General features: G+C 33.4%; 4 protein-coding genes across 7 annotated transcripts; 1 reads left to right on the top strand and 3 right to left on the bottom strand.

Annotated features, from left to right (window-relative positions):
• Positions 1-4,260: 4,260 nt before the first annotated feature.
• LOC133695751 (protein HOTHEAD-like) lies at positions 4,261-8,906 on the bottom strand. The gene is made up of 6 exons (XM_062118057.1): positions 8,767-8,906; positions 7,672-8,053; positions 5,980-6,290; positions 5,503-5,888; positions 4,654-5,222; positions 4,261-4,525 (listed from the first exon to the last, which is right to left on the bottom strand). Exons 1-6 carry the CDS (start codon positions 8,837-8,839, stop codon positions 4,471-4,473), a joined length of 1,776 nt encoding a protein of 591 aa, XP_061974041.1. The 5' UTR covers positions 8,840-8,906; the 3' UTR covers positions 4,261-4,470.
• Positions 8,907-38,568: 29,662 nt separating this feature from the next.
• On the bottom strand, positions 38,569-65,640 carry LOC133670005 (protein ROOT HAIR DEFECTIVE 3-like). Of its 4 annotated transcripts, none has more exons than XM_062090389.1 (23): positions 65,500-65,640; positions 64,401-64,550; positions 63,904-63,970; positions 63,695-63,797; positions 62,814-62,884; positions 62,640-62,703; positions 62,485-62,550; positions 62,347-62,394; positions 62,208-62,270; positions 62,041-62,097; positions 56,637-56,795; positions 56,386-56,454; positions 56,166-56,257; positions 55,377-55,455; positions 54,209-54,374; positions 53,806-53,930; positions 53,178-53,440; positions 41,172-41,268; positions 40,914-41,078; positions 40,203-40,307; positions 39,575-39,669; positions 39,388-39,484; positions 38,569-39,198 (listed from the first exon to the last, which is right to left on the bottom strand). In XM_062090389.1, exons 1-23 carry the CDS (start codon positions 65,501-65,503, stop codon positions 38,962-38,964), a joined length of 2,442 nt encoding a protein of 813 aa, XP_061946373.1. In that variant the 5' UTR covers positions 65,504-65,640; the 3' UTR covers positions 38,569-38,961. The 4 variants fall into 4 exon arrangements, with proteins under 4 accessions (XP_061946373.1, XP_061946382.1, XP_061946392.1 ...); XM_062090398.1 differs by having other exon boundaries at positions 65,537-65,622; XM_062090408.1 differs by lacking the exon at positions 65,500-65,640 and adding an exon at positions 64,643-64,796.
• Positions 59,360-61,559, bottom strand: LOC133670028 (uncharacterized). The gene is made up of 2 exons (XM_062090428.1): positions 60,285-61,559; positions 59,360-60,001 (listed from the first exon to the last, which is right to left on the bottom strand). The coding sequence occupies exons 1-2, from the start codon at positions 61,045-61,047 to the stop codon at positions 59,964-59,966; spliced, it is 801 nt and encodes a 266-aa protein (XP_061946412.1). The 5' UTR covers positions 61,048-61,559; the 3' UTR covers positions 59,360-59,963.
• Positions 65,641-68,983: 3,343 nt separating the features above from the next.
• LOC133696462 (arogenate dehydrogenase 2, chloroplastic) lies at positions 68,984-70,397 on the top strand. Its single transcript, XM_062118656.1, has one exon. It carries the CDS (start codon positions 69,094-69,096, stop codon positions 70,183-70,185), a length of 1,092 nt encoding a protein of 363 aa, XP_061974640.1. The 5' UTR covers positions 68,984-69,093; the 3' UTR covers positions 70,186-70,397.
• Positions 70,398-72,089: the final 1,692 nt, after the last annotated feature.

The following is a 72,089-nucleotide window of genomic DNA, read 5'->3' as shown; positions in this document are numbered from 1 at the left end:
ACTATTCGAAGGGTAAAAAGGTTATGTTTGTCGTAATTGAGCTTATGGATTATATGCCATTTTATCGTGGAATTAACTTGAGTAACAAAATCATGAGAGGCATGTTGAGACTTTGGATGAGATAAAGGCTATTATGAGGAGATGATTTATCCATAATCATTATTATAAGGAATTATACCAAAAGTTGCAGTGTTTGAGCCAAGGTAGAAAGAGTATTGATGAGTACCACAAGAAGATGGAGATTGCGATGGTTTTGGTTAATTTAGTGGAGGATAGGGAGACCATTATGACTAGGTACTTGAATGAGATAAATCGTGAGATTGTGAATATTATAGAGTTGTAACATTATATGGAGTTAGAGGATATGATGTATATGAAAAAAAATAGAGAGACAACTCAAGCGTAAGGGTAGTTCACAACCAAACCAACTGTTAGGTTCTTCATCACTTTAGAAAACTAATTAGAAGGCTAATCTCCACTGAATGTGAGAGAGATAATTGAGAATTCAAAAGAGAAGAAAGGCATCTCTATTGATATTAAAGGTAAAGTTGAAACTCCTACATCTCGTAATCGTGACATAAAATGTTTTTTGTTTTTTGAGAGTTGGTTATGTTGGTCTCTAATGTTCAAAAGTGAGCTATGGTTATGAAGGCTCATGGTGAGGTTGTGACCGATGGTAAGGTTAGTGATGAGGAGGAGATACCCCTATTTTAGGATGTTAATGATAATTATGTTGAGTATTCCGTTAAGGGGGTGTTTTTGGTAAAATGAGCACTGGATTTACAAGTTAAGGTGAGAGATTTGGAGGAGCGATGAGAGAACTTCTTTCATATGAGGTGCCATGTTTAGAATAAGGTATGTGATTGACAGTGGAAGTTACAATAATATGACTACTACTGATTGGTGGATAACTTGAACTTGCATAGTACAAAACACCCTATTTCATATAAATTGCAATGATTGTGGAGAGGTGAAAGTGCTTAAATAGGTTTTAGTTGTATTTTCTATTGGAAAGTATTGTGATGACGTGTTATGTGATATTTTACCTATGCATTGTAGTTATTTGTTCTTAGGTAGGCCTTGATAATATGATTAGAAAGCTATATACATCGGGTTCAAGAATAGATTTTCTTTTATGAAAGATAAGAAGTCTGTAGTTCTTGTTTCCTTAACACCTAAGCAGGTTTACGAGGACCAATTAAAACTTAAAAAAGAGAATATGGCTAAAAATGAGAGTTTGTATGTTAAGGATTCAAAATATTTTCTTTATTAACAAGACTATGTAGGGTTTTGATGGCAATTCTTCATTTCGGGTTGATGGTGATTTGTTGCCTTTAGAGGGTGTTCTTTATGTTATATATTCAAGGACTTATTATTTTTAAAGAGAGGGAATTATACAATCCAAGAAAATATTGAACAAGAAAATTCAGATTTTAGCGTAATTGTGTTTACTGTCTAGTTTTATGCTATCAAACATAACTTTTAATTTGATTGTTGGATTAGACTGAAAGTTTACTAGGAGATTCAACTCCTAAAACCAACCTCCTACTCCCTTTTATAATTTAACAATTGTAAGTACTATCAAATAAGTTCAATAGTTTTACTGGTGAGTGAGAACTAAAGATTGATGTTGTTGACAAGTTGCTAACAAATATGCAACAAGATATTGTGCAGGTTAATGATAGACTTGATGCCCTTTGAACTTGATGCATGTAGTTGCATAACAATATCTAATGCGTGATAGTTTTTGAACATATTATGAACTGTTAGGATGTAACATGTTGTATGAAGTATTCTTTGAATATGTTATGAATTGTTTGCATGAAACATGTTAATAACTGTTAGGATGTTGTTACATAAATATTATTAAATATTCTCATGCTATATAACATTGTTTCAATTGTGCTAGCAAATATACTTTAATGAAGTATCTTTTTATGATTGAACCATCTGAACTTTTTGCATGCTAATTCATTCTTATTATGTTTTGTCACAAATCAACTAAATAGAGGGACTATAAATGTTAAAATGATTGGCTATGATTGATGAATGATTACTTGTATTGATGAATTTGTTTAGATAGTTAGTTTATCCAAATTAGATGAAGAATTAATCAAGTTTATCTTATAGGATATAACATGATTATTTTTGTAATTACTTAGTTTGTTTGGATAAATTATATAGAAAATTCAAATAAATTATAAATACAACTTATTCGAAAATAACAATCAGAGAAGTGTTTTTGTAAAACATGTTAGTAATCTGTTAAGAACTTAACAGACTACAAAGCTTGAAAATAATGTTTACTAAAGGTTTTTATCCTTATCATATGGATTTGTATATAAGGAAGGACAATTATAAGTATTTTGTAGAGCAGCTGTTGCAGCGGAGCAAGAGTGCCCAACTAACTAAGGAGTTATACAAAGTTTTGCAACATATACTTTTGATACATGAGTGAAGTGTGTAGAAAATTATCAAGAAGAATTGTTCGTTGAAGAGTTAGAAAACCTGTAGATTCCTAGGGAGAATTTCTGTGTTAATTGTTAGCAACTGAATGTTCTAGTTAAGATGATAATAATTTAAAGATTGTTAAGCATTGAAAATTGTTTATACTGGATTTGGTTGTCTAGAAGATTTTTTAATCTTTTAAAAAGTTATTTAAAAGTTTTTTCTTTTATAATTAAATAACTTGCACATTTATTTAGTTACTTATTAGAGTTTGCAAATGTTAACAAATTGCTTTTTAATATTAAAAAAAAAACAGAAACAGACTGTCAGATGCCTTCTTGAGCATCTAGTGAAGAGCTGGGGGGGTCTTTACATAGATTTTTCTATATTAAATGTCATTGTAGCTTAGAAACTGTAAATGAAGTGTAACCTTGTGATTTCCAGATTCAGTTATGCAGCCATTAGCACATGGGATGGATTTCATGACCTTATTGTAAATACTCTTTTTTTTTTTTTTTTCTCTTTCTAGTTCTCGAGCAATGCATTCCCAGCTTTTCCGGGTTCAATTCTTGCTGCATTAGTTACATTTTTGTTTTAGATTGTGGAATCCTTATGCAAAATATGCTCGGAGGAAAAGGGTTAACAGTGCTCCTTTGGAAAGGTGTCAGACAATTCACAGTTCACATATTGAATCCCATTTCTACCTTCACTTCCATGTATGGAATTTACTTAATTTTAGAGAAACATATGAATGGCCGAACCTCATGAAACTGATGTATCCTTTCAAAGTGTTTTAAATAATCATGAAAAATGACCTGGCTTCTTGGAAGAGTTTCAACTGCCGATGAGGGATACATTAGCGGAGGAACTAGCATCAATGTCACTGGCTTTAATGGATCTGAGAAGGTTCACCAGAAGGTGTCAATCAGTCACCAAAGCTAGCAGAAAGTAGGAGGAAGTTGAAAAGAAATAAATTCTTGCCTCGGATCAGTTCATTTACCATCATTTGCAGCAGAAAGAAGTAGCTCCAACTGTCTTGGATAGAGGGCCATGTTCAAAATACATTCTTCACAGTAATGTAAAACTGCATTTTTCGGTGGGGTTAATAACTTCTTTCAACCTAACTCTTCATCAATCTTTATCCACTTCCATGGTCTAATTACACAATAAACAACCAATGCCAGCTAGCAGATACAATTTCGTCATCAGTCATAACATATGCACACACCTACCTGTGTTACTACTTGGAAGGCTCTATCAATTATTTGCAACTGATTCCAACTACATGGAGGCAGCGAAAAGCATTGACAGCAATATCTTAAAGCTGCAGACATTGTGAGGTTTTGGTTTCCCAATTCACACGGAACTAATTTATTGTGTAGAAATCTTTGCTATCCTGGGAGCCTGTACCTGTAGCTATGTTAATTGTTTTTATGTTGGCATTTTACTGGATTATGTGATAGTCTGAAGCCCATGGATGCTCGCCTCTCATTGTACAGAAGATTAAGAGTTTCTTTGAAGTGTTTCAACTGCATTAAGGAGGCATCAATCATTTAATTGATCCAAAGGAGCTAGTGATAATGTGGCCTTCTTGATGTTTTTGAGATGGCCGAGCAGAACTTTCTTCGCCATATTCATAATTTCTTTCCGCCTAACTCCCCATAAATCCACACAATGGTCACCGAACCTTAAATATAGTGTTCAAAGAAACATCTACCAAACTGTACTGAGTGTCTTCTGGTCCAAATTTTAGTATTTGGAAAGAGAGATGGGATTATGAGAAAGAGACTAGACAAGAGAAACAGCCTCAACTCAACAGAACCTAACGATTAATTTGATAAGCTGAAGCAGGGTTTTGATTAACAACATATTAAGGACACAAATATAATGGAAATATATAGTTGGAAGCAATTCTACGGGCAACAAATTGCTTGCTTTCTAAGAATAAATATATAGAGCTACATTACATTTTGCACTATTCTTACTAATATCGCTCCTCTCATGCTCCTGGTTGATCAGCCCTTAAACACCAGCTCCTTTTCGTAATCTGTCTCTCAAAATTTTCAGTCCCATGTACCTGCATTCACAAGCAACCATTCATTTTTTTTTTTTGTAAAAATTAACAGCCTTGTAACCTTGTGTTCTTGAGAAGGAAAGAGCACTACTTAGAACCACTTTCTCAATTCAAGGTTTTTAATATCTTACCTGCCCATCATCATGACTGTGGCTTGAGGATTAGTCCCAGGAGATTCATCAAATACCGAGCCATCCACAATGCGAAGCCTGTTCACACCAAGAACTTTGTAATCACGGTTCACCACCTTGCCAACATGACACCCACCATGATAATGCCAAATTGTGATTACGGTGTCTTTGCAGAACTGCTCTAGGGACTTGGTGTCATTGGTATGCTTAGGTACTAGGTTAACATTAGCACTGACACTCATGTTAAGAATCTTGTCTGTGGTCTGCTTGTCACATTGAGTGAAATTTCTGAAGTGTTCTGATTGCACCATCTTTGTAGCCATGCGAATACCATCAACACAGCGCTGTAGATCACGTGGATGTTTAAAATAGTTGAAGGTAACAGAAGGGTTGTCTTCAACATTTGTGCTGATCAATCTGAGCTGGCCGGTGGAAATGGGGTTGGCTATCTTTTCAAGAATGAAGCCTCCTTTGAATGCCTCATGTGGTATGTCCTTCTTTCTTTTAATGTAAGCTTGGATGGCCTCTGGTGTTCTTTGCTTTGGAGGTAAGGTTGATAACTGCCCTATCTGGTTATAGAAAAAAATGAGTTTTATGTTTTAAATCCGCTGTTACTTAAACAAAATAATTGCTTAAAGGAGTTACATCACAAACATATATATATATATATATATATATATATATATATATATATATATATATATTTTGGTGACTAATGGTGCTCTCCTCTGCATGGCAGGAGGAAGAACGGAAGGAAGGAAGGACTCAGGTTCTAGTCATGTGCCCTATCTGTCTTGAGTACCATAAAGGATATGTTAATGGTGCAATGTTAGTTGAAATGTTTCTTACCTCTGCAGACATTATTCCATGGTGACACTGAATGCTATCCTTGGATTGCCCAAATCCACTGCTAGCTTCAATGTACACGCCCATCTTGGTAATCCCTACAGTTTGTATCAGGGACTGCTGTACTGGTCTTTTAAAGGGAACAAAAATTGTGTTCATGGGATTATCAGCCATGCCTTTCCCGACAAACTTGTTGTGGAGTACTACTGAAATTTTCTTCTCCTCGAGTTCATCTTTTGGCCCAATACCACTGAGTAATAGCATCTGAGGGGTGCCAATGGCTCCACATGACAATATTATTTCACTCCTCTGGCTGTTTGATAGAAATGCTTGATGCTGGTTTCCATTTTCATCTTTGAACAGGACTCCTACTGCTTTTGGTCGCTTTCCTGTGTTAAACATTTTGAGCTCGCAAGTCATAAGGATCAGTAGTTGAGATATTTACACAACATTGCAACCAATTAAGCTTGTTATACATACCTGAAATATCAAATAGAACCTTTTGGACGGTGGCATGCACCAACACAGTAAGCTTCCGAGGGTCTGCAGAAGCAAGTAGTTCAGCAGCCGTTTGCCGGCGGCCGAATTGGTCAAAAATGGTACCACCAAACTTGGTTCCATAAATGTGATCATATGTGAATCCATTGAAAGGCGCCACTCCAAGATCCAAAAGACTGTCCCTTACAACAACCTGCCATGGTGCAACTTTAGGCCTGTGAACGATTTGCTTCTCAACCCATGGGTATGACTTATTCACCAACTTTGCATCCCAGCCTACTTTGTGTATAAACCTGCAAAAAAACAATTTCTTCAACTTTTCCAAAGGTTTCATTACAAATTTAGAACGCATAACTTCAGCAGTTTCCACTCTCAATATAACAAGGCGTACGTGGATTTCAAGTTACGTGATTACAAATGATTCATATTACAATTTCTCAAAACCAAAAGGAAATGTTGGGTGTCGCCACATTTCTCTATGCTTTATGCAATGATGGATTAATTTATAAGCTCGATACAACAATTTCTTTATGCAATGTCTGCATGCCAAAAACAATGATGAATGCTTAATTATATAAGCTCCACTTTCATTAACCTCTTTCATTTGAAGTAATAAGTGAGATTAGTTAAAAGTTAACAACATTAACACATAAGAAAAGTCGAAAATATATTAAAATAACATTTTTTATACTTATAATTCTTTATAAAATCATTTTAAAAAAAAAAGCGAAACAAAAGCGATCTGTGCCTAAATTGGTAGCATAACGAGAGGCAGAAAGAGTTGTGGTGGACTAATTTTATTAAAAATGAGCTGTAACAGTCTTGTCTTGGTCTGTACATTAAAAGTGGGCCATTTGTCGTAATGGGTCAAAATAAATGTAACGTTCGATTCCATGAAACTCTCTCACCTGATCAACCAGTCCCCTTGAGAATGACCGCGCGCAGCGAAGATTGAAATAAGACCACACACAGCATTTAATTAAAGAAACCAATTCCATTATGGCTGGGTAAGGAACCATAAATGCTCTGTATAATTTACGTACAATGTCATGAATATTACTACTTCTTCTCTAAACCCTTGTGACTTTCTTGAATATATGACCCCATAGCAAGTCCTCCCGTTGGATCTAAGTAATGACAATCGTACGGAGCACTTGTTCTGTCATGTTATGACTCATACCATGCTTCACTTAGGCGGCATCAACATCTAATCCAGGCAGAAAAACATCTTCACATCACCCTTAGCATAGTGTTTCTCGTTACAGAATTAGTAGAGACCGTGAAAATTCTAGAAGGATATTTAAAATATTTAGTGTGATATTAAAAAATTGAAAGTAAATTTAAAAGTAACATTATTTTTAAATAAAAACAGCTTTTTGCAAGTTAATGTTACTAAAAATGACCACCCACATTGATGCTTCCTCGAGATTTGACAACTTTTTCTCCAGATTCTTTTTTGTTTTACTATATGTTATTCCAACTCATCTCTCCCTGCCTCAAAACCACAGCTAAATAACTTTCATGTGGCATAAACAACTTCATGTGGGATCTAGGGAAGTTCACTGAGTGAATGGATATTAAATTAAAAAGAAAATGTTAAAAAACAGTGACGATGTGGTAGTTGACTAGATAGTTGTTATCTCATGTGAGGGAAAAAAGAGAGATTAACCATACCTTGTGCTCGCCCTGGTGTAGAACCCAGCATTTATGCAAGTACCACCACCCAAAACTCTAGCCCTAGCATTGAGGACTCCATCAGTAGAAATAAAGTATTGGGAAGCAGAAGTTGATGAAGTATCAGCGAGGGTTATGTGGAAGTTCTTTGAGAAGGAGACATTTGCATTGGCAAAAGGCACTCCACCTCTTTCAAGTAATAAGACAGTAAACCTCTGAGAGAGTGTGGCAGCTAAAGGACACCCAGCTGTGCCACCTCCAACAACTATATAGTCATATGCATGGTCTCCCCCGCCACTTGATGAGAAGGATGATGATGATGATGGGAATGAGCTTGCTTTCCTGATGAACGGATACCTAAATTCAGAGTAATGGTGCCCAGCTGCATTGCAACAAAATTTTGATGTCAATCAAAGAAATCCCCCACCCAATTTTCTAGTAGTTATTACCTTTAAACATCAAATAATTAACACATTGGAAATGATCATATGATATATACGACACTTCCCACAGACATTAGATAGTTACATTTATGACAAAATAAATGCACTCACTAATCACAAACAACTACCCTCGTCAGGCCGTCTAAGCTGTAAAAAATAGAAAAATATTTCAGCCACCATTCTCGAGGCTACTTCCCTTAATTTCTGCTCTTGAAGAAGAAAAAGAGGTGGTAGAAGATGATGAAATTTATGGAATGAATCACAATCGTTTCTCACGTTCTTTGAAACAAAGATACAAAACTACATAAGAATCATATGATCCTTATATTGACATTACATTATACTAAATCTTTATTCCGACTACTTGTGAATGAAAAATACAATAGTGGATGAATCAAACATCGATCCATGCCAATGTACGCTAAGTTTAAAGAAAATAAACACTGAAACCTTCCTCTAAGCTGTCAAGATGGGGTAGAAACCCTGAAATGGTGCTCATTTTCATATGTATATTAAATATAGAAGATTTCTTGACCAAATTAAAGAATGAAAGTAGAAACAGAAAGAAATAAAAGAGGTAGAGAGACAGTAAACTAAAGATGCATGTAGTGATCAGGGAGGTAGGTATTATAAGCTATAAGCTAGGACGAACCTTGAGATGAAGAGAGAGTATAAAGCCATAGAAAGAAGAAGAGAAAGAGCTGGTTGGCAACAGAAGAAGCCATTGAAGGCAGACAAAAGCCACAGAATTAAACTCAGCAGCAGAACAAGAAGATCTTGTTTCAAACTCTATGTGGCTGCCTCTGGTTGGCCTTGTTTTGTGTGATCACACCCTTTATATATACTTTAGATTATAGACATGGAAAATACATCACGCCTCATTTAATAAAAAATCTAAAAAATAAATAAGATATACATGTTAATTATATTTTATAAAATAAAAATTCTTTTTATTTAATAAAAAGCTTCAAATACAAAATTAAGATTACTCAAGACCCATTTTTCATAAATACATAAATAATAATAATAAAATATTTCTTAAATATTTTAAAAATTTTTATTTATAATTTTATTGAAGGCCTTTATTTATCTTAATCGCTCTCTCTTTTATATATATATATATATATAATATTACTTAATTCATTGTTAATTAATTAATTAATTAAAAGAAAACATGTAGCATGTGGAAAAAATATTATAGTATCAAACAGAGATTATTGTGAATTATAATATATAGTAAATTAATAATTTTATTCTTCATCAAATCAGCTAAGAAAACTAAATTTAAAGGTAAAATAATATTTTGCACATAATACATTTATCATTTTTATTTTGATTAGAAGTTCAATGATATTTTTCCTCTTGTCTAGAACAGTGAAATACCTTCACTACCTATAAAAGCAAAAATTTGTTTTACTAAAATACTCTCCAAGATTTTTTTTTTAGATTTCACATTTTTAGCACAATGATTTTACTAGAATAACTTTAGTTTTAAAATTTAATTAAGCTTTATTTGGGGGCATTTTTATTTTTTATTTTTTTTGTTATAATAAAGTTGTTTAAGGGGTAAATTAATCTTTCATAATAATTAAAAAATATTTATAAAAAACCAATTAAGCATATAGGAGAAGTCGCGTCGCTTCGATGATGCGTGTGTGTCATCACACAAAGGTTAAACTTTTGCTTTCATCGTGTCATTCAATTCCTCATGGTGTTCTTTTTCTCAATAAGTGGAGCATGTTTGGTTTTGGTAGATAATCATCCATGTTGTTTTTTTTTTTTTATCTCCTCCTTTAAGATTCATGCCTGACATTTAAAATTTCAAAACAATCCTCTTGGCTGGGTGTATTTAAGTATCAATCCTTAGTTTTTTAATTGTTTAATTTTTGTTTTTAACCATTTTGCAAGTTTTTTTTTTTCAATTGTATTCTTCAATCTAGGCTTTTCCTTTTTAGGTTTTTCATATTTCATCTAGATTTGTTTTTCATTTGTTCCTTATCTCTTTTGTAAATTTTCAATTATTTTCAATTTCATCATTTAATCAAAATTTTTTTTAATTTATTTTGGATTTGGTCATCATCCTCTTTGGTAGTTTCTTCTTTAATTCTTTTATGAAATCAATTTTTCTTTTCAATTTATCCCTTCAATCTAAAATTATCAATCATTTAATTTGGTCTTTATTCTTTTAGTTGCTATTTTTTCTTTCGATTTTTTTTTTGTGATTGTTTTTCTATTTTTAATTTCTTTCTTTCACATTTGATTTATTGAAATTTGAGTTTTGTGGTTTCTTCAGGTTTGATTTTTCCATTCAAATAGGTCGAGTCACAAGTTCACATCATTTTTTTTACTTATTTTCTTTTTCAATCTCATTACTTGACGTTGATTTTTTTTTAAATATAGAATAGGCTTCATGGTTTTTTTCGTATTTATTTTTATAGGGTTATCCTGAATTAATAGCCTGACTTATGGGTTTGATAAGCCAAGCGGGCTGACATCTTTTTTTAGCTTTTAATTATTGTTTTTTTCTTTTGGATCCTTTTGTGTGTGAGGTTAATCTTTTTTATTTTATCCTTTAATATTTGATTTGTTAGGAATTAAGTTTCATGATTTTTTCATATTTGGTGTTTCTGATCAAATGGTTCGAGGCACAAGTTTTATGAATTAATATGAGTTTGTGTGTGTGTATTCTTAATTTTTTTTTATTTTCATCATTCAGCATTGGTTTTTCTCATTTAATATATATGTTTTTCATTTCTTTAAAACTTGCTTATGTTAGTTGAACATTATTTTTTTCTCAAAATTTTCTTTTATGATAGGGAGCAAGTCATATAGCTAATATTCTAAAACCATTTTCGTCATGTAGCATTAACATTAAAACTAACCTTATTTCTCCATATATTTTGCATAATGTAGTAATAAACTCTTTTATAAATATAAATAGAACCTACCACAGAAAAAAAAACCATACAAAAATCTTTTTTTTTTCCTGGATAAAACTAAAAGTCACTTACCCAGTATTCTAAAACCATTTTTTTTTTTCTGTTTAGATTAATTTTGTTTCCTTCTAGCACTTGTAAAAGCTACCACAAATTGCAAGCCGCTGCAGGGAGTGCTCTCTCTCTCTCTCTCTCTCTCTCTCTCTCTCACAACACAAGTCGCCACCGTAAGTAATAATGCATGGTAGAAACTACAACTGTAACTTCATTAATGGCGACATGAATGCTGCGGTTGGAGTAGGAAATAATAGCCCTTCGATTCAGTATTCTGAAACCAGCTCACCATGTCCGTTCAATTAGTTTGCGGCCAGTTCATCCATGACACCACCTTTTTTCCAATATGGAGAATTTTGTTTCCTTCTCTTCCCAGACGGTTTTTATCTTTTATCATATAACTTTTTGATCGTCAAGAATGCTTGCTCCCATCTTTAATTTTGTAGGTTTAAATTTTGAATTAGCATCCAATAAAATTTATTAATTTTTTTTAGGTGCACCATATCAATGTAAAATATGTACTTTTAAAATCGTTTAAATCTATAATATCCTAAACAAAGAAGAAAAAACTATATAGTATATTCGCTACTTTAGTTTATATTAAAGTTTAATTCCAAGACCATAATACAGTTTCATGAATCAGTATTGATAGTGATGATAAAAAGAAAAAAGAAAAAAAGAAGTACACTCCTTTAAACCTCCTTTTCTCTCTCTTTTCCCTCTCTCTTCTCTTTCTCTCATGTTATTTATTACAAGCTATAATTCTACTAAAACTCTACATGGAAAAATATCAACAAAACAGATCTCCATCTTTAGCAGTTAGAAATTTTTTTTTATTTGAATCTCGTAATCATGTAATCCATAATCAAGATTAAAATATAATCTTGAAAAGCTAAAAGAGATATAATAAAAGTGTTTCACAATGAAAATATATCCCAAGACATCAGCACTATTGAAATTAAATTGAATAACACTGCGAAATCAGTTAATCTTTGATAAGTTGATTTAGTTCTTTCAAGAATCAAAGAATGTAAGAATCACTCTCATGCAAAAGTTGAAAATTCAGAATGATATTATTCAATGACTGTAAAATTTTAGGTTTACAAAGAGTTAAGTACTATTAGAAAATAACCCTAATGGATTTATATTTGTGGATTAAATTGATCCACTTATAAAATTGACCCAAAATATATACTAATAAGCTTAAAACATTGATCCAAACAAGCATTGGATCTTAGTTGAAAACCAAGTATTTATTAAGCCCAAATAAACCTTGAGCTATTCCTGAAATAATAAAAATAAAACTCATAAGGTAATTCTCTATGTTGTCATGAGAAGAGAAGAAGACAAGAAAACATTACATGTATGATATAAGGCTTATTTATAGCATATCATTACCGCTCAATGATCCTAGAAACCAAGGGAGAAGTTGTTGCCCCTATAGTTTTCAAGATAGAAAATGATTTTAATTGTAACCTTGTATTTATCCTTATTTTGGAAGAAAAAGCTTTACCTTTATTATTCCATTTTGTCACCAATTAATTGTCCTTCCATCACTAGAAAAAACAATTAAAGTTGATGAAATATTCTCTTTGCAAAAATAGAAAACTTTGCCGCCATCTTGTTTCTCTCTTTAGTTTGGATTCTTTGTTTCTCTCTTTAGTTTGGATTCTTTGTTTTCTCTTATTGTGTCTTCTTCACAATTGATATAGAAAAAAATTAAATAAATATCCTAATACATAAAGGAAATAATTAATATTCTTATACACAATATAAAATCCATAATTCGTATGAAATCCACAAAGCACAAGGAAACAACACAAAAATTGGCAGCATTGGTGCCAAAAGTTCATGACCCAAATAAGGTTGGATTATACCCCTTTTACACATGAATTAAATGCACTAAGGCCTCCTCTTGATGCTCAAAGGGATCTTTAATCTATGCCTTAGCTGAAACTTGCAAGACTAGTCCATTTAATGCTTATTTCAATGCTTCTGTTTTACACCTTATAATTGGCCCATTTAGAACATTAATGGATCCTTGTTAATGTTCATGGGCTGATCCACATAATTTTTTCTAGATATTTTCTAGATTTATTCATGTTTTTCTAGTTATATATTCCATGTTTTTTAAAGAGATAAGGAAGATTTTCTAATATCAAAACAGGAGAAAAATACTTAACTCTTTCTCTACTCACTGTCTTTACATAATATCTATTTAAATAGCCTAAACTAACTTTAGCATCGGAGAGTTTTTTACAGATATCATCCGAGAAGAAAGCTCAAATACAATGGAGTTCTTTTAGCTTCAACAATGACATCGTTTATGGGGACTTGAATAAAAGCCTTGTTTGTTTTCTTTTCATTGCTTTTTTACATCCTTAACATAAAGCTTCTATGATTGATAACACTAAAACACCAAGAGGATGATTTGCTGATCTCCCACCATTATCTTAAACTCTAGTAGATCTCCAATAGCTAGCCCAGCAAAGGAGAGCTCTAATTGAAGTTATTTGATCTACATAACAACAACTCATTAGTCTTTCTACTTATCCTTAGATTATGTAAGCCATTATATAACCACTTGCACCTCCTTTATCTCTACTATATGTACCTTCTGTGCAATAAAAACTTTGGTTCCTTGAAAAGAATGTCTAGAACGAGGTGGAAGACAATAGACGCCATATTGTTACTCCTACAAGGAATAGGTCATGATATCACGAGAAGCCTTCAAATATAAGATCCTCAGGATATGATCTCCCTAGATCAAAAGGCAAGACCCAGGGCCATAACCTTTACCATCGACTTTGATCTCCTACTGAGTCTCATTCAAGCATTCCACAACCTAAAAGGTTATGTACTAAAGACATAGGAAATGACTCAAGCTAGATAAGTGATTCTCTACTATGTGATATCATGTTGAACGCTTGTCTCTCTAAAGAATTTGTTGTTTCCAAGTAAAATTGGATCACTATGATGACTTATATATCTGACCCTAAGGAACATGTCTTGAATGTAAGGAACAACCTGTAATTGGTGATTTAGGATACCAATGTCATATGCAAAATACTTCCTACCACTTTTCATAGATCTACACAAGTCTGGTATCATATTTTGAAACTTGGATCCATATCTAGTTTTTCAAATTTATATATAAAATTGATTACTTATTTTAGCACGAGTAATCCTACTAAAAAGAGTTCATTCAAACTCTTCTTCATCACTTAGCTTGAAGGAGAGAGTGCAAGGGCTCATTTTAAGAGATTCATTGAAGAGATGTTAAAAGTGGAAAATCTACTGAAACTAGTGGCTACAAAAGCCATGATTAGTGGCATGCATAATTATTCCTTATGGGAAAGCCTTTATGCATAACTTGATATGATCCTTTTTAACATGAAACAAGTTATGAAAAATCATATTCGCGTGGAAGAAGCAATTATATCATGGCAGGAACATCCTTACTTTCATAAATGAAAAGAAATCTCTATAAAATATGATAATAGGGGTCTCTCTCGAGATACCCTAACATTTAAAGGTAATCCCTAAGTATTTGCACAAAACAAACTAGTATACCTCGAGTTGATGATGATTCCACTGAATACCACCAGAGTTGAAGTATTGACTACAATAAAGAGAAAAAGTTTATGTCTAATATCCATCACCAATAAAAGGATATGTGGGAAAATAAAATCAAATAAAGCAATGTTCATTCCGCAAGGACAAGGTTCATGAAACTAAAGAGAGCTTTTCTCTTAAAAAATATATAGAAAGGCTCATAACTAGAGTTTATCTTCAGTAGTTTAAGAAGAAACAACCAAAAAAATAAAATGGAGATTTTGAGGCTTCCAATAGGATTTTTTTTTAAAATCAATATGATTTTAAAAGGAAACTTAGCTAGTGGAGATTCTAGTGAAAGTAGGAAAGCTTATGGAAAATAAGTGTTATTATTAAAAGTTCAAAACCAGTGGCACTAGCCTATTATTTTCACTCATGAGGATAAAGGTGTGACATTTCCTTACGAAGATGTACACAAACTATTGGTTGATGATGGAAGCATCATGAACATCCTCTCTGAAGATACAATGACACATTTATAAGTGTGGACATAACCATGTTGACCTAGTGAGGACCCTTCTTATAGGAATTGTAGGGAAAAAGTGATAGTGGAGGGTCTTTTAGACCTCTCAGTGACCATTGGGACCTATTCAAGATGTTGCATGTTGCAACAGATTTTCATGGTTAAGATGAATCTCTCTTATAATTCCATCATTGGTAGGCCTCTCTTTCATAAGATTAATATAGTGATTAACAACAGGTACTTAAATTTAAAATCCCTAATAAACAAAAGAGTGACTACTATGAGGAGAAGACAATTGATCTCTAGAAGGTGCAATTCATCATTTCTAAATGAGAAGAATACTTTAATATTGGGCCATAAAACACCCATAAAAGAGAAACTTGAGATAAGAATAGAAATAGTAAAAGAATTGAAAGAGGTTAGCCTCTTTTCAAAAGAAAATGCCTTCACTAAGATTGGTTCTACCTTGGATCCAAAGTAAGAGAAAGCTTTGGTAAAGCTTTTCAATATCCAAATTTTTTTCCTTTAAGCCATCAAACATGCCTAACATTATCCTAGAGGTAGTTTTTTATTGGTTGAATAATATGCCCTCTTTCTCTCTTATTCAATAAAAGAAAAGAAATTTTAGAGGAAAAAAACAAAAAGCCATCTTAGAGGAGACAAATAAACTAATAAAGACTGGATTCATCCATGAGATAATGTATCTAAAATGGTTCACCAATATGGTTATGGTGAAAAAGCCAAATAGAAATAGAAGAATTTGTGTTGATTTCACTAACCTTAACAAGGTGTGTCCTAAAGATAACTTTCCATTTCTAAAGATAGACTAGTTGGTAGACTTTACGATTAGCTTTGACTATATAAGTTCTTTGCATGCTAATTTAGGATATCATTAGATTTCTATGCATCCTAATAATGAAGAGATTATTGGTTTTATCACTGATCAAGGAATATTTTGCTATCAAGCCATGCCTTTTGATTTGAAAAATACAGGTGTGACCTCCCAACGAATAATGAATAAAGTTTTTAATAATCAAATAGGTCAAAATATGGAAGCTTACATTGATAACATGAATTTTAAGAAATATCTCCAAGACTTGAAAGAGGTCTTCTCTCTTTTACACCAATATCAAATAAATTTAAATCCTACTAAATATGCCTTTGTTATAAAGAGGGGAAAGTTTCTGAGTTTCTTGGTTAGCACCAAAGAGATTGAACCCAATCCTAAGAAGATACAAGTTATCATGAATATGACTAATTTTTAGTCCATGAAAGTTGTCCAAAGGCTAACAGGAAAGATTACAGCCCTCAACATGTTTATTTCTTACTTAGAGGTACGTTGTTTGCCATTCTTCAAAATTCTGAAGAATATCTCCAAAACTTTGAAGAATATCTCCAATTTTAAATGGACTCTAGAGTACCAGCTAGCATTCAAAGATCTCAAGCTCCATATATCCTGCTAAAAATCCTTTATCAACCTAGAGAAGGAGATATGTTTTTTTCTTTATGCAGGTGTTGCAGAAATGGATGTTAGTGCAATACTAGTTTTAGATGAATGAAGAGTCTATATATTATATATTTATACCTTAAATTTCTTTGTGAGTTAGTTAGTTAGTTATAGTTTTCTACTCTCTCTCTACTTTCATTACCTCGTGTTTATACAATGACAGTGAGCGATGGTTGCTTACCACGTGACATTGGTTGAATGACATGGACAACCAACTTAATGGACTGCAGAGGGTTGTCCTAATAGGCTCTTTATATTCAATAAAGCCTGCTACATGTGTTAGATTTGGTCTTGTTTGCTGGTCTCAACCCAATATTCCTCTACTTCCCAAAATAATAATTAATTAATATTTGCTTGGATGCAAGCTTTTGCCTAACAACTTAATTTGTTGATTAGGGTGATGAAGAATCTTAAAGATGAGATGAATTTGATGAGACAACAACATAGTGGGATAGATGAATTTAGAATGGTGGCTAGTTCGAGAGGAAACACTATCTGAAGGGCCATACAGAATGTTAAAATTGATTTTGTGGATGAAAATGCAAATGTAAATAATGATGACTATAACTTTGCATCCATAGGTAATACAGATCGATTTGAGTAGAATCAAAACTGAAAGAATGTTATTTTTAGCCAAGGTGGAACTATCAACCAAAGGGAGAATTCTTGCAATTTTAGGCCTTATGAAGATTCAGAAGGAGAATTAGGGTTAATTAAGATGAAAAATATTGATTTCCATAGAAAGAATGATCTAGAGGCATATCTAGAATGAGAAAAGAAGGTTGAATGGATCTTTAATTGTCATCACCACACAAAACAAAAAAAGTACAACTCATTATCATTGAGTTTACATATTATGCAGTAATATGGTGGGATCAACTTGTTTTGAGGATGAAAAGGAATGGTGAAAGGCATATTGATTTATGGGATGACATGAAAGCCATAATGAGAAAACAATTTGTTTCTAATTTTTATTATAGGGAGCTATTTCATAAATTACAGACTTTACATTAAGGGTCAAAAGGTGTGGAAGATTACAATGAAAAGATCGAAATTGCAATGATCAGGGCTATTATGGTTGAAGATAGGGAAACTACTACGGTTAGGTTTTAACGGGATGAATAGAAAGATAGCTAATGTTGTTGAGCTACAATACTATATGGAGGTAGAGGGCATGGTTCATATGGCTACAAAAGTGGAGAGACAACTTTAAAGGAAAAGGGAATATACGGTCAACTTACAATTTGGGTTCTTCATCATCATAGAAGCTAAATTTCAAGAGAGAGGGTTGCCCAACCAAAACCTTTTAGTAACACCAAAGTTGAACCACCCAAAACTAAGGTTGATGTCTTTATAAGTTCCAAAGGTAAATCTAATACTCAACCTAAACATACATGCGATTTTAAATGTTTCAGGTGTCAAAAGCTTGGGCACTATGCTTCGTAGTATCAAAATAAAAAAATAGTGGTTATTAGAGACTATAAAGACATTGAGTCTGAAAGTGATAGATTTGATTGTGAAGACATGTCACCATTTGAGGATTGTACTAATAAAGAGGTTGCATACCCGGTTGAGGGTGAGGACATGGTTATAAGACATACACTTTAGGTTCAAGTTAAGAAAGATGATATTGATTAGCAAAGGGATAAGACATACATTTTAGGTTCAAGTTAAGAAAGATGATATTGATTAGCAAAGGGAGAACATCTTCTATACACGTTGTCATGTATAAAACAAGGTGTGGAGTTTGATTATAAATAGTGGAAGTTGTGCTAATTTAGCTAGTACTACCCTTGTTAGCAAACTAAACTTATGTACTATTAAGCATTATAGACTTTATAGATTACAATGGTTAAATGATTATGGTGAGGTGAAAGTGACTATGCAGGTCTTGGTTCTGTTTTTGAATAGAAAATATGTTGATGAGGTTCTGTGTGATGTGGTTCTAATGCATTCAAGTCATATCTTGTTGAGGAGACCTTGGTAATTTGATAGAAAACCAGACATGATGGATTTAAAAATACTTATTCTTTTAAGAATGATGGAAAGACATACACACTTGTATCATTGTCACCTAGACAGGTTTATTTAGATCAATTAAAATTGAAAAAGATAAGCGAAGGTTAAATATTAATAAAACAATGTGAAGTCGTGGTTACCATGTAAAAATATATACGAAAATGGTTAGTAAGGCTTGCATATATGAAATTATTATCAGCTACTATTTTCATACATTGTTGTTGGAGGCAAAAGTTGACAAGAAAAGAGCTTTGAATGCTTAAACAAGACCAATTAAAACTGAAAAGAGAAAGGAAAACCAAAGAGATAAATAAACCATCCGTAGTAATGAGTTTAAAGAGTGAAAATAAAGTGAACCTTAAGGAAAGAATAAAAGAGAAGATAAAAGACTCAGATTCAGCTACATGAGAAATAAAAGTCAATTGAAATAAAGAGTGAATAGAAGAAAATAAGGATGAGAAAAGAAGAGAGTGTACAAAATATAGATAAACACTTGAGTTTCAATACAAAAAAGAACGAGATTAAGAATGTATAATTTTCAGACATGCCTATAATTTTAGGAGGCATATTTTTTATCACTAACATTCTTGATTATTTTATTTCTAGTATTGCTATATCTTTGTTATAGGGTTTTAAGAATGATATAGGACAATCAAATTTGAATTTGAGTTTAATTTGTCCTATTATACAACTTTAGACAAATAAGCATAAATTTTTATTCAATCAACAATAGTATGGTAAAGTATAGACATCTTATCCCTAAACTTGATGATATTATTAATGAGTTGCATGAGAGTATGTTTAGTAAGATTGATTTGAAATTGGTTATCATAAAATTAAGATGAAAATAAAGGTTGAAGGGAAAAATAACTTACTAAACATATTTTATGGTTTAACTCTACAAGATTTGATTTCTTTACTTGTTAATAAAAGAGTTAGACTTTATGGCAATAGAAAAGCACAGGTGATGAAAGCATTGTTTAAGAAGATACGACAACATGTTGAGAAAAAGAATGAGAAGTGTGCATTCCAAACAAGCAAAATATGAAAAAGGTTTGTCTTCGAACCCGAAGATTGGGTTTGGGTTCAAATGGGCTAAGAGAGTTTTCTTTGATATGGGAAATCAAAGTTGAAGTTTAGAGGTTCATTCAAATTCCTTGAAAGAGTAAATTCCTTCAAATTAAATCTACAAAGTGTGTATAATGTTAGTGTTATATTTAAAGTTTCTGATCTTCTTTATTTCATGTAAGTGATGATTCGAGGTTGAATCTTTTTTAGGACAGAGGGGGTGATGCGATCCTGACTACGACATCAAAGGATTCATTAAGAGTGTTTACTAGGTCTATTTTCAAGCCTAAAAACACAGTGAATTTAAGAGGATTTTAATGCGTTAAGTCAAGAGACTTGAATTAAAAATGTTCAAATGTTCAAATCTGGACCTTTGTCTATTTTTTGGGTGATATTTGAAGTTACACGAGTATTTTGATGCTATTCCAATTGGGTTGGAAACAAAAAATATGTACCTTCACAATGATATATGGTAGGCTTATTAATTCATCCGGACGAGAAAGAACAATGCGTTTAAATTTGGGTTTAGAATTTGCCAGCAAAGTGCAAAAACAAATGAGACATTGTTTCTTTAAAACTTATGAATTTGATTCACTATAAAGAGTCCTTAATGCTATTGAAAACTTATGTAGTAGCCTTTGGCTTACTTATTTTATAAGGATTTCATATCAAACAAGAAGAATTAATTGGTCATGAATTAATTCTTATTTTACAAGGCATCATGCTTTCATTCAGTAAGGATTCTTCAACAATTATTTTTCTTGTGTATTTTCTACAATCATATGTGGCAAAGGGTGAAAAGTAATTTTTGACTATTATTTTATTTATTTTTATTTTTAAACCTAAATTGACTTATCGAAGATTAACTGACTTCATAATGTCTTCCTTATACTTCTTGTTCACAAATTGGTATTCGTAGGGTGGAGTTATTATTCTAATAATGTTGGTTCCTTGGGATAGATTTCATTGTGTCACACTCTTATTAGACTTGTTTCAGCTTTTTAAAATTTATTATCAATCTTGTTTGTGAATTGCGTGACCACGTGATCACGAGGTTCGCATCACCAATCCTATTTTTTATTTTATTTTCTTAATGTGTATTATAATTTCAAATATTTTTTGAATTTAAAACAAAATTTCAATTTCAATATAAAAAAAAAACAACTCATGGACAACCATAATAACAACTAAATAATTAAAAATAAAACTCAATTATTTTATAACTAATCTTGTATCTCTTAAGTTCAATTTCCTTTATAAAGGTGAAAAAGATTACTTTTTTAAGACTCTCACACTATTAAGGAGACTTGTTTGTATTTAATTAACTTCTCAATTTCATGTGATAATTAAGTCTACAAGCTACCTAAGATCATGAGCACTTTGCCTAGTATAGATAAACTATAAAATAAGAAAGATATTGAAAAGGATAACTAATAGGACTAAATGTTTCATTGTGCTTTATAAGAGATTTCACTTTGGATTAGCATAATGAAACCCTTTTTTTCCTCTTTTTTGTGGTCCTTAAGACTTTACGGTGTCAAAGAAGTATTTTATCACTTGGTTAATGCTCAATTTGAAAAAATATAATTTATTTTCATTGATTTAAAAGAGCTAGAGCTTCAGGGATCAAATTTCAAGCTTAAACAAATGTTCTATCCTTTTTTTTTTTGGTGTGCTAACATTAGGGACAAATTTGCACAATCAAGAGAAGTGTTTTTTTGGTCACTCAACTTTTCTTTTCTAATTTGATCCTTTCATATTGGCTTTACTGGGGTTTGACTTGATAGTTAGTTTTAGTTGCCTAAATATGGGGTCCTCACAATGTTGAGGGAAAATCTCAACATTCGATTGATGCTCGATTTGGAAAAATAAATTTAACTTATGTTGATGTAAAAAAATTAAGTGTTAAGAGAACAAAATTAAAACCGAAACAAATATGGTGGGCTAGGGTAAAAGAGCAGGACAACTAGGCTGACACATGTATTAAACATGCTAGCATGTGGAGGAAAGCCACAACGTTTATTATTTTGTTGGTAGTGGTGTGACGAGCTCTTGCCAGCATGTGTCATAGTTGGAGGTGCGTGGTAGCCTATTTTTCCTCCTCTCTTTCCTCTCCCATCTCCTTGGTATTCATGTTGATCCACCAAAAAGCATTGCCTACCATTTTATTTTTATTTCAAATTTATCCTTTGATATTGGATTTGTCAGGAATTGGGCTTCATGATTTGTTTTGATAGGTTGATCCTGGTCTCATGATCCAAGTCAAGGGTTTGAGATGTTAACGTGGGTTGATATCAGTCTTTTTTTATATCCTTTTTACACTGATTTTGTTTTTCAATTCCATCTTTTGTCATTGTTTTTGTTAGAAATTAAGGTTCATGGTTTCCTTTATAAGAGGTTATCGCACTAAAATGATCAAGGCCACGAGTTTAGTGGGTTAGCTTGAATTAACTCAAGTTTTTTTTTTTTGGGTTGTGATTTTTAAGATTGAATATTATTTTTTATTTTATATTTCTATATTGGGTTACTTTGAGAATTGAGTTTTATAATTTTTCTTATTTTTTCTTCTAGTACGTTATCTTATTTGCATAATCTAGCTTACAAGGTTTGGTGGATGTCCAGGGGTTTTCTGGTGTTTTTTTTGTCCTTTTTGTTAATTGATTTTTTATTTATTTCATCATTCTAAATTTGAATTATTGGAAACTAAGTGTTGTAATATTTCTTATTTGCTTTCTATGGAGTTATTTCAACCTCACAACCTAGTTCACAAGTTTGTCATGCTAACTTGGGTTTACTCGAATTGTTTTTTTGTTTTTTTTTTTTAATTTTTCCATTTAATGTTGGGTTGTTTAGGAATTGAGCTTCATATTTTTTTGAAAAACATTCTTTTTGTACAGATCATCGCCATTACTATTTTTAAAAATTTTGGTACATTTATTGTCATTGCTTTTTTAATAATATAATTAAATGAAACCAGCTTATTGAACCTAGTTAGGTCTATGACCCAAGTTGTATATTTTCTTACTTTGTTATAACACACTAACAGTGGTTGAACATCCTTTTTTCATGTTAGAAAAAAAATTGATCTAACCTGTGATTTAGTGCAAGCTATCTATCTAATATGTGCACGGAATACAATCAGTTACGGAATAATAGTAGATGGGTCTTCTCCATATGATCCTCAAGTAACTAGAGTCTTGAACACAAAGTGAGGAAATATTTCGGCATTTACATTAAAAATAATAAATAAATAGATAAATAAATAAAAGATTTTAAATGAAAGAATCGATTGAGAAATACAATATAACCTTAATAAATTAATTATCTTTATTAAATATTTTTTTAACTGGTCCTGACTTGGAACTAATGTGGTAAATTAGTAATTCGTTAAATTTATAATATATTATATGTAAACCCCCAATTAATTTTTTTTTGAAATATAAAAATTTTAACTTGAAAATAGAATGAGTTAAATTAAATTAAGGATATAGAATTAAATAACAAAATGTGAAATTAAAATAAATAAAATAAAGTATAACACTCATTGTTAGAATAGAGAAAAGATGGGGAAAAATGTAATAATTAAGCAAAATGGGGGTCAATAAGTAAATATTAAAAGATTTGACTATAAATACTTCATGTCTTCGTCTTTAAGCCGACAACAATAATGAAAAAGAGGGGGGTATTTTCAAGCCTATTTACAAAAAGTTGAGAGGAAATTGAAGGGGCAATAAATTGAAGGGGGTTTCGGTAAGATTTAGGCTAAGTGGTGAGTGAAACAACATCAAAGCAAGAATCAAAGGGAATACATGAAAGAACTTAGGGATATGAAGAAGGTAGGAAGTCGGCCAAGAGGGGGGGAAAGAGTGTTGAAAATTTTTGATTGGTTAAGGATCGAAGCTCACTTTATTACCAGGTAAAGGGTTTTAGACTTGATTATATAAATTAAATTGAATACAATTAAGAATTGATGCTTAAATTGAAAATTCTATGGTGGAGTTCATGAGAAAAATTAAGGGAAATGATAAATTTGTCTTGCTTGATGTAATTAGGATGAAAATAGATGAAAATAACTTAGAATAATGAATAATTAAAGAAAACAAATCCATGAATGTTGTTTGGTTGTGATTATTATAGCATGTGTCAAAATGTGAAGAACGAGTTGAAAAAAAATAGAAAACTTGTGTTTAATTGTAATGGAAAGATTTGGTTAAACTTTGAATTATGAACATTTTAAGTTATATGGAATTTTGTGTAATGTTGAAGTATTATTGATGGAAGAGTGTTATGAGTTATGTCTAAGAAATAACTGTTTTGAATGGTGAGAAAACGAATGAAAACACTTCGTTGTAGGTCGAAAAATAAAATAAAATTGGACAACTTCATCATCCAACTTCTAGCTGGGTTCAGGGCTTGAAAATGATAAACAATGGAATAAGTTTCTTCCTAAAAGTTGAAATTAGGGAGTTTAGCTTTCCAACGAGACTGACTTTGCTTAAATTGGAGTTCTAAAACTCCAAATACTAGTTAAAAACTAAGGGAGGGTTGGATGAAATCTTGCTAGACAATTTTTAGATGTTAAAATAACGAGTAGCATAAAAGGTGTAAATGGAAGTAATGAGTTTTCTTTCCTTTAATAAAGTTATAGCCATGTATCTTATCTTTTGAAAGAAACAAACTATACATAAAACCTAATTTTATAACTTTAGATATAGTTAAAATATTAATCAACATGTTTAAGCGATTAAGCTAAGTTAAGTTGGTTAGAAATAGCTAACTTTAAAATTTTATTTAAAAATGCTCTTAATGTAAGATTTAAATGATGAAAATTGTAAAAATAAAATTGTTAATATGGGTTAAATGGCTAATGATGATTAGCTTAAGTAATATGAAATCGTATTAAGTCATTTTAAGTCAAGAATAAAATGATTGTTTATGAAGTTAAATTTTAAAGTAAATGGAGGATTTAATAGTAAATGACATTGTCCCTGTTGGTATAGGAGAGGTCACATGACCTACTCAGTAGTAGGGGATGATTTCACATGTCTAGATGTCAGGTAGATGCTCGGCACCTTAAACCTAATATATTAATTAACTATGATTGTAATTTTTCCTTAATTTTATTGTAATATATTTGATAAATATTAATTGTTGAAGAAAGAAGTTAACCTGGTAATGAGAATACTCTCTGATTAATTGACAGTTGTAGAAATTAGTTACCCCGATTAATGAAATTAGTGTCCTGGTTAAAGGGCTGATGGAGATAATGGTTCATTGGTTAATGAGATAATGTCTTGGTTAATGGACAATTGGAGAAATCTATTAATGTAATAATAAAACGAATTCCTGGTTTAGGCTAGAGAAGACATTTTATGTCCTTAAACTATGCAACTGTATTATTTGGATACACACACAGACACACACACACTAAACGAACCAAGTCATGTCAAAATTTGACCTTAAAATGTATGCTGATTAGTTTTGTGAAATTAGATATATCTCACAAACCGTACTCAAATTGCACTGAACATTTACAAAGAGATACTAGACACATGAAAATATATTATGGTGAATAGTCAAGTAAAATAGAGTTTAAAAACATATTATTTCAAAGAGTCAAAGTTACTAGATGAATCTTGTTAAATTTGTCACACTAGACTTTCATGTATTCTTTGGGACATATCTAGACATACAAGTGGAAATCTTCTGTGATTTAAGTTTGATTAAAAACTAGACATCTCAAGCTTTCATATTATAAATGGTAGGCCCAGTAATTCATCCAGAAAAGAGAGAACGACATGTTTGAAGTCATTACTGAAATTTACCAAGAATATGCGAAAATTGAAGATTCAGGCTACATAAAGGAATTTTAGCATGGAGATTTTGTTTTTATTATCCTATTTTATTTATTTATTTATTTTTAAATAATTATTTTTAACTTGAGTTTATTTTGACCCATTAGATATTGTTTTGGGGTTTATTTCATTTTTAGACTTATGTTAGTTGATTAAAAGTTTAGGGTCATTAGCTTGCAACCCAAAAAGGATCCATTAGAGTTAGTTAGAGAAGACTATATTTTGTTTTGTAATAGAATTTTGGCAACAAGTTGAATAAACATAAGTTTTTTTTTGTTTGTTTATGGCAAAACAATCTTATTTGTAGAGAAAAAGATTGTAGACTAACTTATCGAATATTAATTAGCTTCGTGATGTCATTTGTATACTTAGGGTAAGGTTATTTCTGGGTCCAAATTATTTTTCAATACCTTTGGTTTCTTAGATACAACGTTACCTCAGGGTCAGTGTCATATCAAATCTGATTTTCAGCTTTTCAGGTTGTTATCTACTTCGTTAGGGGTTATTTGACCACATGATTAAGATGCCACATCACATTGTGTATAAGCTGATTATATTGGATATTATATAAATTTTATATACCTTATAGTGTCGTGTCGAGTAATAGATCTTGTATTTATGATTTTTTATAATCAAATGCATATTTTGTTATGTAATATAATATTGTATTAAAAAAGCGTATGAATTTAAATTAAGTATGAATAATGTTTTTAAACTAGTTTCTTTTGACAAACACATGACTGTAATTATGTGGACTTAATTTCATGTTTATTTTGCTTTAAAATGATTGTGTGTCTTAAATTATGTTATAATTAAATTAATTATCACATTATTCATAATGTTTTTTTTGAATAATATAACAATTGATTCATTTGATTAAATTTTGAAGAAAAGAAGAAGTTTGTTCTTATGTTGGTTATAATATATAACTTGGTATTGAAAAAAATAAAAGAAACTATGTTGAATTTTTGGTGTGTATATATATATATATATCATGTATTTTCTATGATAATACATGTAAATGGAATATCGTGGAAATAAATTGAGGTTATTATATTACATTTTAAAAAACATACATCCTACTTTATATATAAATTAATAATTTCTTTTACATCAATTATTTAGCGTCTTCATCATTTGATTGTTAATTCAAATTCTCTAAAGTTACATTATTTATATCACAATTTTATGAGGTCAAAAATAATTTTTAATTGTCGAAAGATTTATTACGTCCAAAACATTTGTCTTATTTGAATTTGGGATTACAATTTTATAACAACAACAATAATATTTGTGATTTGTTAATTAAATACACTAATATTGATATATTAAATGATTTAAAAATGTAAAAAAAATGATTAATTTTTTATAAAACACTGTTTGTAATGTAATTTTAAACCATACTAAAATAATAAATAATATTGCAGAATTAGAGATTTTTCCTGCTCGGATAAGAAATATAAAGTGAAATAACCAAAGTGATGAAAAGAAACCCTGAATTCACCTAACTATTTTTGAGAAGTAAATGTATTTCGTACCAAAATATATAAATGTTGTGCAGGAGAGGTCGATGGAAAATACGGTCAACAGACTGTACTGCAACTCAGTAATAACGTTGTGTACGAAAACATAAATGTTAAGAGAGGGTTGATTCACACTGGGGAGTGGCGATGCTTATTCAAATTACCTTCCTTGTAAAATTAATTATTTTTCAATTTTAAGTTGCAATAATCAAACGAAAATAAATTAGAAAGAAGAAGAAAAAATAATTGAACAATTTCATAATGTTATTTTGAGTGGGTTCTCTTTTCAATCCAAGCATTGATTTTCTTTTCCAGACCTACTTGCCTTGACACGGATTTGCATTTATTTTTTTTAACAGCTGCGGTTGCCTGCACGTGGATCATTCCATCTTTGTAAAATGATTTCCTATTTCTTGAATAATCAAAATAGAACATGTAAAAGTAATGGATCCCCACCAATATAATCATCCTGCAAGCCCAGTGTTGCATTTGAGGTTGTGGCCTAACAGTGGAAGAAACTTGTTTTCTTTTTTTACATCAGGGTTCAAGTTTTATTATGCACGTCTGTCACTCTCGTTGTGCCTTACATGCTCACTAGGCTTGCAAGATATTTAGTGGGTCCGAGGTTAGTTGTGGTGCGCGTAAACTGATCCAGACACCCCGGGTTACCAACAAAAAAAATGTTTGGTGATTTTTCCGGGAAATCAGAGAAGAAACTAAACTACTGGTGGTGAGTTTCTTCTAATTATATATATAAAAAAGCTAAACGACATGGAGAAAGAACAATAGCTTTTTTTTATAAAACATTGTGGATTGCTATAATGTTTCCTTATATTTTTTTATATGTTTTATTTTTGTTTTTTTGTTATGCTTTTTTTGCCAAAATTATTTTTATCAATTTTATTTTTTAATATTGAGATGATTGAGAATTTAGCTTTGTAATTATTTTCTTTTTATCTTATCTTTATATGAGGATAGCGTGATTTACGGCTTTGTCAAGGTAACCTAGGTTGCCCTAGTGTATGAATGTGGTGTGTTTTTTTAATTGAATTTGACTTTTTATAGTCTATTTTTTTCTCATATTGTTAAAAAAATAGTTTTAGATAAAAACTATGTTATTAAACTTTATGAAGTAATAAAAATTAAAGAATGTAGGGGAAATCACTGTTCATCCAACACCCATTGCATTGTGGATTACAATACTAATCCACATTGTTTTTTTTAATTTTTTAATTTTTGTTATAATTTTTTTCAAATCTATTTTCATTGATTTCATCTTTTAAAATTGAGATTGTTGGAAATTTAGCTTCGTAATTTGCTTCTTTTTATTTTGTCTTTATATGAGGTTAGCATAGTTTACAGGTTTGCTAAGGTAACCTAAGTTGCTTTGGTTTACAAGTTTGGTGGGTTGTTTTTTTTTAATTGAACTTGACTTTTTTATAGTGTATTTCTTTCTTATATAGTTAAAAAAATATATAGTTTTAGAGAAAGTTCATGTTATTAAACTTTATAATGCAACAAAAATTAAAGGGTGTAAAGAAACCATTGTTCACTGACATATTTTGCACTGTGAATAACAATAGTAATCTATAGTGTTTTCCTTTTTCTTTTTTTTCTTTATGTTTTTAAATTTTTGTTATGATTTGTTTTCAAATTTATTTTTGTCGATTTCATCTTTTAATATTGGAATGATTGAGAATTTAGCTTCATAATTTATTTCCTTTTATTTTACCTTTTTATAAGGTTAGCATGGTTTGCCAGAGTAACCCGGGTTACCCTGGTTTACGAGTTTAGTAGGGTGTTTTTTTTTAAAAAAAATTGAACTTGATTTTTTTATCATTTATTTTTTCTCATATAGTTAAAAAAATAGTTTTAAAAAAAATTATGTTATTAAACTTTATAAAGTTCATGGAAGTATTTACAAGTTTGGCTGATTAATTTGGTTCACGGGTCTGGCAAGTTTAACTTTTTTAAATTATAATTTTTTCATTCTTAGATATTGGGTTAATTGGAAATTCAGTTTCATAATTAGTTTCGCTTCGCCTTTTATGAGGTTATCGTGATCTAAAAAAACATCTCAATATTGAGTTGGTTTTTAATTTCACAATCATCTATTTTTATTATCTTATAGTTAAATAAAAAATAGAGTAAAAAAAAACAAATTATAATCCTAATGGAGTCCATAACCCAGTTCACAGATTTGGCGTATTGACATGGCTTACTCGATTCACAGGTTTAACGAGTTTACCTATCGATAGGATATGGTTTTTTTGTTTTTGGTCTTTTAATTATTTTTAATTTTTTTTATTTCATCATTTAATATTGAATTGGTTGAGAAATGGATGACATTATTGATTTTTGTTTTTGCTTTATAGGGATAATTATCTCAAATAAGTGTTTATTTTTAGGTTGGTGTTCTTATGAGCATCTATTTTTATCATATAATTAAATAAAAAAAATTATTAAATCTAATAGAGTCCATGACCTAGGTCGCGGAGAGGCAAGGTTCATCTAATTTTTCATTATCTCAATATTTTTTTAAAAAATTATCATCTTGAAGTTTTTCTAAAAGCTAAGTCATGTTTTTATCGATCATCAAAGTTGCATTTGGACCTATGAAATCGATCGATTTAAGTTGAGCTAGCTCTCACACGGTTTAATTAAAAACTTGAGTTAAACAAAGAGTTAAGTTGAGAGTTTTAAAATTAATCCACTTGGTGATGTTTAATAACACTATTAAAAAATTCTTCATGCTCTTAATTGTTTTTTACATTTTAAAAAAAAATTAATTCAACCCGCAGTAGAGTACGACCTAATACACTAGTAACTTTCGAATATTGAGATGGAAGGGCAAACAAATGATTGGTCATTGAAGCGAAGAAACTCTTGTCCTTATAGCCCATGAACGTTCTGTTTGCTAGACAATTTTGATGATCCTAAACATATAGATCTTGTCGTATTTCACTGTCCGAATAAAAGTATCTGCAAAAATACAATTAGCAAATTAACCATTTCACGTCATCATTTTTCATAATAATAAAAAATATAAAGAGAATGATATTACAATTAACAAAAACTAATTGAGGGGAATTTATTATTCTCCTCCTCACAAAGCATTGTTCGCTTGATTGTTTTATTTCATCTGAAATTTAAGTTAAATTTATATAAGTTTTTATCCTTATATACAATAATTTTTCTTATATACAATAAGTTAAATTTAACATTAGATGTTAAACAATAATTTATTTTCAAACAAAGTTATAACTAAAGGATCAAATCTCCCTTTACATTCATTTAAAGTATCTTGAATAGTCATGGTTAATAAATTACGGTGAAATATCTCTACTTCTTCAATTGTTAAAGATGATGAATTATCTTCTACTACCAATTTTCAGTGTCAGAATACCTCAAAATTAATTGGATCATAATTCAAATTAATTGGATCATAATTTTGTCCTTTCCAATAATTTCTACAAAATCAAAGTTAAGGTACACAATATAAGTATTAATGATGCTATGTAATAATATAAGTAACTTCTGAAGAATTAGAGAAAAACAATACTTTTTTTTTAATCTCAGATTATAATGGACATAAATTAGGTCATTAAGTCTGTGATGCTCCAATTGATTTCTCTTTTTAGAGTAGATGTGCTAAAAAATACTTTAATTCCTCTCGTATCCTGAAGAACTATAAGTTTGACTTAAAACTCGTATAGCTAACTTTTGGAGATTTGGAGCACAAGTTTCATACAACACCCACCATTCATCTATATACAAAATTAATAAGTAAGATTATATCAATATAATATTTTTAAATTACTTTGAATATGAAAATAATAATATACCTGGAGGTAAAAGGGTGTGCTCATTTCTCACAGACACTCTACCAAAGTCATGTTCTGCATTCCTAAGCAACTTCATTTCACTTGTAAGCTTGCTTAGCAGAATTGTATTTTCATTTGCATACTTCTCAACAACATCTAGAAATCCAGAAATGGTGTTTGTATATCTATCCATTAGATTGACATCATATTGAAATCAAGGATTCAACCAAAATCCCGCTGCATAAAGCTTCCTATACAATTATCCATCCATCTATTGTTAGTGATGTCTAGGAAAGGTTGCACCTTAGTCTTTTTCCTTTGAAATCTCTTCAATATTTTTTCCTTTGCAGAATGGATAGCCTCGTACAAATATCTTATAGTGGGTTTATCATCACTATCAACAATTCATAGAACTGGAACTAATGGTTCGGTCATTCGTACAATTGATGCGCATTCTTCCTAAAATGTAGAGTTCAACACACTATTAACAAACCTTTTTACTTTGCTATCTTTAACATAAATAAAGAAGACCCATTCTCTAGATGTCACCATAGCTCTCAAATTATCTTTGTGTACTAAAATGCTTTGTAAAGTAATGAAATTAGTAGCAAAGCGAGTAGGAGTTGGTTGAAGTATTTCTTTTCCTCTAGTGAACTTCCTCATCAAATGTATTGGATAACAATGATTATAAATATACTTTGTAATACTAGAAGCATGATCAACAACAGAACAAACTGATTGTAGCTTGCCAACATCTTGAAGTATAAGGTTGATGCAATGAGCAGCACAATGAAACCAAAATATTGAAGGAAATTCTTCCACCAACTTGTTAGCAGCAATATAATTAGAGGCATTATTAGTCACCATATGCAAGATATTTTCAAGCCCAACAAATAAAACAACCTCTTTAAACAACTTATACAACAACATAACAGTCTTTGAGGCCTTTAATGCATCTATTGTTTAAAAAAAAAACAGTTCTTTTAAGACAATATACTAAGAAATTAATTAAAGTTCTCCTCTTTTGATCTATCCATCCATCAACCATTAATGTGAGTCTTCTTCCAAGTTTCTCGATAACTCTCAACAAAAATCTTCACTTCATCAACCGCCTTTGCCAGGTAATAACCATGAAGAGCATGAAAATTTGGTCCTTTATAACCAGGACCCATGGTTGTTATACCATCTATAGCATGTTGATAGTAAACAAAGTTAGCAGCATTAAATGAAACACATGCATCAATCATTCATTTTGCAATAGCAAGATCACATCATTTGATAACTTCTTTGTTTTTCCAACAACTTTGGAGAGACTTTTGAGCACTATGAATTGATCTTAGAATAAAATATGCCCCTAATATTGCATTTTCTTTTTGTTTTCCAGAACTTGCAGTCGATTGTTTAACAACACCAATGATTTTACTCTTTTTTTTTATTGACAACCTTCGATGGTAATATTTGTTTTTTACCATCAACTTCAGCATCATTATCGTCATCATCTTCATCATTATCGTTACAATCATCTTCTCATTATCTAATCATCCTCCCTTTATGCTCTCTTTGTTTAGCACTATATGGATTGAAATCTGCTTTTATTTCTCTAGCTTTTTTTCTTTTCTTTTCAACATTCCCTTGAAGATTCAAAAGCATTTGATGACGAACATCTAAAGGAAACTTACAGCATTATTTCACTTCTCATTTCATTCCAGCTAAATGTTGCTTGAATCGATTAATGCCTCCACCTGCAAAAACTTTGGCACAATATAAACATACTAATTTGTTTTTCTTACATCTCACACTAAGTTCAGGAGCTTCTCTGCAATAACCCCATGCCAAATCTGTTTTTCCTCTTATATCACTTAACGTTGACATGGAAATTGAAGGTTTAGATTAATATGCAGTAGAAGGATCACTAACTGGAGTGCTACCATGTTGAGAAGATATTTTAAAGACCTATAATAAACCAAATCAAACACTACTTAAAAGATATTTAGTTTATCTTATTAAAATAGCAAAAAAGAGTTTGATCTTATAAAGATAAAAAAAAATTCTCACAAGCAAAAGCATGGCTAAAATCAAATTGCAAGCCTAACCAAATTGAGATTAATATATAGCTGAATGAGAAAGTTCCTATCGTAATAAACAAGCTTACTAGTTCCCAAGCCTAACCAAATTGAGATTAATATACAGCTGAATGAGAAAGTTCCTATTGTAATAAACAAGCTTACTGGTTCCCAGCTTGGTCTATAGCCCTACTGCCATAAGCATAAATATTTTAATGTAAGAACAGTAATTCTAGCATTCTGTAGAGATGCAAAAATGATTACTCGATACATTATGCGATTACTTTAGCATTCTACAGATTCTCAATTATTTGACAAATATAAACAACAAAATATAAAAAAAATATAACCAGTTAGCAGATTCTCAATTCAGTCAATATAGATAAAGAGGGTCAATGAGTTACAAATGAATATGTGGACTCGGATTATTCAGTCAATATAGATAGAGAGGGTTAATGGGTTGCTATTGAATATGTGGACTCAGATTATCCAATCAATTTCTTTTCGCAAGAACTCTCAAAACTTCTAGAAACCAAAAAACTTGCCATAAATCATCAAAACTTTGCAGCTTGGAGGAAAAAAAGAAAGAAGAAAGAAAATTAGGAACGCAAAAGCTAGAAATAATCTATATTGAAGCCAAAAAATTGCTTACATTATCATCATCATCATCATCATCATCATCATTAAAAGGATCCTGGGGACTTTCAAATAATTTTATTTTATTATTTCTGATGCATGTATGACATTAAGGAACCCAATATAATGAGCTATAAACATCATGAATCCTTCAAACTTCATATTCACAATCTTCATTCTTTACTACATACTTATTTTCAAAGTATCTCTCTCTATAATATCATTTTCTTCTCTCTTTAAAATAATACTTACTTAAACATCTAAGAGTCTTTAAATCTATCAAAAAAGACTTTACATGTATCAGCCACTAGCTGCTTTGACCTACCAGGCACCATGTACCGACTACTGGCCATCTTGGCAAAAAACAATGGATTGGATTGCTAAAATCAAGAGATTAATCGATTATCTTGCTTATAAGCTATTTAGATTTTTTTAGAACAGTATTACTTGCCCATTAGTTATTGGCTTTACAAATTATAGACAATGTATAGCGACTAGGGCCAACTGGTCCTTCTAAACATTATTTCCTGATTATGTCATTGATATATTAAAGATGGTGGGTCTCGCCCACCCACTACCTGTAATGATGTTAAAAAATATTATTATTTGATCCCAATGAGGACATCCATATAATGAGCGATGTACTTGGCACCCTTCCATATGAAGAATGATCAATGTTCTGAATCTTGCCAACAATTTTTAGCATCATTCTTACCTTGAATGTTTGATGAGGGGTCTCAAAGGCAGGTCTTTTATCAAACTAGCACAGTTTAATAAAAAATATCTTAAGAAATAGCACAAAATAGAAAAGTTTTTGGGAAATATCATACTTTTAACTTAACTACTATTGAAAAACATGGTTTTATTAACAACACTAATGGTAATAGCGGTTGTATTAAATAATCACTAATGATAATAACAGGTATTTACAACCGCCAACCAACTGCTACTGTAAATAGGTTGTGTCAGCACAACCCACCCCAAAATTTTACATACAACCAAAATCCAAACAAAACCAGAAAATCTAAACCACCATAACTAATGACCAAACAAAACCATAAATTACCAAACCTCAAACCTATAATTGAAACATAAGCTATTTTAACAATATTTTTATTTGTTAATTATAATCCCAAATTAATGTGTATGTTTTTTAAACATTGTTTGTATTTATGTTTATTTTTTAAGTTGTTAATGGATAATTTGAAATTTTAAACATGTTCACATGTTCATTTGTTATTTAATGATATTAAATCATGTTTATATAAACTAAGTATGGAATTGCATAATATGTAAGACAACTTTAAAATCAGCATGACAAGACTATAAAAAGTAACAAATACTTACAACATTCGTATGGGAACAATAGTACCACCATAATGACACAACATAAAGAAGTTTAAAGACATATTCTATAAAATAAAAATATTCATTTAATCAAAAACAAATTATCTCACAATTCAATACAAACACAAATTGTTATTAAGTAGACCATAATAATAGCAATAAAACAATAATTAATTTCAAATTTTCAATTTCGATAATTTTTACAACTAATCAATAAAAAAAATTACAATTAAAAAATAAATTATGACAATTGAATATTAAATAAAAATAAAATGATCTCAATTGAACAAAATCTATAATTACGATAGTTTTTACAAAAAAATTAATGCAAACTCTAGTCTAGTTGCATCAATTAAAATCAAATTTATATGAATTCAAAAAATAAATTAAATATGACAACTAACTCAATAATCAATTTAAACTCTAATTTCTCTAATTCAATCATAATTGATTCTATAAATCCCATCAATTGTATTAGAAACACATAATTGCAACATTCAAAATCTAAAATTATCTAATTATCAAACACAACACAAATACTTAATTAAATCAAAACACAAAATATATCAATTCAATAGTTAAACTCATCAAACTAACAGACAATGTTAATGTTTTACCTTGATTTTGTGATGTGCAAGTGGCAGTTCCACCGGTTATGGTGATAGAGAGGTTGGACATAGAAACTTGTGCTGGTGGTTTACAACAAAAAATGGTAGAAATACTCATGGAGACAAGGGGAAGATGATCCTGGTGTTTTGGTAGAGGATTGGACGATATTTTGGGCGATTGGAAGATGTTTTCTCTCGAGTTTTTTTTGTTTTTTTGTTTTTAGGGTTTTTTTTCTTTCAAGAGCGGTGATCATGGAGAGAAAAAATGTTTATAAATGCATCGTAAACGCAATTTAGAATCGCGGTTTTGTTATGAAGCTACAATTCTAAATCACGGTTGTTAAAAAACCACCATTAAGAATAGCGATTACATTAAAATCATGATTTTGAATCACAATTTTTATTTAAACCATTATTTTGTATAGCAATTCTTTAGCAGCTAAGATTTTTAATAGTAGTTCTTTACACACTATAATATTTCCCTAAAACTTTTCCAAACTGTATCATTCCCTGTTAATTAACAATATCTAAATGGTGTGGGGGAATTACTATTCCCCCACACCTAAACCACTGTGGATTATAACAGCAATCCACAGTGCTTTCCCCACCTCTTTTTTTTTTTTTCCAACTTTCCCTTTTTTTTTTCATTTTTTTCCCAAAATTACTTTCCTTTTTTTTCAACTTTGCTTTTTTTTTTCTTTTTTTTTCCATTTAATTTTTTTAAAAAAAATTATCTTTGTTGATTTTACTTTTTAAATACTGTGCTGGTTAAAAATTTTGCTTTGTAATTTTTTTCCTTTAAAATACTATGGATCGCTACAGTGTTTTCCCACATAGTTTTTCTATTTTATTTTTTTATTTTTTTAAAATTATATTTATCAATTTTTTTTATATTGATCTGATTGAGAATTTAGTTTTGTAAGTTTTTTCTTTAAAACATTGTTGATTGCTACAACGTTTATCCGCATGTTTTTTTCTCCGAAATTATCTTTTTTTATTTTATTTTTTAATATTAAGCTGGTTAAAAATTACAATTACAATATGTGAGGAAAGCACTATAACTGTGGATTGCTACAGTGTTTTTTCTCATATGGTTTTTTTCTATTTTGTTATGTTTTTCCCTAAAATTATCTTTGTCAATTTTATTTTTTAAATATTAAGCTAGTTAAGAATTGCAATTACAAGTAAATACAAGTTTTTCCTCACAAAACACTATGGATTGATACAATTTTTCCTCACATGGTTTTTTTTCAGTTTCTTTTGTGTTTTCTTTTTTTGTAATATTTTTTCCCAAAACTATCTTCGTCGATTTTATTTTTTTTAATATTGAGTTGGTTAGAATTTAACTTTGTAATAAAACTTAATCATGTGAGGAAAACACTGTAGTTTTTCTCACAAAACATTGTTGAAAATTACAATTACAAGTCATTACAAATAAGGTTAAATCATGTTGGGAAGCACTGTAGCTTTCATTACAAAACACTATGAATTGCTATAATGTTTCCAACATGATTTTTTTCCCTCTTTTTATGTTTTTTTAATATTTTTTTTTCTAAAATTGTCTCTGTCGATTTGATTTTTTTAATATTGAGCTGACTAAAAATTTAGATTTATAATATTTTTTTTCTTTAAAACACTGTGAATTATTGCAGTGTTTTCTCATATTATTGTTTTTATTATTTTTTAAAAAATTATCTGTCCATTTTTTTTAATATTAAGTTGGTTAAGAATTATAATTACAATAAAGTTAAATCATATGGAGAAAACGTTGTAGTTTTTCTCACAAAACACTATAGATTGTTACAGTATTTCTCTAAATGGTTTTTTATTTTATTTTATTGGGAAAACCACTGTAGTTTTCCTCACAAAACATTGTCAATTGCTACAATGTTTTTTCTCATTGGTTTTTTTCCTTCCAAAATTATCTTTGTTGGTTTTTTTTAATATTAAGTTGGTAGAAAATTTAGTTTTGTAATTTTTTTTGCTTTTTATTAACAGGAAAGCTAAATCATATGGCGAAAGCACTGTATCTTTCCTTCTAAAATATTGTGGATTGCTACAAATCATTTTGTTCAGTCTCTAAGTTTTGATCACTAATACAATTTTTTTTTAATGAAATATTAGCTGCATCATACTTTTAACTTCTATTACTTATCTAACACATTCATAATTATAATATTATTAAATATATTTATTTTATAAATACATCTCGTTTTCTTGAAACCGTGTTATTTAAATAAAAAACAATTCCTCAAAGGCAAGGCATGCATGGTCTACACGTGTCCTGCGGTCCAGTAGAGCTCAGCCAGGTACGTAATTATTATTATTATTATTATTATTATTATTATTTTGGACACATTAGATCATGATTGAAGAGAGAGAGAGAGAGGCAACAGAAAGTTAAATAAAGAAGGTGAAGAAAATAAAGAAGCTCGACACCACCATAAAAGTTTGAAAATGACCCGTCCATACAATAAATGCAGGCAGGGTGCCGTCACAGGCTAAAAACTAGGAGGCTGGCAGTTCCTCATTCCAGAAAATCAGATTCCCCAAATTGAAATTTATTTCTGCTTACGACAAAAATATTTGAAGACAATGATGAAGAGATTTCAGCTGGACGCCATGGCTGAATTTCAAGTGAATGAAGGACGATTACCTCTCATTTTGAGCCTTTAATCATTTCAGCCAATTTGGAGCTTCTTAAAAGACAAGAACCCATGTTTGCGTTGTTAGACATCCTAGGCTACGAGCATTGCCTTTCTTTTGTCTTCCCCTCTTCGTTTTTCTTGAAATCTTTTCTTTTCGCTTTTTCCTTAAAAATTCTATTGGACAACAGATATAATTAAAACGAATATTTTTATTTTTTTTTATTTTAGCAACACTCCATTTTCGTATTCCAACAACTTCCGGGTCAAAGGAAGGATACTAACCTGATCTTTTCATGCAAAATAATATATAAAAAGATGCAGAACGCATATCCAACAAACCAATATTCATTTTCCTGTTCCAAAATCTACTGCCCCCGGGTCTTCCCCCACTTTGAAATAGGAGAAAGAAAAAAAGAAGCAAGATGGAAGCATATACAATTCTCACGAGACAAAATTATTTACTTCGGCTTGAGACATAAGAACTAATTGATGGAGGCTGGGCTTGCTTTCTCACAATAAACCAGCCCCCGCTGTATGCGGCACTTGCACAAAAACTCACGCCTTCAAAATCTGCTCCTCTCACATGCTTGCAAGAGTTGAAAATCGAGGACCATGCATACACATGCAACAACCCACAATAATGCGAGCAGGAAAGCTTTCTGATAAGATAGCTATTTTCACCTAGTCGTCTTTTAAGGTGCTCGAGTACTCATTCCCTTCTTTTGGCGAAGTTATCCCAGAGGAAGCACTAGATGAGGAATCACTAAAAGAGCTGGATCCATTCTGAAAAAATTTTGATGCTAGATCAGGGTTTCTCCGAGGATCTGAAGTCATGGGTTTCTGCCCCTCTGCTAGTCTTCTGATAAGATTCATAATAGTGGGAAGGAACTTCGTAGATAAAGAAAGAAGCCCGGGAAGCTGTAAACATATCGACCACGAGTTTAGAAAGCACGCTCACAAGTAATTTGAACAAGCACGAAATTTTAAAAGCCAGTTTGGAAAGTTTGGTGGTCTCCGTTAAGATGCTAGTTTCAAGGGTTAAAGGAATTTGTTGAAAATAAGATGTGCGTGGAAGAGGGACCAAAATGAGACTGGTTCGACACTTACAGCACCATTGCGGAATTCGCCTGAAATGTCTAACTGCACCCATAGGGCTTTAATGAGTAGAAAAACAGCAAAGACGACACCCACGTACAAAGGATTTCTCCCACCAAAAAGAATGCCAAAGTAAATAATATCAGCAAACAAGGGATATAATCTGTCACCAAAAAAATTAATTCCACAGACACGTTACCTCAAAAGAGTCATAAACTCGTTAAATCCCAGCACAACCAAGGCAACGATTGCCCATGGGGGTGGCAACCAGTTGTTATTACGTTTGTGGGCTTCCTAAAAAACAAAGGATAAATCAATGAAGCATCCACACAAGCAGTGTGTTCATTTACCCATTTATCTCAACCATAGTGGCACAATAATTGAATTCCAAGAATTAGCAATGTAACATTTACGACACATAAAACACTGGACGCAGCACCATAAGTGTTTTGACTGAAAAGCAGAATGTAAAGCCATTAAATTGCTCGGTACAGTGACAATACTTTATTTCCAATTTTGGTATTTTATACAGTTATCCAAGGCCATGATATGAAGCCATCCTGTAGCATGTAGCCTTTGAACTCTTAAGATCCAGATATCACTATATGTTCAGCATTCCACGCAACTGACCAATTGGGACTAGGATCTCAAATTTTATTTCTTTGGACAAGCCTTGTCCCAGGCACAATTCAGTAAACACAAAGCACAGAAGTGCAAAGAGAAGAGTACACTATTTTCTGTCTATATGTTGACAATCGTAATCTGACCACTAGTAAAAAGAAAAAAATACATTTGCATACATAATGATATATGTAACGATACTGTACCTGAGCAGAAATGGCCTGGGTGACAGCATGCTCTGTCTCAGACTTGAATTGCCTCCACAAAGATTTGCACTGGACAGGTGTGATCAATGTCCTTGAGGATGGAATCTGCAGTAGAAAAACCAAATCCAGGTATAAAACATGCTTTATGGTGAAGAAGAGGCCACCAGCATCGGCGCATGCAAATAGAGGGAGAGATCTTAAGCAATGATTAATACTTTGGTGCCAGTACGTGGGTGTAATGCCCATCATGCAATTCCCAATTAATTTATCAAAGAGATGCATTTGTAGATATCCAACATATATCCTCTGCACCAGTATAGCAGACACCTTTGTGGCTATATATCTATGTGTGCACTATCTATGGGATCCACAATTACAAGTCCCACCACCATGTTCTGGAAATGCAGAATTAGGAAAATTTGTTGATCAAATTACTAGCATAAAAACAGCCAATTAGAATTGAAGACCTAATTCATGCAAACACCATCTGTAAATTGATATAAAAAAGTTCATAGAGTTGCAAAAAAATTAAAAGAAATTTCAGGAGTTCCAAACAATTTATCCTAGAAAACTGATCTAGTATTTAGGTCTCTAAAAATTCATTTCTTGAATAATTGATTACATACCCTTTCTACGATAGTAGCAAGGAAAATTAAAGATATATTATCATAGGCTGCACCAGGAAAAGGCTCAGGAATAAGAAAAAGCCACCTCTTCCCAAGAGCTTGATGCCAGAGGGTCAGATGTTGTGATACTTCTGTCTTTAACAGCAGCATTGTTCTTTGTATCCATCAAAGCAGATGATAGTGTAGTCTCAATATTATCAACATCATCATCCAGACGGATTGCAGCCATTACAGATAACAACTTCAAGGACTGGAAAAGTTAAAAAAAAATGAAATTAGTTGACATCCAAAAGCAAAACAAAACTTAAGATTCAATGTTTGCTGAAATATGTATTCATCATACTGCAGTGCGAGCAGTTTTGGTAATTGCTCGAATGTCTTCCTTTCCAGTCCAAACCCGTGGCATTGAATCAGAGTCATGGCTAAACAATATTGAAAACCTGCATGAAAAGTTTACATTCACACTCCAAAAGATGGATGTTGTAACCCAATTTTGGATTCACCAAGATTTTCTTGAATGTTATTTTATTTCTATTATTATTTATAAAAATCCAAAAAAAATTAAGAAAAAGTTTAAAATTCAAAAATATATTTTTCTCGAGGCAACCGCATCTTTCCATCAAAACCAAGTCCACCGGGTCAAACCATGTCGACCAGGGTAAAAAATGAGTTTCGGGCTGTTTCGGGTCAAAACCGTCATTTCCAACCAAAACCGAGTCCACCGGGTCAATACGGGTCAAACCATGTCGACCAGGGTAAAAAATAAGTTTCGGGCTGCTTCACGTCAAAACCGTCATTTCCAACCAAAACCGAGTCCACCAGGTCAATACGGGTCAAACCATGTCGACCAGGGTAAAAAATGAGTTTCGAGCTGTTTCGGGTCAAAACCGTCATTTCCAACCAAAACCGAGTCCACCGGGTCAATACGGGTCAAACCATGTCGACCAGGGTAAAAAATGAGTTTCGAGCTGTTTCGGGTCAAAAACCATCATTTTCGACAAAAACCCGGTTCACTGGGTTGATATCCATCAAAAGTTTTTTTCCTAGTGTTTCAACATAATTTTCGGTCATTAAAATGAATTTTTAACGGTTGAATCGGGTTTTTCTAATACTGAATTAAGTTTTTAATTTTACCTATATAAATATATATTATTATACATAATAAAAAAATAAAAATAAAATAAAATAAATTTTTTTGTCAAACGGGCAGTTGCGCAGAAAGCAAATGTGATTAATTAAAAAATGCCGAAAGCAAACGGTGATTAAAAAATAAGATTTGTGGAAATTTAAGATTTGCATGTCTCCCTGTGACTGGCTATAAATAGCCAATGACAGTGCGCCAGAAAAGGAGATGACGGAAGAAAGGAAAGAGAAAGAGAAAAAAAAAAAAAAAGAATTGCAAACACTATTCACTTTTTTTTACTATTTCTTCATGCAGGTAAGATATTGATTTTTATTAAAAACAATATGAAAAATACCAAATATATCCCGACACATCTCAGCCCTTGAAATATTCCAAGATTTGATCCCGTTGAGCCACGTCATCCGGTGTACCGCGCTTTCGGTGCACCGCGCCACACCAGATCAAAGCTCCGCTCATCCAGACCGTCCAATCAACCTGCAGATCTAGCCAATAACAGCCATCCGATCGTTTCATCCGAGATCCAACGGCGCACAGTGTTCAGTGGTACCGGTGTACCATACACGCGTTCATACTGTAGCGTAATCTCAGACTCTCTCTCTCCTCTCGCCGGCGAAGCTCTCTCTCTCATCCAATCTCCACTTTCCGGCAGTCTCCAGCCTCCGCACCACCATAGAAAGGTTTCTCCCCTGCTGTAAAAAAAAACCCCGATGGTTTTCATTGTTTGCTCCGCCTCATCTGGCCGGAAAAAGACCGCAATCGTCGTCGGCCACCGAAGCTTCAAACCGACGATTCTCCCTCATCAGCCATCAACGGCCGTCGAGACCACCGCCATCAGAATCCTCGCCCTCAGATCTACCAGAAGCAACCATTTGTTGGTCGAAAATCTCGCCAGAAAATTTCACCGCCTCCAATAGTAACCGCTCGTGGGCCACACGCGCCGCCAGTGGCATTTTTGTAAATTTCAGAGAAATTCAAGGGTATTTCATTATTTTGCCTATACAGTGGCACTCAGGTAATTTTTCAGGGTTTCTACTGATATTTTTGATATTTTTTATATATATAAATGCTTGTAAATTTTCTTGCATGTTGTAAAAAAAACAAAAACCAAAGTCGACACGTCTTTTTTTTCTTTAAAAGGACCGATGAAAAAAATGTAAATACCAAATATGGATTATGTCCATTATTTCTTTTGGTAACCCAGACGTAATTCTCTTTTTAGGGTTAAAACGTCATATTTTAGACGAGTCTCCTAATTTTTAGGGACTGATAATATTTTTAACGCGTCTCCTATTTTTAGGGACCGACGTTAACCATTTGAAAAAAAACAAATTACCAATAAACCCAAAATATAATGGATTATATCCATTATTTCTTTTGGTAACCTAGACGTAACTCTCCTTTTTAGGGACAAACGTCAATATTTTAGACGAGTCTCCTAATTTTTAGGGACTGATGTCATTTTTAACGTGTCCTATTTTTAGAGACCGACGTTAATCATTTAAAAAGGAATTACAAATAAGCCCAAAATATAATCGCATTTGAATCAAACAAAAAACACACAAGTAATGGTAACCTTTCTATTGAAAGGATGTTTTAAGGGTGGTGTCTACCTTCCCTTAATCATAACTAACCCCGTACCCGAATCTCTGGGACCAGTGTCTAATTTGGGATTTCTAGTTCCCTCAAATTACTAGATGGCGACTCCAACAAATTGTAAATACATTATATTATGCTTTTACCTCGACCACTCGAGTTTGTCTACCAGTATTTGTTAGACTCTGGACTTATTGCCCTGACTCCGCCAATTTACCTCATTTTAAGTGCGCCTTTGAGCCCTCAACTCCTTTTGAGTGCGCCTTTGAGCCCTCACCTCCATTTTGGGTGCGCCTTTGAGCCTTCATCCCTTTGGTGGTGCGTTTTCTAACCCTACCTCCTTTTGAGTGCGCCTTTGAGCTCTCAACTTCTTTTGAGTACGCCTTTGAGCCCTCACCTCCATTTTGAGTGCGCCTTTGAGCCCTCATCCTTTAGGTAGTGTGTTTTCTAACCCTACCTCCTTTTGAGTGCGCCTTTGAGCCCTCAACTCCTTTTGAGTGCGCCTTTGAGCCCTCACCTCCATTTTTTAGTGCGCCTTTGAGCCCTCATCCCTTTGGTAGTGCGTTTTCTAACCCTACCTCTTTTTGAGTGCGCCTTTGAGCCCTCAACTCATTTTAAGTGCGCCTTTGAGCCCTCATCCCTTTGGTAGTGCGTTTTCTAACCCTACCTCCTTTTGAGTGTGTCTTTGAGCCCTCAACTCCATTTTGAGTGCGCCTTTGAGCCCTCATCCCTTAGGTAGTGCGTTTTCTAACCCTACCTCCTTTTGAGTGCGCCTTTGAGCCCTCAACTCTTTTTGAGTGCGCCTTTAAGCCCTCACCTCCATTTTTGGGTGCGCCTTTAAGCCCTCATCCCTTTGGTAGTGCGTTTTCCAACCCTACCTCCTTTTGAGTGCACCTTTGAGCCCTCAACTCATTTTGAGTACGCCTTTGAGCCCTCATTTCTTAGGTAGTGCGTTTTCTAACCCTACCTCCATTTTGAGTGCGCCTTTGAGCGCTCATCCCTTAGGAAAAGATACATGAATATCATTGGGGGATTTTGTGCCATTCAGTTGAACAGTTGCAAGAATTTCAAGAATCGAGTTGAGTTTGTGAAAAATGACATCATCGGCCATATTGTCACCTCAACATCCTCAGAATGACAAGTGATCGAAATGCTTGGCAAAACACAGATATCGCCAGAAAAGCTTATCATTGGGGGACGAAAAAAAGGAAAGAGAAAGAAGAAAAAAAAGAAAGAAAAGAATTGCAAACACTATTCACGTTTTTTTACTATTTCTTCATGCGGGTAAGATATTGATTTTTATTAAAAACAATATGGAAAATACCAAATATATCCTGACACATCTCAGCCCTTGAAATATTCCAAGATTTGATCCCGTTGAGCCACGTCATCCGGTGTACCGCGCTTTCGGTGCACCACGCCACACCAGATCAAAGCTCTGCTCATCCAGACCGTCCAATCAACCTGCAGATCTAGCCAATCACAGCCATCCAATCGTTTCATCCGAGATCCAACGGCGCACAGTGTTCAGCGGTACCGGTGTACCATACACGCGTTCATACCGTAGCGTAATCTCGGATTCTCTCTCTCCTCTCGCCGGCGACGCTGTCTCTCTCATCCGATCTCCACTTTCCGGCCGTCTCCAGCCTCCGCACCACCACAGAAAGGTTTCTCCCCTGCTGTAAAGAAAAACCCCGGTGGTTTTCATCGTTTTCTCCGCCTCATCTAGCCGGAAAAAGACCGCGATCGTCGTCGGCCACCGAAACTTCAAACCGCTGATTCTCCCTCGTCAGCCATCAACGGCCTTCACGACCACCACCATCAGAATGTGCGAGAGAGAAATTCACTATACTCACTATGCTTTTTCCAGTAAGTGAAGCTTTCCTTATTTTTGGGATTTACAAATCAGATCTCAACCGTACATACAAGACTTTCTTGAGAAGCTTTCCTCATCTTTGGGATCCATTTACAAATCAACATCCCAACCGTACATAAAAGACTTTCTTGAGAAGTTGTCCTCATCTTTGGGATCCATTTACAAATCAACATCCCAACCGTACATACAGGACTTCCTTGAGAAGCTTTCTTCATCTTTGGGATCCATTTACAAATCAAATCCCAACCAAGAAAATCTTGGTGAATCCAAAATTGAGTTACAACAGTTGCCCCCTCTTTACAATGCTTACGGTGCAAAGGCATTGGAAAATTCATTGTCTTTTGACTTTGCATAGTAAGTTTTGTAAAGAAAAACGATGGAAGTGTTGAAAAAGGCAGAGATTTTTCAGTTGGTCGAATTCTTATGGGCGACCTGCCCAAGTGAAAAACATGAAAGTGTTTTCAATATTGATCTTGTGAAATACAAGAAAGACTCCACAACATTATTCTTACAACGAGTCAATTTTTTCTCTCTCAAAAGTACAAGACAATCAAAGGTACAACACCGACCACTGTCGATACACGACGTCGGGCGACGGCTCCCGCTTTTTTTTGTTTATTTAACAAAAAGGGTTTTTTTCTCGATTGGGGGAAACAAAGATTTTATTGGAGTTGCCATCTAGTAATTTGAGGGAACTAGAAATCTTAAATTAGACACTGGTCCCAGAGATTCGGGTACGGGGTTAGTTATGATTAAGGGAAGGTAGACATCACCCTTAAAACATCCTTTCAATAGAAAGGTTACCCTTACTTGTGTGTTTTTTGCTTGATTCAAATGCAATTGTATCCATTTATTTAGCTTTCCTCTGTCTCTCCAATTCTTCTGGTGTAAAACACCGACCACTTCGAGTTAAACCATTGATTTCAGTATGGAAGGTAGGAGTAGGATTCTTAATGTTAAAAGAATATCCATAATTGTAAGGCATTGTGCCATAACTTCCACTATTTGTGGACACAGGTTTGGTCAGGATTAGGTTTGGTGGACCACCCACAGTTGGTTGGAGGCTACAAACCTCCACTTTTTTCTCCTAATGGCCTATCATCCCAACTTCACTGCTTTCTTCTTCACTCTCTATCCTTATCATGCCGAAAGTCAGCATCCTTTTCACTTCCTGGTGAAATTCTTGACAATCATCAATGTGATGTCCCACCTCGCCATGAAACGTACAGTAATTATTTCCATTCATCACTGGTATTGAACACAATTCTGAGAAGTTAATGTTTGTTCCGACGTCGTGTATCGACAGAATAGCGACTCCGCTGGGGACTTAGGGTTGAGCCAACTGCTTGTGTTTGCTTTTCATTTACTCTTTCTTATTGCTATTTATTTTTGGGTATTTATTTTATTTGCATTATTTATTTTATGCAATATCTACTGTGATTCTTTTCAATTTTTCATATCGCCACATGCATGCATGTTATTTATTTGTGTATTCACACACTTCACGGTGAACCCATAAAAGCTCTGGACCCGAGCTCGTCCTGTTTAAGGTTAGAAAAGAGAGATTCAAGTGGCAAGTGACTTATGTCCACTGTTGCAATTTTCTTTAATGCTTGTAAATTTTCTTGCATGTCTTAAAAAAATACAAAAACCAAAGTCGACACGTCTCTTTTTTAAAAAAGGACCGATGTCACAAATGTAAATACCAAATATGGATTATGTCCATTATCTCTTTTGGTAACTCAGACGTAACTCTCCTTTTTAGGATTGAAACATCATATTTTAGACAAGTCTCCTAATTTTTAGGGACTGATGTCATTTTTAACGCGTCTCCTATTTTTAGGGACCGACGTTAACCATTTGAAAACTTAAATGTTTGGTGAAATACATGAAAGTGATGTCAACCTTAGTCTTGTGAAATACATGAAAGTGATTTCAACATTTATGTTATGAAACACATGAAAGTGATTTCAGATTAGCATTGTGAAATACATGAAAGTGATTTCAACAATGGTTTTGTGAAATACATGAAAGTGACCGAATCTCTTCAATGAAGTATAAGTAATTAGAGGCTTGAATTCTTCCCACCAAATGTTCCATTGTATCCTGAGTAATATCTTGGGGCACATATGCTTCATTCAACACCTTTTGCAATGTTTTACGATGTAATTCAAAACTCAAGATAAGTGACATGAAAGAGATTCTAGCAGGAGTTTTCTTCAACTGATCTACCACACTATACTCACTATGCTTCATCAACTTCAGAAATTCATTAAACTCATCTTCACTTATAGGTTTGTTCACATCCATACCTTTAAAAGCATCAACTATTTCTTTTCCTTTAGCTTTCCTCTCTCTCCAATTCTTCTAGTGTAAAACACTGACCACTTCGAGTTAAACCACCGATTTCAGTATGGAAGGTAGGAGTAGGATTCTTAATGTAGAAAGAATATCCATAATTGTAAGACATTGTGCCATAACTTCCACTATTTGTGCACACAGGTTTGGTCAGGATTAGTTTTGGTGGACCACCCACAGTTGGTTGGAGTCTACAAACCTCCACTTTTTTCTCCTGACGGCCTATCATCCCAACTTCACTGCTTTCTTCTTCACTCTCTATCCTTATCATCCCGAAAGTCAGCATCCTTTTCACTTCCTGGTGAAATTCTTGACAATTATCAATGTGATGTCCCACCTCGCCATGAAACTTACAGTAATTATGTCCATTCATCACTGGTTCAACCTCAAGTAAATATCTAGACGGTATCATCATATCGTACAGTCTTTCCATGGAAACCTTCAAAACTCTTTCCTTCTTACCCTCTACTCCTACAGCATTTACCCCTCCACTACTTGCAGCATGATTGGGTAAAGGGTTGGAATTCACATTCGGTGCATCATCAAAAGTTATCCATCCAGCTTTTATCAATTGCAGAAGCTTGTTTTTAAATGCATAACAGGTTTCAATGTTATGCCCAGCAATGTCAACATGATACTCACATGTCAGATCCAGCTTATACCAATTTGGGTATGGAGGTTGCAGTGGGGTTAAGGGAACAGGGGTCACTTGCCCAATACTCAACAACTTTGAATACATTTCTCCCAAGAGAAGTGGTAATGGTGGCAATCGTTCTTGGGTTCTTTGCAAGTTCCTTTTTGGAGGATTAACAATCTGGATACTTTGTTGGTCATTTGGTTGGTTTTGTTGGTTGGTAGGGAAAGGCTTAGTGAAGTTTACACTTGCAACTTGTTGGGTAGGTATTTGAAAGTTATAATGATGGTAATTTTTCTTCTTACCCTTATACACTCCTTCCACGTTGTTCACCTCGGAATCCTTCTTTTTCCCAGTAAAGCCTTTCTTCTCAGTAGGCTCTAACATTCTCCCCATTCTTATTGTTTGTTCTATCCTCTCAGCGATAGTTACGACATCATAGAAATGTTAAGCTGAACTACCCACTAGGTGTTCAAAGTAAGGAGATTTAAAAGTGATGGAAAACAGAGCGACCATTTCTTTTTCTAACAAAGAGGGTTACACATGAGATGCTTTTTCACGCCATCTCAAAGCATATTCTCTTACAGTCTCTTTGTTGCCCTTCTCCATGACTAACAAGCTTGACCTGTCCGGGGCTACCTCCATGTTGAATTTATACTGCTCCACAAAAGCTTTTACCAAATCTTTCCACTTTCTGATTTTTGTATTGTCTCGCCTTGTATACCAGCTTAGCGCCGATCCAGAAAGACTATCCCTAGTGGAGTCGCCATTATGTCTATACACGTCGTCGGGCGACGACTCCCGCTTTTTTGTTTATTTAACAAAAAGGGTTTTTTCTCAATTAAGGGAAAACAAAGATTTTATTGGAGTCGCCATCTAGTAATTTGAGGGAACTAGAAATCCCAAATTAGACACTGGTCCCAGAGATTCAGGTACGGGGTTAGTTATGATTAAGGAAAGGTAGACACCACCCTTAAAACATCCTTTCAATAGAAAGATTACCCTTACTTGTGTGTTTTTTGTTTGATTCAAATGCGATTATATTTTGGGCTTATTTGTATTTCTTTTTTAAATGATTAACGTCGGTCCCTAAAAATAGGAGACACGTTAAAAATGACATCAGTCCCTAAAAATTAGGAGACTCGTCTAAAATATTGACGTTTATCCCTAAAAAGGAGAGTTACGTCTGGGTTACCAAAAGAAATAATGGATATAATCCATTATATTTTGGGTTTATTGGTAATTTGTTTTTTCAAATGGTTAACGTCGGTCCCTAATAATAGGAGACGCGTTAAAAATATTATCAGTCCCTAAAAATTAGGAGACTCGTCTAAAATATTGACGTTTATCCCTAAAAAGGAGAGTTACGTCTGGGTTACCAAAAGAAATAATGGATATAATCCATTATATTTTTGGTTTATTGGTAATTTGTTTTTTCAAATGGTTAACGTCGGTCCCTAATAATAGGAGACGCGTTAAAAATATTATCAGTCCCTAAAAACTAGGAGACTCGTCTAAAATATGACGTTTTAACCCTAAAAGGAGAATTACGTCTGGGTTACCAAAAAAAAATAATAGACATAATCCATATTTGGTATTTACATTTTTTATATCGGTCCTTTTAAAGAAAAGAGACGTGTCGACTTTGGTTTTTGTATTTTTTACAACATGCAAGAAAATTTACAAGCATTTATATATATAAAAAATATCAAAAATACCAGTAGAAACCCCGAAAAATTAACTGAGTGCCACTGTATAGGCAAAATAATGAAATACCCTTGAATTTCTCTGAAATTTACAAAAATGCCACTGGCGGCGCGTGTGGCCCACGCGCGGTTACTGTTGGAGGCGGTGAAATTTTCTGGCGAGATTTCCGGCCAACAAATGGTTGCTTCTAGTAGATCTGAGGGCGAGGATTCTGATGGCGGTGGTCTCGACTGCCGTTGATGGCTGACGAGGGAGAATCGTCGGTTTGAAGCTTCGGTGGCCGACGACGATCGCAGTCTTTTTCCGGCTAGATGAGGCGGAGAAAACCACCGGGGTTTTTCTTTATGTGAGGATATCGACCTTTCTGTGGTGGTTTGGAAGCTTTAGATGGTCGGAGATGGGAGATCGGAGGAGAGAGAGGGAGTCGCCGACGAGAGGAGAGAAATGCCCTGGGTTATGCTACGGTGAGAACGCAAGCACGGTACACCGGTGCAGCTGAGGCCTGTGATCCGTTGGATCTCTGATGGAAAGATCGTGCGGTTGTGATTGGCCCGATCTGCAGGTTGATCTGACAGTCCGGATGAACAGAGGTGGGATCGGGTGCAACGCGGTGCACAGAAATCGCAGTATACCCGGTGACGTGGCTCAACGGGATCAAAGCTTAGATTATTTCAAGGGCTGAGATGTGTTTGGGTTTTAACCTGGTGTGGTAAGCCCTATTGTATCCTATTAAATCAACGGTTCAGATCTAAACACTATTAGATCTAATGGTTAGGATATATTTGGTATTTTCCATATTGTTTTTTTTTAAATCAATATCCTACTCTCGTGAAGAAATAGTAAAAAAACTTAAATAGTAATCTGGATACTCTTTTCTTTTTTTTCTTTTTTTTTCCTCTCTTTCCTTTCTTCCGCCCTCTCCCCCTCTGGCGTACTGTCACTCGCTATTTATAGCCAATGACAGGGGACATACAAATCTCAAATTTCCACAAATCTTATTTTTTATCACCGTTTGCTTTCGGCATTTTTTAATCACCGTTTGCTTTTGGCGCAACTGCCCGTTTAACTTTTGATGGATATCAACCCAGTGAACCGGGTTTTGGTCGAAAATTAAAATTAAAATAAAATAAAATAAAATAAATTTTTTTGTCAAACGGGCAGTTGCGCCGAAAGCAAACGGTGATTAAAAAATGCCGAAAGCAAACGGTGATTAAAAAATAAGATTTGTGGAAATTTAAGATTTGCATGTCTCCCTGTGACTGGCTATAAATAGTCAATGACAGTGCGCCAGAAAAGGAGAGGACGGAAGAAAGGAAAGAGAAAGAGGAAAAAAAAAAGAAAGAAAAGAAAAGAGTATCTAGATTACTATTTAAGTTTTTTTACTATTTCTTCACGAGAGTAGAATATTGATTTAAAAAAAAAACAATATGAAAAATACCAAATATATCCTAACCGTTAGATCTAATAGTGTTTAGAGCTGAACCGTTGATTTAATAGGATACAATAGGGCTTACCACACCAGATTAAAACCCAAACACATCTCAGCCCTTGAAATAATCTAAGCTTTGATCCCGTTGAGCCACGTCACAGGGTATACCGCGATTTCTGTGCACCGCGTCGCACCCGATCCCACCTCTGTTCATCCGGACCATCCGATGAACCTGCAGATCGGGCCAATCACAGCTGCACGATCTTTCCATCAGAGATCCAACGGATCACAGGCCTCAGCTGCACCGGTGTACCGTGCTTGCGTTCTCACCGTAGCATAACCCAGGGCATCTCTCTCCTCTCGCCGGCGACTCCCTCTCTCTTCTCCGATCTCCCATCTCCGGCCATCTAAAGCTTCCAAACCACCACAGAAAGGTCGCTATCCTCACATAAAGAAAAACCCCGGTGATTTTCATCGTTTTCTCTGCCTCATCTGGCCGGAAAAAGACTAGGATCGTCGTCGGCTACCGAAGCTTCAAACCGACAATTCTCCCTCGTCAGCCATCAACGACCGTCGAGACCACCGCCATCAGAATCCTCGCCCTCAGTTCTACCAGAAGCAACCATTTGTTGGCCGGAAATCTCGCCAGAAAATTTCACCGCCTCCAACAGTAACCGCGCGTGGGCCACACGCGCCGCCAGTGGCATTTTTGTAAATTTCAGAGAAATTCAAGGGTATTTCATTATTTTTCCTATACAGTGGCACTCAGGTAATTTTTCAAGGTTTCTACTGATATTTTTGATATTTTTTATATATATAAATGCTTGTAAATTTTCTTGCATGTTGTAAAAAATACAAAAACCAAAGTCGACACGTCTCTTTCTTTAAAAGGACCGATATCAAAAATGTAAATACCAAATATGGATTATGTCTATTATTTCTTTTGGTAACCCAGACGTAATTCTCTTTTTAGGGTTAAAATGTCATATTTTAGACGAGTCTCCTAGTTTTTAGGGACTGATAATATTTTTAACGCGTCTCCTATTATTAGGGACCGACGTTAACCATTTGAAAAAAAACAAATTACCAATAAACCCAAAATATAATGGATTATATCCATTATTTCTTTTGGTAACCCATACGTAACTCTCCTTTGTAGGGACAAACATCAATATTTTAGACGAGTCTCCTAATTTTTAGAGACTGGTGTCATTTTTAACGTGTCTCCTATTTTTAGGGACCGACGTTAATCATTTGAAAAAGAATTACAAATAAGCCCAAAATATAATCGCATTTGAATCAAACAAAAAACACACAAGTAAGGGTAACCTTTCTATTGAAAGGATGTTTTAAGGGTGGTGTCTACCTTCCCTTAATCATAACTAACCCCGTACCCGAATATCTGGGACCAATGTCTAATTTGGGATTTCTAGTTCCCTCAAATTACTAGATGGCGACTCCAATAAAATCTTTGTTTTCCTCCAATTGAGAAAAAACCCTTTTTGTTAAATAAACAAAAAAGCGGGAGCCGTCGCCCGACTTCGTGTATCGACAATGGATATGAAACAATAAAAATAACTTAATTGGAAAAATGCAAGGGGTTGGTACCTTTCTTTCATAAGGATCAGGACCCTTCCAGCTTCTTCCCTTGCTTTTGCCTCAACTACACCTTTTGCATAATTCTCCAAACTTATAAGTATTTTGTCCTTGGATTGTTTGTCCATGTCAAAACCAGAGAGTGCATTAGAGATCCCAGCAACAGCTGATTCTGTCTCATGCTGCAGAAGTTTTTTTATGGCTGGCCATGTCTCACTAGTAGCTCCATCTAAAAGAGCTCCCACAGGTCCTAATAATGCCTCATTTAGCTTAGCCTGCAGGTGGTCCAAGAATTTTATTTTTGCATTTATAAAATTTCTTTGGTGTGCAAGTCTGAACCATGCAACCACTGTCATCAGTCATTCCCATTCTTTAATAATAAGTCAGCCTCTAACAAGGTTTCACAACATATAAAATCCATAATGTGTGAAACAAAGTGACAAACATGAAAATTATTGACCAGCAAAGACTACACTTCAAACACAACTAAATTCCCTAAGCATTTCTTCATATTAGTTTTAAGATTTCCACTGTTTCCCAGCAGCTTCTCAAGAATCTTAACTTATCTTCAATTGAAGACAGTCACAGAATGAAGCTGGCACACACAGAAGCAAGAAAAGCTACTCATAGAATATTGTACCTCAAATGATGAAGTAAGTTCAGAGAGTTTGGCTGCGCGGACAGAAGTAATATGTGCATCTATATCACGACGAAGCTTATCCCTCGCTTTAGATGTGTCCCAGTTTGCTTGTTCAATAACAGCATCTGTGATTATAATATATCAATGAGAAGATATACTTTAGTGAACCCAGTCAGTAAAGCTAATTTTTCAACAGTTACATAGATGGAAGAACCAAATAGCTGATCATTCTATCCTTATGCTTTTAGTCATGCGACAGCCAATTCAATTTTTTTCCCCTAAAAAATAAAGAGTGCTAAAGTTTATTTCTGTTTGTTTGGAAGCTTTGTTTTCTAAGCCTTGTTTCTACATCATTCAAGCTAATAATCAAATGGCAAAAGGAAATTGAGTCACTTAGTCTTACCTGCATGCCCTTCATCAAATTGAGCCATGTAATTCTGAGTGCAAGCTACAGCTGCCAAAGAAAACCTTTCCCCTGCATTCAAAGCTTTCTCAAATGCTTCCTTGAAATTCTCAAGAGTTCCAGACCTTATATGACCCAACATGGATTGATGTGCTGGTTGGACAAGCTACCAAACAACAAGAAGAAAACTAATCAGATTTGTTATTTGTAAATTTGATATCAAGCTTGATAAGAAAAACAGTTGAAATTGCTACAAATACTGCAGAAGACAGAAATTCAAATCAGCACTAACTGAAACAAACCTCGGACCAAATTAATTAAGTGGGCACTAAGGAAGCTATTATCCATTATGTTAAGAGAACAAACAAGCTTTAATAGTTTTTAATACTATATCCTCTTTCAACTTTCACCTCTTCAGCCCACATCATTTTTTATCCATCCCTTCTTTTCTTTAATCCAAGGAATTGCAGCCAATCACCCTTCTACACCAATGCCTTTGTAGATCTATGCATGGCCAAACCATCTCAAACAGCACTCCCTCAATTTACCTCAATCAGATGCATCACTACCTTCCTCCCAATACACTTATAGATCATTCTTCGCATTTCACACATCCAATGTTCTTATGTGCAAGCAACTCTTAGTGACCAACATTCACTACCATAAGGAATAACTTGACATGATATACAGGCCTCCCTGAAAACTAGCTTGACTTTTTTTGAGTTGAATGCTTCAATGTAATAAGAGAGCAATCGCATAAAAAGGTTCGATGTAATGCCCTAAGGACTCCTCCAGCAACCTTTGGTGGTCCCTATGCAGTCACATGCATTGGCATTAAAGGTTTTCCCCCCATGCATTCTAATATGCAGCTCAAATTAACTGAGCGCTAATGCAAATTAGTTTGAATCTGGTTCCAATATAAATGTGACTATTGGGGACCATTTCCCTGAACTATAAAAGGATCATGCTATAAATTTATACTCAATCAAAAGAATTAGTAACTTAAATATCAACATCAACATGCATTTGGTCCCAAATGGACAGGCATTGACTGTAATTCAATAATCAATATCCTGAGTTCTCAATTTTACAGCAATATCTCAGCCTTCTTCACAAATCAAAACAACTACAATAAATTTAATAAAGAACATCTTAAAAGATTGATTACTTGCAGCAATTTTTCCTCAAGCTGCTTTCGCTTTGCAGATCTTACTCCTCCGTCAAAATATATAGCTTCTGCATCATACCTAGAATTAGAAAAGCCATTATTGATGCTAACCAAATTAATAAAGTTTTTAAAAGGATATTTAAGTCATAAAACAAGTACTGAATAGAAGGTTCCCAGATAATAACAAAGTAGAGAAAATTGAAGATGCAGCAATAGACGAAGCGGAACTACCTTCGAACTTAAAATAAGTGATAGGAAATCTCCTATTCAGCCAAAAAAAAAAAAGACACCCTATTCCATTGCAAAAGAAAAATGATAGGACCAACTTAAAATAACAAGATATGAAATCTGAGTGCAAGGATAAAAGAAATTCTGAAAGCAATGTATAATAACAAGATATGAAATCTGATACATTATAATCAAGAAATCAATGTCCCCTCATAAGCCAGAAAAATTACTGTAATCTTCTTTGTTAGATGCCCCCGGTTACAGTAGGCATATTATTCCCCACTTCTATTAGAATTTTAAAGAGATAAATTCCATTACAGTCTAACAGGCTGCTTCTAAATTTCTAATACTCTCATGTTGGATGAGACATGCGGAACTAAGCACAATTCCACCTGCATATAAGAACCTCGCAAAAATAGAGATATAGCTTACAATTCTTCAGCCAACTTTATGTCAAATCTTAAGGCAGTTCCTAAAGCCTTTTGCTATCCCCAGACCAAAAAACATCAGTAGCAGAGCCACTGTAAATTTATATATAACACGATGGGAAAAAACACTTACTCAGACAAAGTAAAATTTAGAATTGCACTAAGCTTCTTTCCAAACCCAGAGACTGGACCTGATTGCACAGCCTCTTCCATTTGACACCACTCCTGCGGGAGATATAATAAACCCTATTTGGTCAGTGTCAATGCTTAGACTTGCCACTTTGGAAAAATCTAGAGATAAGTAGAAATGAGAAAGGAAGAAAGAAAAAACAGAATACAATATAACCATATACCTCATTTGCAGCAAAAATACTATATTTTTCATTGGCGATTTCTTCACAGCGTACAGTAGCAACCATGACCTGCAAGAATATGGGGATCGCAAATGGCATTAACAAAATGTGGATGTCTTAACCTAATCCCCTGCTAAGTAAATATTCACAAAACTAACTTGTGATCAGGAATATGGAGATCATATATGATATTAACAAAATGTGGATGTACTTACTCTAAGCCTCTGCTAAGTAAATATTCACAAAATTACCTTGTGAGCAGGAAGGTCAAGGTCCTTATTCTCCTTAATAACTTTCCAGATTTCCTGTGCACTGAAAGAGAAACCTGAAGCAGGAACTACACCCCGCCGATCTCCAGCAAGCCCACCAGGCACAATAGAATGGAAGAATCGCTGCCTCAAAGTAGCAACCTTCATTGACAGGGAGAAGTCTATCAAATAACAAGTTATGCTAGCTAAGTTCTGACAAGATAATACAAGAGAAATTCTGAAATGTTTTCTGTATTTTTCACTAAGAGAGTTACAATATATATATACATCAAGAAGTATCAAATCCCTGAATTCTAGGATTGAATAAACATAATCAGATCCTGTAAAATACTAGGCCTAGACAATAATTGAGATCTTTAGAGAGAATCAAGGGATATACAGCTATGACAGAAATTAAACAAGGAAAGAAGAATATAGTGACAGCTATGAAAGAAATAGAATAAGAAAAGGAGAATATACTGACAGCTACAAAAAACAGCTATTAAAAGAAAAGGAGAATATATTGACATCCCCTCTCAAATTGATGCGGGTAAGTCGAACAACATCAATTTGCTATTGAGAAACTTATGTCTTTGGCGTGTCAAGGCTTTTGTAAAGGCATCAGCTATTTGAAGATCAGTATTGAGATGAGGAAGAGTGATAACACCCCTAGTAAAGGCCTCCCGAATATAATGACAGTCCACCTCTATGTGCTTGGTGCGTTCATGGTAGACTGGATTTGCAGCGATTTGAATAGCACTAGTATTATCACCATGAAGTGGAGTAGGAGCAGTTTGGGGAAACCCAAGTTCAGAAATAAGACCACGTAACCACACAATTTCAGAACAAGCTGCAGACATGGCGCGATACTCAGCCTCGGTAGAAGATTTAGAGACACAATCCTGCTTCTTACACTTCCAAGAGATCAAGGCATCTCCAAGAAAAATGCACCAGCCTGTGAGAGACTTCCTAGTATCCGGGCAGCCAGCCCAGTCCGCATCACTATAGGAAGTCAAGGTAAGAGTAGAATGTTTAGGAAAAAACAACCCACGAGTAGGGGAACCAATTAAGTATCTAATAAGACGACGAACTGCAGCAAGATGAAGATGTCGAGGTGCCTGCATAAATTTGCTAACTATATGGACAGCATAGGAGATATCAGGCCTGGTAATTGTTAGGTAGATAAGACTACCAACAAGTTGCCTATATAAAAAAGGATCAGGCAAAAGCTCGCCTTCATCTTTTCGGTATTTCACATTCACCTCCATTGGTGTATCAACAGCAGTAGCATCCTTTAAACCAGCTAGCTCAATGAGATCCTGAATATATTTATGTTGATTTAAGAACAAACCATGATCTCTAGAGTGAACTTCCAGCCCCAAAAAATATGTGAGATGTCCAAGATCTTTCATTTGAAATGTACTATGCAACATATGTTGAAGCTTGGTGATCAAACCAATGTTATTACCAGTGAGGATAATATCATCGACATAGACTAAGAGAAATACCATACCAGTGGTGGTCTTGTAAAAGAAAAGTGATGAATCATATTGATTTTGTGTGAAGGAGAAGGTGAGAAGAGTGTTGCGAAACTTCTCAAACCAGGCTCTAGGTGCCTGTTTCAACCCATACAAAGAGCGTCTTAGTTTGCAAACATCATTAGAAGCCTTTGTGGACATACCAGGTGGAAGTTGCATATAAATCTCTTCCTTAAGATCCCCATGCAAGAAGGCATTTGTGACATCCATCTGATATAAAGGCCAAGCTTTAGAGGCTGCAATAGCAAGAAGTGTTCTCACCGTAGTCATCTTAGCAACGGGTGCGAATGTTTCTTCATAGTCGAAGCCATATTGTTGTTTATTGCCAAGAGCAACCAATCTAGCTTTGTATCTATCCAAAGATCCATCAGACTTGAGTTTCACAGTATAAACCCACTTGCTACCAATAGGCTTGACATGTGGAGGACAAGAGATAATATCCCAAGTATGATTGGCCTTAAGTGCGTGAAGTTCTGCCTCCATTGCTTGTTTCCAGCACTCATGTTTGTTAGCCTGTTTATAACAAGTGGGAATGGAAATAGAAGACAAAGTAGTAGACATAGCCATAGGAGTGGAAAAACCATACCTGTCAGGAGGTTTGTGAGGTCTGGAGCTTCTACGAAGAGGAAGGGGATCATAGGAAATGGGCAGAACAGGATCAGATGTTGCAGGAAGATGTGAAGGAACCTCAGTGAGACCTAGAGAAGGAGCAGAAGCAGGAGTGCGTCGATGATAAACATAACCAGGTTTAAACCTTTGTACTGATGCTGGCGACTCAGGAAAAGATGGTAAAACAGATAGAGAAGGAAGTACTGAAGGCTGTTGGGTGCAAAAGAAAGGCTGATTTTCAAAAAATATGACATTCCTAGAGACACGAGTTCGACGTGCATGTGGATCATAACAAAGAAATCCTTTTTGGGTGACAGCATAGCCTAAGAAAGCACATTTGACAGATTGGGCAGTAAGTTTATTTCTCTCATGTGCAGGAAGGTGAACAAAACAAACACATCCAAAAATATGAAGATTAGAATAATTTGGTGCATGTCCAAACAAACGAACGTAGGGAGAATCATTGTTTAAGTGGGGAGATGGTAATCGATTAATCAAATAAACAGCAGTACACAAAGCTTCACACCAAAAATGAGAAGGAACACATGACTCAAGGAGAAGAGTTCGAATAATATCAAGAAGATGACGATTCTTTCTTTCAGCCACACCATTTTGTTGTGGGGTGAAAGGACAAGAACGTTGTGATATGATCCCATGACTTTGAAGAAAAAATTGAAATTCATTTGACATATATTCACCACCTGAATCAAATTGCAGAATTTTGATTTTGGCAGAAAATTGTGTCTCAACTAAGGCAAGAAGGGCTTTAAACACAGAGAAGACCTCACTTTTAGATCGAAGAAAATATACCCAAGTAAAACGAGTGAAATCATCTATAAATGTAACAAAGTATCTGTAATGTTCATGAGAAATGACAGGTGCAATACCCCATACATCAGTATGCACGATCTCAAAAGGTTTGGTGGTGCGGGTTTTATGCAATGGAAAAGGAAGTGTTTTGCTTTTACCAAGTTTGCAAGATGCACAATCAACAATATCATTATTAGAAGAAGTCGAATTTTTATTTCCTAGTAAACCAGATTTAAACAAGACTCGAAGTACATGAGAATTAGGATGTCCTAAACGTCTATGCCACATCTGATTATCACATTGAACAGCATTACATGCAACATAATTTGACATAGGAGAGGGAGATAGAAGCAAGGGAAATAGGCGTCCCACTTTAGGTCCCTTCACGATCATCTTCCCGGACACTTGATCCTGCACAAAACAACCAGATTTGGAAAAATGAACATCACAATTGTTGTCAACTAATTGGCCAACAGATATAAGATTAGTGGACAGCTTAGGAGACACAAAGACAGTATTCAGAAGGGCTGAAATATCACCAACAGCTGTGATAGACAAGGATTACCATCGGCAGTACGAATATGAAGATTGCCTTTATATTTTTGAACATCATTTAAAGGTAAGACAGTGTTGGTCATGTGATTGGAAGCAGCAGAATCAAAATACCAAGGCTTAGGAATAGAATTTCGGTTACCTGAAAGGCCTAAAGCAGAAAGGGCAGAAACTATCATTTGTTGGACCATTTCAGGGGTAATAGAGGACTGACCAGGACTAGGAGTATTTGAGGAACCAACCGAAACATTATAGGCAGTTTCAGATTTCTTTGGAGGCCGGATGGAGCAGTCTTTGATGATATGCCCTGTTTTCTTACAATAGTTGCAGAATTTTTTAGTACAAGTAGTGGCAATGTGCCCAAATCCTTTGCAGCTATAGCACTGGACATTTGACATATTTCTACCTCCTTTAGACCTCCCTTGAGCAGTGTATGCAACAGGAATTGGAGCAGAATTTTGAGCTTTTTGCTCCAAGACAGCCTGTGTAATGATCCGTTGTTCTTCCCTGAGAAGCTCTCCTACACAGATATCCAAGAAAGGAACTGGTTCTCTATTCATCAGGTTGGACCTGATTGCTTCAAATTCCCCCCTTAACTTCATTATAAACTGATCACGCTTGCTGGTCTCATGCACACTTTGAATAGCAATAAGTCCTTCAAGAGGTACACTTGCATACACAATGTCTGTGTACTCAGCCCAAAGATTTACAAAGGAAGAATAAAACTCTTGTATTGACATACTGCCTTGACTGAGTTGACCCAACTCGAGTTCCAATTGGAACCTTCGTGCTGTATTGCTTTGGTTGTAAACTTTCTTCAGGTAATCCCACATTTCTCTAGAGGTTTTGTAAGGCTTGAGATTGAGAAGCATGGAGTGTTCCATACTTCCAAGGATCCAAGACATAATCTGAGCATCCTTCACCTCCCATTTCACATATTTCTCCTTTTCCTGCTCACTGTCAGGTGCAGGAACTGTCCTAGTAATATGACCCTATAATTCCTTTCCCTTGACAAAAATCTGAAACTGGAAAGCCCAGGCAGAATAGTTCTTTCCAGTGAATCGAACAAGAAAATGTTCAGATCGTTCTAGAGACATGATTTAACTAGAAACAAGAACCAAGAGATCAAGTCCAAGAAAAACAGAATAGAAGAACCAGACAAGGAACTAGACACAAGATGAATTGATTTCAGAATTTTGGCTCTGATACCATGACAAGATAATACAAGAGAAATTCTGAAATGTTTTCTGTATTTTTCACTAAGAGAGTTACAATATATATATACATCAAGAAGTATCAAATCCCTGAATTCTAGGATTGAATAAACATAATCAGATCCTGTAAAATACTAGGCCTAGACAATAATTGAGATCTTTAGAGAGAATCAAGGGATATACAGCTATGACAGAAATTAAACAAGGAAAGAAGAATATAGTGACAGCTATGACAGAAATTAAACAAGGAAAGAAGAATATAGTGACAGCTATGAAAGAAATAGAATAAGAAAAGGAGAATATACTGACAGCTACAAAAGACAGTTATTAAAAGAAAAGGAGAATATATTGACAAGTTCTAGCTCGATGTTTAGATCACAAAATAGAATCTAGATGATTGGCAACTAGGAGTTTGATCCATTTAAATATTGGAGACAACGGAAGGATTTTGATACATTGAAATCTTGGGGACAATGGAAGGACTTTGAAACGGAATGGTTGAATACTAACATCCATTTAATTTGGATGCAACACTAAAGACAGTGAGGAACAAGGGGGGGGGGGAAATCAGATGCCCGGGATCCTTATTTCTTCAAGAATAAATTTTAGAAAAGCAATCAAAAATAACAAGATGTCCAGTGTTGTGATATTGCTTAAGGATCACAAGAAACATATTTTTCCTACCTGCTCCTTAAATTGCTCTTCCTTTTCTTCATAACTAGAAAGAGCAACAACTTCAACCTGCCAATCGTGTATCAGAAATATCACAAAGTCAATATCAATCTTCCACATTTCCACCTTCTAGAAAAGGACATTTCAAAATAAATTCAGACAAAAACATGACATCTCACATTAAAAAATTCACTCAATGGAGTTTCCTTGAGAGCTTCTGGCTTGGGAACAGAATCCCATATCTGCAGTTAAACGAGGAAAAGGTTAAAGGCAATACCTTAATTCAATAAATAAGAAGGGAAGCATGGTTCCATTTACCTTCTCAATGTCTTCTCTTAGAACAGGTTCTAAATTCTCCAGAGGTGTCTGTAAACAGCCATAGATCAACACAATTGACACAAAGAAAAGCACAGTCAAGCCACAACATTAACTAGCATTAAAGAGAGAGGAACACACCCTTGTCTTGTCACGTATCACAAACATCAAAGTTGTTTTGCGAGGACTGAATAATCGCATCATGACCTGAGAGAAAACAAACCCATCAAGTTCAAAACCATGGAAACTTTATAAAATCCATGTTGAAGGTTTGCAGACAAAACAAGCAAGTTTACCTGAAACACAGTCTTTAAAAGAGGCTTATTTGCAGCTTGCTCACGGCCGATATCATGACACCACCTAAAAAAATATTTCTAAGAAAGGTTATGTATACAAATTATGGAAACCAAAACATTATAATAAAAAAAAAAAGGTGAAAAGTTAGGTCCAGTGCAAGACAGAGATCTTACATGTTGATCAATACTATATCTGAGACAGCAAGGGCAAAAAGAGCACTTTGTTTCTCAAATGCGGTATCATCCTAAAAAAGAAGTGAAGAACACTAGATAAGAGAAAGCAAACACCAATATACTGATCCATTTTGTGCTTTAAGAGAAGAAAAAACACTTTCAGGAAAGACCCGCTAATGTGCTATTTCTCTCAATGGTTGTCAATATATGGGATAGGTTTTGCTAATATACAACAAAAGGACAACTTTCCATCCTACCCATTTCTCTAACCCTTGATTTGAGGATTGTCGCTTACATCAAATAAGGGTCTATATAAAATATTTTTACCCTACTACTCAGCATTTTCAGTTCCACATTGACAAAATTTTAATCAACCAGCTCCAAATTATATATCTGAATGAAGTCAATGCAATTACTAACCATGACCAACAAACCATTTTGGTAGACTACTGGAGAGATGTATGTTCATAAATCGTCAAAAAATTCAAAGAAGGCAGCTCAAGGATGCCTTCATGACTAAAAAGGGAGTTGTTGTCAGCCAAAGCAGGTTCTAGATGAGAATCACCATCATCTACAGATAGTCGGATTCAGAATTTCATAGCAATTTTTTGTGAAAGTAATTTACTAATTATATGATGAAAAAAGTTTTACTAATGTGGAGCAGAGGGATAGAGAGTTCAATATCTAAGAAGGTAACATAACATGACCAATTATAGAACATACCTGAGCAGTACAGAATGAATTTACATTTTAAACAAGGTATAAAAGGATTACAGGGAGCTAAGAACCTCATAAGACTTTATATATATATATATATATAGAGAGAGAGAGAGAGAGATTGATTTATGTAAAGTTATTTCAAAAACCGATAATAAAGGCACCTCTCCGCGTTCTCTTCCATCAGTTCCTTCCAAATCCATTACAAGAGTACAAGGTTCAATACCAGCACATCTAGCCATCCAAATTCCCTTAGTGGTTTGAGACCTGAAAAGAAATGGAACCTATCTTTCTCAATTCCAGAGAGCTTCCCACGTTCAAGAAAAAAGTTCTATAAAAGATCATCCAATGGGAGACCAATGCAAGAACATGCCTTCCTTTAAAAGCATCCATCTCTCTAAAGTTCGTACCAAACAAATTATTCAATAGCGTACTCTTCCCTGTCCGGTCCATAGAAAACAATGTCAAACTCTTCAGACAACATAGGCCTTATGACAGAAGTAAATTATCAGTAACACTTATTTCTAGCCAATATAAAATTGGAAAAGGAGTGGAACTTGAATTGAACTAGAACCAGAGACAACTTTTGTAAAACTAGATAGAACAAAGTTCAAATTCACATTAAAAATACCAGCTATGCCTTTCACTGTTAATTATTCCAGGTTGACCATGTTCCAAAAAGTGCAGCACAAGTTTCCAATCAAAACCTTTCCTTAACTTCTTTGCAGGACGAATCATAAAGTTCTAACTTCTAGTGTAAAGCGATATGGTAAATCAAATCACGGCATGAAAATCTTATAACCAAATTGAAATAAGCAACACCAAAGAAGAATAAACTAAAGGTTAACATATCATTGAAAAAGTGCATACCACTACTTTGCGGGCCCATAATGGAGACTACAGCATATGACAATCCACATTCCCCCAATTTCACCTCCTTGATAAAATGTTCTAATCCGGTATCATTAAATGTACCATCTCCATCAATCAGGTGAGTAGAACAACAACCATCACTCTTTTCTGGAAATCAAAAGTTACACACATTAGTTTGGAAATGAAAATTACAGACTCCAGATTACATATCTTAATTTAAATACACAAGCAGACAAAACCTTTAAAACAGGATTACTAACTAACAGCACAAGCTAGGCTCAAAAGTCCCACGCCATATCAATCTGCGCTAGTTTTCTATGCCAGTTAATGATGATAACAAGGATAGCATACATGAATCTTCATACAATTCAAAACCAACAATTCTTAAAGACATCAAGCTGAGGTTTTTTAAATAAAGGTCATTCTAAACCACCTAGTTCAAAGAATTTATCAGTCCTTGGTTCAGTTGCCAAGAAAAGGTGAGAAGACAAACAGGCAGGGGAAAAATAAAGAGTTACAATCTTGTATTAAATGGCATTTTCAGATTCAATTTCATATCAAAAACACTCACTTAACGTTAGTCCTATAACTTACGGTCCTCATCCTCAAATTAAAAAAAAAAAATCAACACTTTCAGAATCTCAAAATTATCCTCTTTTCCCAAATTTTCTGTCATCAGCCAAACCATAAAATCATGATCCAAGCTCCATAGCTACCCAAAAACTCATAGTTATCAATCTGTAATCACAACGTCTCTTAAAACTCCAGAAACTGAATCAAATTGGATCGAATTCACCTCTTCAAAAAATATTTAAAAAAAATGCACGTTAACTAAATTCAACATATGTAACAGCAACAAGCAGAAACCGAAAAAAAAATTAAAAGACAAAAACAATAAACAGTTATAAATTGAACCGAAAAAACGCATAAGAAATCAATTACAGTTGACACCAATCAGATAGATGATGATGATGATAGTAGTAGTAGTAGTAGTAATTTTAATAATTTATCAGCTATTATTAATAGGAGAAAAAGTTAGGGAGATTGACGGTGTGTGATCAAATAAAATGGATAGAGAGAGAGATTGATAGATTACTCATTTGAATTGGATCGAATGGAGAGCTCAATTTGACCTGAAACGGATGTTCAATAGAGAAGGCAGAGAGAAAAGTGAGACCACAGAGTTTTCTTTTTCTTTTTCGAGCATTCCTTTGGTTCTGTTGCGCTCTTTTGGTGGTTTTTAATGATGTGGCCTTTGACTGTCCCTTTTGATTCTCCCGTTTATTTGCAAAAAAATATTTTTTTAAAAAAAATAAATTTTAAAAAAATAAATTCTGAAAAAATGTTTTCTAATATTTGATAGTATAATAAAAAATAAGATGGAAAATACTTTCTAGTGTTTGGATATATTATGAAAAAAAAACTGAAAAATAACTTATTTATGTTTTATTTTTTCAAGTTTATTAAAATAATGAAGAACAAATCTTACAAATTAAAAAGTTGAATGAGAATGAAATTGAAAAAAAATATAATTTCATAAATTATCTCAAATAAAATAAATAATAATCAAAATAATAGAGAACAAATCTAAAAAATTAATAAAAGGTGAAGAAATTAAAATAATAATAATTAACATTTCATAAATTATTTCAAATAAAATAAGTAAAAATCAAAAGAATAAGGACCAAATTTGATAGATAAAAAATTTCAATAAAAAAATGATAAGGAAAAAACAAATAGCAATTATAAAAATAAGGACCAAAATTAATATAAAAATTAAATTTTAAAAGATGAAATTGAAAAATAAATATTCAAAACAAATTATATATAGCAATCAAAAGTTTGAAGATCAAATTTGATATAATCAGCAAATAATAACATTTCTAAATTTTTCACAACTTCCGGAAAGTGTTTTCCACCCAAATTTTTCAGGAAAACACTTTCCTTAAAACCAAGCTAAATTTTCCTTTGACTGGAAAGTGTTTTCTGTTGACCAACTTTTCTAATGGCAAACAAACACAGGAAAGTTTGGAAAGTGGTTTCCCGGAAACCACTTTCCGGAAAACAAACAAAACCAAAAGGGAAAATACTTTCCTAGAAACCAAATCAAATTTTTCTTTGACTGAAAAGTGTTTTCCGTTGACCGAAAAGTGTTTCCGTTGACCAACTTTTTTAATGGCAAACAAACATAGAAAAATTTGGAAAGTGGTTTCCCGGAAAATGAATTCCGGGAAACAAACATGGCCTTAATTTTAATTTTATTAAAAAAAAAAAGTTAGAAGAAGAAGAAACAAAAGCAGAAAGGATGTACAGGGGATTAAAAAATTAGGCTTTGGTAAAAAGAATTAAAAATAGAAGACGTTTTTTTTTTCCTGATAAAACAAATTGGATTTTTTTTTTAGGTGCATCATGTTTTAAAAAATATTTTTTGTTTAGAAAAATATTAAAATAATATTTTTTTTCTTTTTAAAAATTTATTTTTGACATCAGCACATCAAAATAATTAAAAAAACACTAAAAAAAATTAATTTGAAGTAAAACAAATTTAGATTTTGATGAAAAACAGGTTGAAACTCACTCTCAAACAATCCCTTAGTTCCTACTAGGTTGTGGGTAGGAAAACAAAATTTAACCTAGTGTGTGTGTCTTGAAATAGGTTTTTATCGTATCACACTCCTATCAAACATAATTCTTTTGTTTTCTAGGATTTGTCTTTCTTACATGTGGGTTATGTGATTACAAAATTCATATCAATGTATTTAATAACTAAAAATAAAAATATTTTTTAAATGGGTATTTTTTAAATAAAAAAAACCAAAGAACTATGTCATAAAACTATTCATATAATTTTTTAATTGGATTCAATCCATGTTAAAAAAAATTTTGATTGGCATTGAGAATATTCACCACAATCCACAATAGTATAATATCTTTTCCACTTGATCCATCAATCATTATAAGATTGATAGAAGATAATTTGATTTTTTAAGCTTTTAAAGTATAGTATAAAAACTGTATTATCCTTAAAAACAAAAATAAATAAAAGGTTAGCAAGGACAATTTAGTCTTTTTATATTTTAAAAGCAAAGTGTAAATCATATTATCCTTAAAAGAGTTTTTTTTAAAAAAAAAACCATATGCATCCAAGTGCTCTTTTGTATTTTCAAACTAATTTTTCTAGTAATTAACAAGTTGTCCAGAGTGAATATATACACACACAAAAGTGGTTTTGGTATCTGCGATGCACATACCATTAAATAGCTAATGTTCGTGTCTTTTAAGGGGCACATGAAGCTTCATCTCATGTCCAAACATCACCTTTCATAATAGTATTGAAAACGAGTTCTATGTTCTTCCTGGTGGTGTGCATGTGTCAGTAGTCGGGCTCCAATAAATTTTTTTCTTTTCTTCTCCTTCTTTTTTTTTTTTATCTCTTTTGCTTGCCAAAATATAAAAATGTCATTTCATTTGTTTTTTGTTTCCAATTTGGTCATTATTCTTTTTATTGTTTTTTTATTCAATTTCATCCATTGTCATTTTATTTAATTTAATTTTTATATTAAATTTGGTTTTCATTTTTTTTATTGATGTTTTTTAATCCTTCTCATAATTGAATTTTATTTTCAATTTTATCCCTCAATATTTGATTTCAAATTATTTTTATATCAAATCTAGTCTTCATTCTTTTTATTGTTGTTTCTTTTGCTTTAAATCTATTTTTTTTAACTTTATCCTTTAAAATTTTATTAATTTAGAATTATTTTTGTTATTTATTAGGATTTATCTTCTATGGGATTAATCTTGAACTCATGATCAAGTTTATAGATTTCAAAAATTAACACAAGTTGACTTTAGTTTTTTTTAGGTTGTTTTTTTAAATGATTTTTTTTAATTTTATTTTTCAACATTTGATTTGTTGGAAATTGGTCTTCTTGTTTTTTTTCACTTTTATTTTTATGATGTTATCCAAATCTTGTGCCTACTATCATAGTATTAACGGGTTGTCTTAGGTTAACTTTGATGTTTTTTTTGTTGCTTTATTTATTTATTTTTTGGTTTTTCCCTTTGATATTAGGTTATTTAATAATTAAATTTCATATTTTTATTTAGTTTATTTTTTTATAGGGTTACCTTAGGATCACGATCAAGTCGCAAATTTACATGCTAACTTAGATGAGCTCGGGTTGGCTTTTTTATCTTTTTTTCTTTGTTAATTTTATTTTGTAATTTATTTATTGTCATTGTATTTTTTTATTGATATTATTTAAATTAATTTAGCTTATTTCAGTTAAGTGAATTACTTAGAGTCTCAATTATAATTATTTTTTAGAAATACTTATGTAATTTGGAAATATTTAAAAATATAGTAGTGATTGATTTTCAAAATATTTTTTTGTTTGGAAATGTATTAAAATAATATTTTTAATTTTTTTAAAAATAATTTTTGCTTAGCATAGTAAAATAATTTAAAAATATAAAAAAATTATTTTTAAATAAAAAAATAAAATTTTCAAAAAATATCGTCATGAACGTGATTCTGAATATATACTTGATATCTTTCGTACCTTGCAAAAAAAAAAATAGCCTAGCACACGAACGTACTTGCTATGTAACAGAAACTGGTAAAGAGAGGCAAAAAGTCTTTGGCCTTGTTCTTCCTCTTTTCTCCTCCTTCAACAATTACATAAAAATGCTCCCATTAATCTCAACAGTACCCCAAACCCTCTCCCCTTCCCTTTCCTTCCATTTCCATCCCTTTCAGTCCTCATCCACCCCGTCCCTCTCTCTCCATATCCCTCTCAAAAATACTCTCCGCATCCGTTCTATCGACGCCGCCCAGCCGTACGACTACGAGTCTCACCTCCGCACCCAACACCTCAAATCCCAATCCCTCAAAATCGCCATTTTGGGCTTCGGAAACTTCGGCCAGTTCCTCTCCAAAACTCTCTCTCGCCAAGGCCACACTCTCCTGGCCTACTCGCGTACCGACTACACCGATATAGCCAAAAGCCTAGGCGTTACTTTCTACAGCAACCCACATGATCTCTTCGAGAGCCACCCAGAAGTTGTAATCCTATGCACTTCCATTCTTTCCACTGAGAAGGTTCTTCAGACTTTACCGTTTCAGAGGCTCAAACGTAGCACCCTTATTGTCGATGTTTTGTCTGTTAAAGAGTTTGCTAAGAATATCTTGTTGAAATATTTGCCTGTTGAGTTTGATATCTTGTGTACACACCCCATGTTTGGACCTGAGAGTGGTAAAATTTCTTGGTTTGGTTTGCCTTTTGTTTATGATAAAGTTAGGATTGGTAATGAGGAGGATAGGATTATTAGAGTTGCGAGGTTTCTTGATGTTTTTGCCAAAGAAGGGTGCAGGATGGTTGAAATGACCTGTGCAGAGCATGATAGGCATGCGGCAGGGTCGCAGTTTGTTACTCATACTATGGGGAGAGTGTTGGAGAGGTTTGGATTGGATTCGTCGCCGATTAATACCAAAGGGTACGACACTTTGTTGGATTTAGTGGAGAATACAGCTGGGGATAGTTTCGAGTTGTATTATGGATTGTTTATGTACAATAAGAATGCTATGGAGCAGTTGGAGAGACTGGATATGGCATTCGAGGCAATTAAGAAGGAGTTGTTTGGGAAATTGCATCACGTTTATAGGAAACAGTTGTTTGGGAATGCTGACGAGGGAGCGGAGGAGAGGCTTCAGGTGCAGAAATTGCTTCACAATGGTGCTCCACCTTCTGATGATGTTGTGAAACAGGAAACATCTTGAATTATCAATGGATCCTCTATGGTATGAGAATTTCTGTTTTTTATTGGCTGGATGAAGAAACTTTGGAATTAATTGATTAGAAATTGCTTAGTTAGCCTTTTGGTTTATTTATTTTGTTGTCGTAGCTCAAAAGTTGAGTGGAATGCCATGTAAATAGTATTGAGAATTTAATTTATTAATGAATTTCTTTAAAATTTTATTTGGTTTTAGAATTTTGGAATGCAGTCATTGGATAACACTTATTCTATATTTTCTGTCAAATGCATTATAATGTATTTTTTTTATTCCCTTAAACCTTCTGGTTATTGATTTGCTTCAATGTATAGTATAAATGGTAACAAACATATGTCAAATGATAAGATTTTGAACCTGAATCTACTATTAGCAACTGAGATGCAAAGAAGTTAAACAGTGGTGATGATTAGCTACCACCATACAGAATTGAAGAGCTCGGGTTAAGAAAAAAAATACAATGTTAACACAGAAAAACCATGACATTCGTATTTTGTTGTTAGATTTAGGATTTGTTGCAAATTGGTGTAAGTACTACATTTCAGCTTGTGCTATTTGTATTTCTAACTGATTTCATATAATGGTAATGCTGCTTGCCAAGTTATTGTGTAGTGGCATGATATAGAATATTTTCTTATAATCTCAGTGATTGAAGATTTCATCTTGCTTTGCATTATACTTTATTTTTGTATGGTTGTGGCAGAAAACTTTTGTTTTGTATGTGCTTATTTGGGATTTGACTATCAGAGAGTTCAGAAGCATTTCTTGTCATGCTTCAGTTAAGATTGTAGAGTCCATTTTATATGATCCTAAACTCCTTTTTGGGGCGAACTGCAAAGGGGAGCCATAGAATCTGGTTTTGCTCTCTGTTTGTGTATGGACCAGAGAACTTGCATTCAACATTCTACTCAGATTGAACACGCACTTCTCTGTTTCTTTTAAATTACTAGGTTTATTGTGCATGTTGGCCTTGGAGTACCAAGAGGAGAAACCTCTGTCTTTTTTCAAGGACAATCGTTATATGGTAGTAGAGACGGGAGCTTTTATCATTTCTCTCTGTGCAGAGTATAAACCTGACAGGTGAGGGGAACCTGTTGCAGAGTATAACTAGTTAAATACTTTACCACACTGGATTTCGAAGTAGTTTCAAACAAAGCACTGTTTTTGGCGATGGTTTTAACACTTTGTTATTAGCATGGTCCAAAACGTAGTTAAACCTGTATTCATCAGCTGCCCTCTTTCAAGTTGCTTTTAGCAGCTATAACTTGATCATATTTCCATGGGGCCAAATGATGGCAAATAACAAGGAGGGAGATAACTTCAGAAAACTATCCAGATCGACAATATACATGAATTACCAATAATATCCATGACATTTAAGGCATGGTCTGTAAAGTAGACCAAAATACTGACAGCAGCTGCTTATGTAAACCAAAAGGCAGTTATGGTGATGGTACAGCCCTAAACTTTTGCCACATAAAGTGCCCTCTTTCCTTGCTGGTAGTGTTCCCAGTGTACATCAGCATAGTCTTTCACTTTCTTGAATATTTTGCCTTTCCTCATTGATCAATCCTTCTTGTGTTCCAATTTCTTTATTTGGATAGAAATCCTCTCCTTCTCTGAGTTGGTCAAAACTCTATGGACTGGGCTCTTGAACATTCCATTTGTCATTATCTGCCATCACTTATAAGATGTGGCCTTGTATTATTTCTTCCTGGGTACGCTTTGTGTAACTGAAATTGCTTGTTAACTCTTATGATACGACTATTTTACTATACATTTTTTCTTTAACATTTATTTGGCCAAGTGAATTATGCCTCTCTTCTTTTATTATTATTAAAAAGGTATCCTAAACTAAGTCCTTTCTAGACAATGTTAAGGGTGAAGCTCCT

Source organism: Populus nigra, chromosome 1 (assembly GCF_951802175.1).
Source record: "Populus nigra chromosome 1, ddPopNigr1.1, whole genome shotgun sequence".
NCBI lineage: Eukaryota > Viridiplantae > Streptophyta > Magnoliopsida > Malpighiales > Salicaceae > Populus > Populus nigra.
Note: the sequence above shows the minus strand (reverse complement) of the source record. Positions and strands in the feature narration are given on the sequence as shown.

Coding starts and splice junctions, on each gene's coding strand:
- LOC133695751 (XM_062118057.1), bottom strand. CDS start 8,839: ATGGCTTCTTCTGTTGCCAACCAGCTCTTTCTCTTCTTCTTTCTATGG. Junction 6,291..7,671: donor TACACCAGGGCGAGCACAAG/GTATGGTTAATC, acceptor GTTTTTTTGCAG/GTTTATACACAAAGTAGGCT. Junction 5,889..5,979: donor GGTTCTATTTGATATTTCAG/GTATGTATAACA, acceptor TGTTTAACACAG/GAAAGCGACCAAAAGCAGTA.
- LOC133696462 (XM_062118656.1), top strand. CDS start 69,094: ATGCTCCCATTAATCTCAACAGTACCCCAAACCCTCTCCCCTTCCCTT.
- LOC133670028 (XM_062090428.1), bottom strand. CDS start 61,047: ATGTCTTGGATCCTTGGAAGTATGGAACACTCCATGCTTCTCAATCTC. Junction 60,002..60,284: donor TTCTGCTTTAGGCCTTTCAG/GTAACCGAAATT, acceptor TGTTTTGTGCAG/GATCAAGTGTCCGGGAAGAT.
- LOC133670005 (XM_062090389.1), bottom strand. Junction 55,456..56,165: donor CTAAATTTTACTTTGTCTGA/GTAAGTGTTTTT, acceptor TTCTAATTCTAG/GTATGATGCAGAAGCTATAT. Junction 39,199..39,387: donor GCGAATTCCGCAATGGTGCT/GTAAGTGTCGAA, acceptor ATATGTTTACAG/CTTCCCGGGCTTCTTTCTTT.